The sequence below is a fragment of the Mobula hypostoma genome, chromosome 6 (genome assembly GCF_963921235.1).
Source record: "Mobula hypostoma chromosome 6, sMobHyp1.1, whole genome shotgun sequence".
Lineage (NCBI taxonomy): Eukaryota > Metazoa > Chordata > Chondrichthyes > Myliobatiformes > Myliobatidae > Mobula > Mobula hypostoma.
Window position 1 is genome coordinate 68,801,653 of NC_086102.1, and position 72,089 is coordinate 68,873,741.

General features: G+C 40.3%; 1 protein-coding gene and 1 long non-coding RNA gene across 2 annotated transcripts in view; both read right to left on the minus strand.

The window, feature by feature from the left end:
* Nucleotides 1-3,976: 3,976 nt before the first annotated feature.
* On the minus strand, nt 3,977-51,201 carry LOC134348719 (pleckstrin homology domain-containing family G member 4B-like). The gene is made up of 5 exons (XM_063052524.1): nt 51,067-51,201; nt 48,265-48,381; nt 37,637-37,735; nt 35,892-36,040; nt 3,977-4,045 (listed from the first exon to the last, which is right to left on the minus strand). Exons 1-5 carry the CDS (start codon nt 51,199-51,201, stop codon nt 4,021-4,023), a joined length of 525 nt encoding a protein of 174 aa, XP_062908594.1. The 3' UTR covers nt 3,977-4,020.
* Nucleotides 51,202-62,725: 11,524 nt separating this feature from the next.
* Nucleotides 62,726-72,089, minus strand: part of LOC134348087 (uncharacterized) — a 14,186-nt gene continuing 4,822 nt past the window's right edge. The window contains exons 2-4 of the long non-coding RNA XR_010018350.1: nt 71,328-71,573; nt 67,223-67,346; nt 62,726-62,859 (exon numbers count right to left, since the gene is read on the minus strand). This is a non-coding gene — a long non-coding RNA (uncharacterized LOC134348087). The remainder of the gene's footprint in view (nt 62,860-67,222; nt 67,347-71,327; nt 71,574-72,089) is intronic.

The window sequence follows — 72,089 nt, forward strand, 5'->3', positions numbered from 1 at the left end:
TATACTGTCGAGCTGATCGTAGTTGTGATGTTAACAACTTTCTCAGAAAACACAAGCAAACTATCTCATTACTCTCAAACTGAAGTGACAATCATGGGTATTTTCAACATCTCATTGGATTCTAAATACAGTTATTTTTGAAAGTAAAAAGTTTATTCAAATGAAATTTCAATTTTATAATTTAAACCCATATGGTGCTTTATAATACGAAGCAATTTAACAGGAATCCTTTTAAAAACTAGTAACCAACATACCTATATTAAAAAGTGCTCTCTGGAAAAACATATATCGCTATCTCAGAATGGGAAGCCCAAGTTCCAACTGTAACAATTCTTCACTTGACCATAATCAACATAGATGTGATTTTTGTTTGCTGAGAATGAACCACTTTAATGACATCTTACAGTAGTTATTGGAGCTTAACCAGAAGCAGCCCAACAGTTCAAAGGTGTGTATACATTTTCCCTTCATTGACGTTGCCTGACTTATTGAGCTCCTCCAACTTTGTGTTGCTCCCGATTTCCAGCATTTGCAGTCTCTTCTATCTCCATTAAGCTCCGAAGACTTCATGGTGGTTTGTACTATATTAAATCTGATTTTTGTTCAACTATTTTATTCTGCCAGTTTTCAAAAGCTCTGTAAAAAACTTTCCTCAAAGTCTGTCATTTTTTGCATTGCTAACATGCCAGTGTTTTTCAGTACAAAGGATCAATTTCTGGAGTAATATTCAATTCTTTTTCTTCTTAGTGCTAGGTCCCACAGGTCTTTCTTGATTTCATAAAACAACTTTTTTTATGTCGTGACTATACATACAATTTTTTCTGTTTAAAGAGAATCACGACCTTCAGACCGCCGAGACCTTCAGACATCATCGGCCTCAGAGTCTGATTTCTGAATTGTTGATACTGGTGACAATGGCTTAGTGTCAAAATCTGCAAAACAGGTTATATGGAAAATACACCAAGTTAATTGTAGAAACAATAAAGTTTTCTAAGTAGAATCAAAACTACAAAGCAATTGTGCCAATTTCATTTCGTCCGAAAACATGCCATTGAACTTCTGTGTAGGGAGTAGGTCGCCATCAGCAAGATATCTTTTATACATTTAGCCCTACTGAAATCACAGGATAGTGTTTATAGAAATGAATAAACAGTCAACGTTTTGAGCCGAAACAGTTCATCAGGATTCAATGTCAACGGTGTATTCATTTCCAGACACTGTCTGTCCCGCAGATATTTCCAGCATCTGCAGAATATCTTGTGTTACAGAATTTTATTGCATTGCTCTGTGCATTTCTCAACACACCATGTTAATTTATATTTTGACACCTCAGCCAATAAATTATTCTCCAATGAAAATGCATTAACTGCCCTATGAGCAATCATCAAATGAATTTTCAAACTGAGATCACTAAGGGCTTCATTTAGTGAAATATTATTAAAAATTTTTAAGGATGTTACAGAGGCCTTTACTTAATTGAAGCCATGGAAGAGAGATCATATAATCGCGCAGGGACATATATATCTGAGATGCGCATGGTGTGGAGAACTATATCTACTGTTTCTGTATGACTTACTATTAAAAAGACCAGATAAAGGGTGTAAACTTGTGGATAAATGTTTCATTTTCATACAAGTAGTGTTCCACTGTAAATAATTACAAGGACAATTAGGTAACCTGAAAGACTACAAGAGAATAAGATTCCTAATTGTTTATTAACATACTATGTTTTCCTTATTTCCGTTCAGTTTTCTGGAGGTTATGATAACTTTTACCAAAAAATTTACACCTAATAAGTGTACCTCTGCTGCAAGCATTGAATTCAGCTGATCTGCCAAAATACCCTATCAGGGGATCATTCAAGTACAACTCGACTACATTTATAGCAGAACCTGCTTTCAATAATGTCTACAATGGGATATACCAGCAAGAGCCAAATGGATAAAACTTAAAATTCTATCTTTACATAAAGTGCTACCAATGAAGTATGAAAATATAATACTACTATTGCTAGCGAGTCAATGCACATTGAGAAGACCAAATATATAGATTTAATTTTGTTAAATATTTCATTTCAGAGCAGAGAACAATCCTGAACTTGGGTATACAAACAGAAAGTACTGGAAATACTAAGCAGGTCAGGGAGCATGCTTCAGCTCATAACCTTCCATTAGAATTATGGAAAAATAAAGAAATCAAACATGTTTGAGAACAGAGAAGGTGGAAAGATCAAAAGGAATGGTTGTGAGAGAGTGACGACCAAGAGACACAGATGTTGATGCTGCAGGCTGAGAGAGGGCTTGTTTAGGTGCTTGGAACAGGAGCAGACAAAAGTTAATGAACTTATATAGGAAATAAAACTACAATAATGTTGGAATTGTGAGGTACAAAATATATAGTAATTGCTGGAAATTTTTAAAAATATGTAAATGCTCAGCAAGCTCCCCCACCAGCAAAAAAGCATCAGTGCCCTCCACTGAGCTCTCAAACATGCAGCAAAGCATCAATAAAAACACAGACTTGCAGTGCCCCAAAGACTACTCGTTCACCCGGTAATTTGACATATCACATGTTATCTCTCTCCCTAACAAGGAAAAGAAGGGTGCCCCATTTCACAGCAAGAGGGGAAACATAACAAACAACTCACTGATTTATGATGTTAAAAGTCATGACTGGCGGAAACAGCATTTACTGTTTCTATTTCAGATTTACAGCATTATCAGGTTTTTTTCCAATTCTGAGACAAACTGAAAAGGCTAATTATCTTAAATTGTTGGTAGTTAGTTGAGTTTAGAGGGCTTTGATATGCCTGGTCAGGATATAAGAAGCAATTCCTCAAACTTACATTGCCCATCATTTGAACAAGGCAAGAGACCAAAAAGGGAAATGATAGCTGAAATTGGGAATTTAACACTACAGGCAACTGGAAACGGAACATAAGTGATCCGTAAAGCAGCCAGCTAGTCTGTATTTAGCTTTCCAATGTAGGAGAAATCACATGTGAGGTTTGAATGCATTTCATTAAATTGGAATTAGTCAAAGTAAATCACTGCTTCACCGGAAATAGTGTTTGAATCCCTGGATGGTGGCAAGGGAAAATGTCAGAGGGAAGGTTAAATGAGAAAGGGAATGGAATAATCCTTCTAAGTATAGTGAATTCCAGTTGATTGTGACACATTGGGACCAGTACATTTTGGCCCAATTAAGTGGCTGCCCCAATTAGCCAAAGTTTCATGGAAATAATTAAAAAAGGTATCAAAAGACAAACTGAGTAACAAATTATGTATTTAAATTAAATACAAAACAAATTAGAATACTACCAGCACCACTACAGTACTATAAAACTGCGTTTTAGTTCCTAACAGTTATTGGAGGAATTCTTCTGTCGTGTTCTTTTCATTGACTGCAAAATGAACAAAATCAGCGCAGACACCAAGTGCAGATAATGAGTGGCCTTTTTACAAATTTTCCATAGGTGCTTTGTTTTTTTTCAGCGTATATGGATCTTTTTAAACAGATGGGACTATGAATTTGGCAAAACTCCATTAATTCCTATGCACTGATGAACAGATTTTTCTCATGTATGTCATTCATTGATGCATAATTATTTTTTAAATGCCAAAGTTGAAATGTTGACTAATGTAGTTTTACTACTTCTGCTAAATGGATTTCCATCCCTAGTTTTATTCTAGTAAAAATAGCAGTAATTAACAATAATACATGTATTTTGTTCTAACTTTTCTGGTTGGAACCAAACAGTTCCGTAATTGTTAGTCTATATTTTTTCATTCAGTTATGTATGTGATATTCTGCATCATTTCTGATATGAAATAAAAATTTAAAAAATGTTTATGATTTAAAAAGAAAAATAACTATTACTTTAAGGTTTTGACATGTGTTCATAGCTCCTGAACAAATTAAGTGGGTTTTAAAATAAGCAAAATGAAATGACAGGAACATTGGAAAAAAAAATTACCAGTGCGCTGTGCTTCACCAAGGGATTGAAGTTCAGGACGTCTGTTAACTTCGGGAGTACCCCAGCCAACTAAAGAAAGACAAAGAAAGTAAATAATTAAACATGGAAGTCTGGCTTAAGAGATCCTTGCAACAATGTTGATAAATTTCAACGTACCCAAGATTTTAAAAAGGGAAACATAAAACTGAGCAAAAATAATCTGAAAATTCTAACAAGCAATGCTCCAAACAAGACATGGGGTGGGGGTGAGGGGGACAGAGAGTGAAGGGCAATTAAGAAGAAAGGAGGAGGAAAGAAGGAAAGGAGGACCTTTGGGAGAGAGAAGAAAAAAACTTTTGAGTTATCTGACACAAAAGAACACTACTTTAAATTCACCTTGATATCAGGCAATTTTCAAAAAGTACTGTTGCTCTCATATTATTGATGTAGTGGAGTGACAGTTTGCCCAACTATAATATAGCTTATGTATGGAGTCATCCCATATATGTTAAATCAAAAAGTTAATTTTCTTGCAGATATACTCAATAAATCAACTAGTCAAAATAGAATCAATGATAGACCACACCAACTTGGGCATTCAACCAGTATGCAAAAGATAACAAACTGTGCAAATACAAAAAGGAAGGGAGGGAGGAAGGAGAGGGAGGGAGGAAGGAAGGGAGGAAGGGGAGCAAGGAAGGAAGGGGAGGGAGGAAGGGGAGGAAGGAAGGTAGGTAGGTATATATTGAGAACATGAAATGAAGAGACCTTGAAAGTGAGACCTTAGGTTATGGGACCATTTTAGTGAAATTGAGTTAAGTTTTCCACTTTGGTTCAAGAGCCTGATGGTTGAGGGATAATAACAATTCCTGAACATGGTGGTGTGAGCTCTTTAGGCTCTTTATCTTCCTCCTAATGGCAGAAGTGAGAAGAGAGTATGACCTGGGTGGTGAGGGTTCCAGATATTGGATGCTGCTTTCCTGCAACAAAGTCCCATGTAGATGTTTAGTTTCAATATATTATGTGCAGACGTGCAGTACTTTATTGAAAATAGTGGTAGCAATGGTATCTAGTCTCTTTAACTGCTTTAGTTAGGAAAAGACCTTGAAGTTGCAAGGTATATTTAATTAATAAAATGTTCATTTGGTGGTCCAAAACATTTTTCCAGCAGGTGTGGAGCTTTTCAGAATCTTGGGCTTCGTGATGCCTCCCTCCATGCAACTTTTATGCTCGCTTTGAGGACAGTACAATGCTTACCAGAAAAGCTACCTTCTACAGAGAGTCAATCCCTGTAAGGTGGCTGGGCCAAACAGCATCCCAGGCCAAGTAGTCAAGGAGTGTGCATACCAGATCACTGACACCTTCATGGATATCTTCAAAACTTCACTCAAACAGGCTGCCATACCCACATGCTTTAAATCAACCACCATCATCCCTGTTCCAATGAACTCTAAACCTTCAGAATTAAATGACTACCAATTGGCTGCACTGACGCCAATCATCATGAAGTCCTTTGAATGGCTGATAATAGCATACATCAAAAACAATTCCTGCCACATTGCACACTCACCAATATGCTTACCGACAGATGCCATAGCATCTGTGATGCACCCAGCTCCAACACGGCTGGTGCAGGAAATGACACTAAACAATCTTAACTCTTTATTAAGAAGCTTTCTTGTGAGCACAAAATTCTTCCACACAAAATATAATATCTCTTTATGGATGAGAAATCTGGATTCATCTGCGGGGATTCATACCCAGGACCTGGGAACCTAGAAGGCAAATTAGGAGAATGGATACTTGATAGACGGCTTAAGCTACTTATTCCATTGACATATTAGTTCAATGGCCACTTCCCATATTTTCCAGCCAGCGTCATTAACACGAATATTTTGATTAATTGACTAAAGTTCCATCTGCCCCCACTGCTGAAGCCTTGGAAAACAAAACCCTACTTAGGCAGTTCATAATATATTCTTATCATAATCACAAAGTATTATCCACCTCCAAGAAAAATAACATTTATTGACAGAAGCACAAGAGACTACAAATGGTGAAATCTGGAGCAACAAATGATCTGCAGGTTGAGAAGTATCTGTTGGGGGAAAAGATTTTTTCAGTGTTTCAAATCAACAACCTGCATTGGGGCTATGGAGAGGAAAGACAGCCAGTAAAAACACGAGAGATTGAGTTCTAAGGTAAAAGTCAGCTGGCAATGGGTGATGGGTGAAGGATGAGCTCCCAGGTGCATACCATTTTAACTCTTCCTCCAATTTTGTCCACTACATTTGGTGCTGCTGATATGTTCCCTCTACATTAGTGTGACCAACCACATGCAACTAATCTCCACAGCAGCTGAGCTCTGTCTGCAATGGCCACCCCAAGCACCCAGATGTGTGCCATTTCCTTCTCATTCCACACCTACTTGCCTTTCCCGTGCCTTCTCCACTGTTAGGGTGAGGACCAGAGGAACAACACTCATATTGCATCTGTGTAGTCTACAATCCAATGGGATGAATGTTGATTTTCCAGTTTCAAGTAAACTTCCCCTAACCCCCACTCTCTCTTTCCAATTGACCTCCAGTCCTCCCATTTTGTTCCCTTTCATACATCCTTCTTCAGCCCCCATCACTCATTTTCATCCCCCCTCCTCCACCTGATTTCATCCCACCTACTAGCCTCAGATTTTGCCTACCAAATCGCTGCTTTCCCCCCTCGTGCTCCAACTGAAGACCCCCTAATAGTTCCCATTATCTGCTTCCTTATTTATCAGATTTCAGCGCTGGTAGCCTTTATATTTCTGTTTATCACCTTGCTGATAATGAGCGGCCTTTGTACAAATTTTCCATAGGTGCTTTGTTTTTTTTCAGTGTATATGGATCTTCTTCACAGTTTAGGTCCTTTACTGTATGTCTATTTGAACAATGTTAAGATTACACGTAACAAACACCGTACACTGCCTGGATGAGAAATTGTATGTGGTGTGGTTCGGCTTTCCAAAGATCAGCCCAGGTCACTTTCCTCTAAACCGTATTCTCCCATCTTGACCAAGCTCCCTGCTGCTTCATTCCCACCGCCTTGCAGGCTCTCATCTCCTCCACTACTGCTCTCACCTCCTCCTGAACTAGACCAGCGGTCCCCAACCACCGGGCAGCAGAGCATGCGCTACCGGGCCGCGGGGAAGCGATATGATTCAGCTGCACCGTTCCTCATTCCCTGTCACGGCCACTGATCAGCCATTACGCACGCGAGGTCGTGACCCGCGCGTCATCCGTGTCAGGGTGGGAAGGAGATCAACTCCTCGAGCTTGTAAATGACGACGGGGGAAAAGTATGTTTGACATAATATCTCTGTCGGCATTTTGGATCAAAGTCAAGGCTAAATATCCTGAGATAGCTACGAAAGCACTGAAAACGTTGCTTCCATTTCCAACATTTTTCTGCGAAGCGGAGTTTTCTGCAATGAATGCAACGAAAACTAAATTGCGGAATAGACTGGACATAGGGAACCCCCTTCGAGTATCGCTGTCTCCCATCACCCCTCGATAGGACCGTGTTGTTGCAGGGAAACAAACCCAGGGCTCCCACTGATTCAGCGATATTGGTGTGTTGCAATGATTTTATATATTTATACGGGGAAAATATGTGCTGTGTGTTTAATATCCAAATGTTACTTAAAATGTTATGATGCTATTGACTTATAAGTGACCCTATAACAATTACAGCACGGAAACAGGCTATCTCGGCCCTTCTAGTCCGTGCCGAACGCTACTCTCACCTAGTCCCGCCGACCTGCACACAGCCCATAACCTTCCATTCCTTTCCTGTCCAGATACCTATCCAATTTTTCTTTAAATGATAATATCGAACCTGCCTCTACCACTTCTACTGGAAGTTCGTTCAACACTTCAAGCTCCCCTGTCCTCCCCTGATAATTGACTTATCACTGTATTCATATGAGGAAAATATGCGCTGTGTTTTTAATATTAAATTCGTTAGATAAGCCCTTTTAGAAACAAAATTGAGTGTATTACCCACTTATTGCCTATATTCCAGTAGTGATTAACACCCACCCCCACGAACAGAACCGCCAAAAAGGATTTGCTCGTGGGGGCGGGCTGGGTGGGAATCGGTGGGTCACGACACGCATGCGCACTGGTGCCCGCGCAAGGCTTCATGGCCATTGTAGTCTTTTTTTGGGTAAACAACGCATTTGACTGCTAACAACAGGAATTCTGCAGATGCTGGAAATTCAAGCAACATACATCAAAGTTGCTGGTGAACGCAACAGGCCAAGCAGCATCTATAGGAAGAGGTGCAGTCGACGTTTCAGGCCGAGACCCTTCGTCACTAGTCCTGACGAAGGGTCTCGGCCTGAAACGTCGACTGCACCTCTTCCTATAGATGCTGCTTGGCCTGCTGCGTTCACCAGCAACTTTGATGTATGGCATTTGACTGCTACTCTTGTCCGTTGGCAACCCTACCCCACCCCCACCCCACCCCCGGAGTCGGCCGGTCCACAAGAATATTGTCAATATTAAACCGGTCCGCAATGCAGAAAAGGTCGGAGACCCCTGAACTAGACGACGCCTTTCCTTCCCTCTGGTGTCCATTTGAGGAGTTGGAAAGGATCCTAGCCCAGCTCGGCCTCGTGTGACCACTCCCACCAGCCTCCTGTGACGCAGCCACGCCTCTGCCTCCTGAACAGCTTCCTCTGCCCTCCACTTCCTGCCAGTACTTACTTGGATCCCTGGTCTAGCCACCTTCGGGTCACTTGAGTCCCTATACTGTAGCACTTCTCTGGCTCTTGTTACCTTGAATTCTTCCTCCAAGGATTTGAAGGGCAGTTGCAGTTTGTTGTGGTGTCCATAGGGTGCGATGCTGCTCAGGCTCTTTGGCAGTCCCCCCATCTCCTGAGGTGGTTGCTCACCCTCCTCTCTAAGGTTTCAACTGTCGAGATTGGAACTGCATAGACGAGGAGGGGCCACAGGATTCTGGGAAGAATGCTATGCTGATACACCCAGGCTTTAAACTTCCCAGGTAGGCCAGACTTGTCCACAGATTTCAGCCAGTCATCCAACTCGGTGCAGGTTGCCTGAATGGATGTTGTGTCCCTTAAAGAGCTGTCAAAAACTTTGCCTAAGCTCTTGACTGGCTTTTCTGTGATGGTTGGGATGGCTGTGCCTGCGATACTGAACCGGAACTTGTTCTCCACCTTCCCTTTCCTCAGCACCATCGATCTTGATTTGGTGGGTTTGAAATGCATCCGGACCCACTCCACCAGCTTTTCGAGCCCTTGCAGAATCCTCCGGCAGCCAGGGACTGATTCTGTGGTGACTGTGAGGTCATCCATGAATGCCCTGATATGTGGTTGCCATTGAGCGGAATTCATTCTGGGCCCTCTGCACTCTGGTTCAGCAGACTTAGTGAGCATGTTCATGGCTAGGGAGAACAGTGTCACTGAGATAGTGCACCCTGTGATGATGCCGATCTCCACCTGGTGCCAGGTTGATGTAATCGCTCCTGAAGAGACCCTCATCCTGAAGTTGCTGTAATAATCAGCGATAAGGTCTCTGATTCTACTGGGGACGTGATATTTGGTCAGTGTGAGCTGCAACAGCTTGTGCAGAATGGAGCCATATGCATTTGCCAAGTCGAGCCACAATACTGACAGGTTGCCCTTGTTCTCTCTGGCCTCCCTGATGAGCTGTGTCACCATTCCGATATGCTCCAGACAGCCCAGCATCCCTGAAATGCCACCCTTCTGGACTGATGTATCAATATAGGTGTTCTTTGCTAGGTAGGTGCACAGCCAGTTAGAAACTGCACTGAAGAAGATCTTCGCCTCGACACACAGCAGGGAGATGATGCGAAACTGATCTATCTGGGTGGCATTTTCCTCCTTCGGGATCCACACCCCTTCAGCCACTCTCCACTGTTCTGGGATATTCCCCCTTCTCCAGAAGGTTCTCAGGATCTTCCACAGACGCAGCAGGTGTTTGGGGCAATTCTTGTACACTTTGTTCGAGATGTTGCTTGGTCCTGGAGCCAAGCTTGTCCTTGCTTTGCGGACAACCTCTCCGACTTCCTTTAGCTGCAGCTCTGACGTGTCGAACTGCACATCTGGTTCAGGTGGGTCTATTAGGATGTTGCACTCTCCCAACTCCTGCTCTCTTTCAGGATCATTATATATCTTCAGATGTTGGTCTATGTCTTCCTGCGAACAGGCCAGTTTCCCACTGCTCTTCTCCCCCAGCAACTCCTTGGTGAACTTGAAGGGGTTGGCGATAAAGGCAGCACGTTTTCGGGCCCTTTCACGACGCCGCCTCCGATGCCACTCTGCCCGGCGGAGGACCCTGATCTTCTTTCGTAGTATGCACATCAGCTGGGCCAAGCCAATGCGCTCCGCTTCTCCTGCCTCCTTGTATTGGGACTTCAGCGCTTTCATCTCCTGCCTGATGTTGTGGATCCTCAATGTTCTTTGGTTCTTCGAGTAAGATGTTTTGGAGCCTTCCTTTTCCTCTTCTCCGAACCGTTCAGCTGCGATACTGACAATAATTGTTGTCGTGGCTTGCAGCTTCCTATCAACCCCTCCCTTCACCGTTGCGTCCAGAATTTGGTTAACATCTTCACCAATCTGCTTCCACAGTGAAGTCAAGTTAGCTGCAGGCCATTTGATCCGCCTCCTGTTAGACTTCATGTTAGAGGGATTAGTTTGCAACACTTGGAGGTTCCGGGCACTATGGGGTGACTCTGGGCCTGGCCCCTCCTTCGTCTCACCAGGTTGGACATCTGCGCATTGTGCTGCTCCTGCTCCCGCCAAACACTTCATCCTCGCTTGGTGGATCTTCAAGCCACGATCGTTCTTGCAGATTTTGCCACATGCACACTGCTTCCTCATCGTCGTTTGTCACAGATACTACAAACCTTTCTTTAAAAAGTTCTTATTCAACAATTTATTAATTGTTCTTCAGGCATAAGAGTGCTGAAGACATGAAGATGGAAAACTGTGTGTGAAAAAAAGCAGGAAGAGTGATAGCTTGCCCTGGGCCCCAGCTGGGTGGATGACCACTTGCCTAGGGCAGCAGTATTTAACACAGCTACTGCAGTATTGCACCACTATTCTTGTAGGAGCACCAGATTGACAAACCAAATTACTTCTAGAGATCACCCATAAGAAATATCATAATTTTTCCAAAAATACATAAAGCTGGGGGACATATTTAACAAAGCTAGCTTTTCACATCTTCCTCTCAGAGGTAAAACATCTTCTACTTCCCAGCAAGAGGAAATTGGATACATTTCCCATTCGCCCACCTATAATAATTATTTTACTTCATGTAGAAATAGTCATCTCAAACAACAGGAAACCATGGGACGAATGATAATTCAAAGATGCTTGCAGCCCACCTGTGTTCATTTACTGTTAAATTCTGATCTGTCTAAAGTTGTAGTTAGTGCCAAAAGGCTACCTGTGCCAAATTCAGAATTCCACACAGTTCTGTCACATGGCATCAAATGCCACATTCATTTATAGAGTTGGGGAAAGCCCTGGTGATTCTTGGTATGTATCCCCAGAATCCAACTAGAAGTGGATCACATGTGAATAAATGCTCGCGGACCAAAACAAACCACTTTGCTGGCTGCTTATTTGCAGTACAATCCTAAAGCAAACCGTAAAATTAGATAGCTATTTGCAAAGATAGAACTTGACTGTTAGACTGAAGTTTCTCATTTTCACATGGCTCATTCAGTCATGAACTATAATCTCTAGTCTCTGCATGGAATGTTTTACTCAGGTTCAAAGGCTTTCACTCAGAATAGTTCTCACTGAGAAATGAAATAAAACTTGGTAATAAGAACTAATTATATGCTTTTGTTATTACTATTCTTTTGGGTATCATTTTTGGGTGCCACGGTAGCACAGTGGCTTGTGTGATGCTATTACAGCTCGGGGCATGGAAGTTTGGAGTTCAATTCTGACATCTGCAAGAAGTCTGTACATCCCCCGCTCCCCCATGGAAGGTGTGGGTTTTCTCTGGGTGCATTAGTTTACTCCCACAGTCCAAAAACATACAACAAACTTAATAGGTTATTTGATTATTGCAAATTGACCGATGATTAAGCTAATAGGGGTTGCAGGGCAGCAAAGGATCAGATGCTTATACAACATGTTGCAAAAGACTCCTCTGTATGAAATTCACCATATACAGTGGATTCTTATTAAGTGGGACACATCAGAACAAGTACTTTTAGGCTGTTTTCCCCATTCGCATAAGTTTTATGAAAATAGTTAAAAAGACAAACTACTCTTTAACTGAGTTACAAAATATACATTTATGTGAAATACAGAACAAATTAGAACACCACCAATACAACAGTACAGGTTTCCCCCGCCATCCGAAGGTAGAGCATTCTTATGAAATGGTTCGTAAGCCGGAATGTCGTAAAGCGAAGAAGCAATTACCATTTATTTATATGGGAAAATTTTGTGAGCGTTCGCAGACCCAAAAATAACCTACCAAATCATGCCAAATAACACATAAAACCCAAAATAACAGTATCATATAGCAAAAGCAGGAATGATATGATAAATACACGGTCTATATAAAGTAGAAATACTTTTCCACAATCATTGCCTGAAACGTTCTCCATAGCGAAAATCTCACGCAAGCGCTCTTTGCAGAGACATGGCCCAAGCGCCGTCAGCAAAATTACGGCGCAAGTGCTCTCCAGTAACCTTTAAGCTATGAAGCTGCCAAATCATTCCAAATAACATGTCAAAATACACAGCCTATATAAAGTAGAAATAATATATGTACAGTTTAGTATCACTTACCGGAATCGGGACAGCGCAGAACACACTGATGATGGTGTGTTAGGCTGGATCGTCGGAGTTTGGGTGGTGCAGTGGCCCCCACCTTCTGGGCAGCGACCCGATACCGATCCGCGAAGCATGCAGGGGTACAGTGGTAACCGGGAGGCACCCAGCACATCTTCAAGAAAAAAGCCGAAATAAACAAGCTAATTAATTAGGTGCCGCCTGGCATGTAATTGTCGGCCCAGATCAGAGGCGATTGCCGATTGCCTCCCGGCCACCACTGCACTCTCTGCAAATCGGTATCTGTCCGCGGCCTGGGGGTTGGGGTGGTGGGACACTGGGGTGTCATCTCATCGTCAGTCAGGGCAGGCAGGTCATCTTCTCCTATCTCTGCCTGCCACGATGTCAAAGGTTGAGGTTCATCGTCTGCTGTGGCTGATGTGGAAGGCTTGCTTGACTGCTGAGCCTCGCGCATTTTTCTATCATACAGTTCTTTGTAAGCACTCAAACCATCTTGCAAATATGCCCTAAACCTACGTACCCTTTCAAAATTAAAGTTGTACTTTATCATTACTCACTCGGTTTCAATTGTTATCCTTTCCTCTTCCAGTTGCATCAGCTCTTCATTTATCAGTTCTTGGTTATGGGATGTCAAAACCTCTTCAACATCATCTTCGTAAACTTTCACAAGCCAAACTCACGTTATCCTTACTTCGTTCACCACAATCAAAACGCTTTATTATGTCTAGTTTTACACTAAGTGTAACACCCTTACGAGCTCTTTTAGGTTTTTCCGATACCATAGAACTCATCTTGCTAATGGCTGCTCACAGGCACGTGTTTAAGCAATGCCGGCTGGAATATCATTCCAAATCTGGGGGAGAGTGGCTGCTTGGGGGCACGTGCTGATTTTTTTCGCAAACTTTTTTATCGCGCGCTGATTTTTTTCGTGCGCTGCCTTTCTTCGTAACAGTGAAAACACCTTCTGTTAGCGAAAACAGGGAACTAATGTAGGTCTTCTGTAACAGTGAGGTTTCCGAAAGTGAACGTTCGAAAAGCGGGGGACACCTGTACTGTAAAACTGTGTATTAGTTCCTAATTGTTATTAACAGAGGAATTTATCCAGGGCATCTGTACACTGCTGTGTTCTCTTCAGAGAGTAAGTGAACAAAATCAGCACAAGCACCTAGTGTAGATAATGGACTGCCTTCATTCAATGCTATCAATGACTGCAACCTCCAAATCTTCATTTCCATTCTAACGTTCAAGATGATTGTCAATACCTTTAAATTCTTTGTAGTTCCTAACTTAAAGTATCAAAATTGTTTCATTTTCACTCCCAGCCATTTCTGGCATCTCCAAGCCTGATAATTTGAAAGTGCGGTAAGCAAAACAGTTTAAAATTGTTTTACTGCTTATTTCTCACTCTATCCGTGACAAAATCACTGCTTTTTGAACATAAGCATACACAACTGATGCTACTTAAAAACTATTCACAATAAGCAGTGCAGCGTCTGACACTAGTTAGAAACTGTTCAGCAACAGTCTCCTGCCCCATTTAAGCGGCAAAGTGTCCCAAATAAACAAAGGCTATTTTCTTGGTTAGTTTCTGTTTCTTAAGAGTTGTCCCAAATAAGCAGCTACCTCAATTAACTGGAATCCAATGCAATGGTAATACTTGACCATTAGAAATAAATTTATATTCCTATTTTAAAAATTAAAAACCACATTATAGTCTAGACATTTCCTTCCTTGACTTTCCTGCATTTCTCTCTGATGCAGCATGAGATGATATTTTTCTGAAAAGTTTAACAAGTATAGGAAAACAAATATAAAGGAAAATTTTCCATTATAAAGCTCTCAATACAGAATTACTTTGGTTGAAAGCATACATGAAAATGTAATATTCCAACCATGGAATGTTCCTGAGTAACACACACAAAATGCTAGAGAACTCAGCAGGTCTTAAAGCATCTATGGAGATGTTTCGAGTTGAGACCCTTTGTCAGGACTGGAAAGAAAGGAGGAAGAGGCTAGAATAAGAAGATGGAGGGGATGGGAAGGAATACAAGCTGGCAGGTAATAAGTGAAGGTAGATGAGGGGGAAGGTAGGAGGGTGGGGGAGGGGGGATAAAGTAAGAAGCTGGAAGGTGATAGGTGGGAAAGGTAAAGGGCTGTAGAAGGAAGAATCTGAGAAGAGAGGAGAGTGGACCGTGGAGAAAGGGAAGGATAGGGTACCAGAGGGAGGAGATAGGCAGGAGATCAGAGATGGATTAAGAGGGGATAAATTACTGAAAGTAAGAGATATCCATGCTAATGCCAGGCTGGAGGCCACCCAGACGGAATACAAGGTGTCACTCCTCCAAACTGAGAGTGGCCTTATTGTTTCAGTAGAGGCAGCCGTGGACCGACACGTCAGAACAGGAATGGGAAACAGTGCTAAAATGGATTGTCATGGGAAAATTATGCCTATTTTGGATGGACCAAAGGTCTCCTGATCTACATCAGATCTCATGATATGGAGGAAGTTGCACCAGCAGCACCAAAAACAAAACGTGAACCTAACAGAATTGCAGTGTTGCCTTACCTGGAAAGATTGGTTGGGGTCCTGAAGGGTGGTGAGGGAGGAGATGAGTGGGCAGGAGTACTACCTGTGCCGCTTGCTGAGATAAGTGACAGGAGGAAGATCAATAGGGAGGGATGAATGGACAAGGGAGTCACAAAGACAGCGATCCCTGCAGAAAGCAGAGTGGAGGTTAAGATATGTTTAGTGGCGGGATCACGTGGAAGATGGCAAAAGTTGCAGGGAATGAAATGCTGGATACGGATGAATTTAAGGGCCGGGTCAGTCGGAGGCAAAGTTGATGAAATTGACGAACTCAGCATGGGTGCAGGAAGCAGCACCAATGCAGTCATTAATAGAAACACAGAACATAAAAATGTAGAAAACCTACAGCACAATACAGGCCCTTTGGTCCACGAAGCTGTACCAAACGTGTCCTTACCTTAGAACTACCTAGGCTTAACCATAGCCCTCGATTGTTTGGGCTCCATGTATCCATCCAGGAGTCTCTTAAAAGAACCTTTCGTTTCCGCCTCCACCACCGCTGCCGGCAGCCCATTCCACACACTCACCACTCTCTGCGTAAAAAACTTACCCTTCACATCTCCTCTGTACCTACTTCCAAGCACCTTAAAACTATGCCCTCTTGTGCTAGCCATTTAGGCCCTGGGGAAAAAAGCCTCTGCCTAGCCACATGATCAATGCCTCTCATTATCTTGTACTCCCCTATCAGGTCACCTCTCATCCTTCGTTGCTCCAAAGAGAAAAGGCCGAGTTCATTCAACTTATTCTCATAAAGCATGCTCCCCAATCCAGGCAACATCCTTGTAAATCTCCTCTGCACCCTTTCTATGGTTTCCTCATCCTCCCTGCAGTGAGGCGACCAGAATTGAGCACTGCACTCCAAGTGGGATCTGACTAGGGTCCTATATAGCTGCAACATTACATCTCAGCTCTTGAACTCCATCCCACGACTGATGAAGGCCAATGCACCATATGCCTACTTAACCACAGAGTCAACCTGTGTAGCAGCTTTGAGTGTCCTATGGATTCAGACCCCAAGATTCCTCTGATCCTCCATACTGCCAAGAGTCCTGCCATTTATGCTATATTCTGCCATCATATTTGACCTACGAAAATACAGGTTTCCCCCGCCAACCAAAGGTAGAGCGTTCCTATGAAATGGTTCGTAAGCCGGAATGTCGTAAAGTGAAGAAGCAATTACCATTTTTTTATATGGGGAAAATCTGTGAGCGTTCGTAGACCCAAAAATAACCTACCAAATCATGCCAAATAACACATAAAACCTAAAATAACAGTAACATTTAGTAAAAGCAGGAATGATATGATAAATACACAGCGTATATAAAGTAGAAATTTTTTTCTGCAATCATTGCACTGTCCACCGTAACGAAAATCTCACGCAAGCCCTCTCGGCAGAAACACTTTCTCCAGTAACTTTTAAGCTATGAAGCTGCCAAATCATACCAAATAACACATAAAAATACACAGCCTATATAAAGTAGAAATAATGTATGTAAAGTGTAGTATCACTTATCGAAATCGGGAAGACAATGAGCACACTGATGATGGTGTGTTAGGCTGAGTCGTCGGAGGTTGGGGTGCTGGGACACTGGGGTGTCATCTCATCATCGTCTGTTTCCATCAGGGAAAGCAGGTCATCTTCTTCTATGTCGGCCTGCCTCGATGTCGAAGGTTGAGGTTCGTCATCTGCTGTAGGCGATGTGGAAGTCTTGAAAAACGACAGTATGCTTGACTACTTCGCCTCGCGCATATCATACAGTTCTTTGTAAGCACTCAAACCAACCTGCAAATATGCCCTAAACCTATGTACCTTTCAAAAGTAAAGTTGTACTTTTCTGCAATCATTGTTGTCAATTGCAGCGAAAATCTCACGCAGTTGCTTCACGTTCAGTTCCTGGACAACTTCACTTTCAGTCCGTTCGCTACTGCATTCAGTTTCGATTCTTATCCTTTCCTCTTCCAATTGCATCAGTTCTTGGTCATGGGATGCCAAAACCTCTTCAACATCATCTTCGTCAACTTCCACAAGCCAAACTCACTTTGTCCTCACTTCGTTCACCACGATCGAAATGCTAAATTATGTCTAGTTTTACGCTAAGTGTAACAGCTTTACGAGCTCTTTTAGGCTTTTCCGATACCTCAGAACTCATCTTAGAACGGATGCTCAAAATAAATTGACATAAAGCACAGATGCTCACAGGTACGTGTTTAAGCCATGCCGGCTAGAATGCAGTTCCGGGGGAGGAGCTTGGCTGCTTGGGATGCGTGCTGCCTTTTTTCTTAACAGTGAGAACACCTTCTGTCTTCTGTCAGTGAAAACAGGTAACTAATGCAGGCCTTTCATAACAGCAAGGTGTCGTAAAGCGAACGTTCAAAAAGTGGGGAACACCTGTAAACCCCTCAAACTGATCTGGGTTGAACTCCATCTGCCACTTCTCAGCCCAGTTTTGCATCCTATCAGTGTCCCGTTGTAACCTCTGTTAGCCCTTCACACTATCCACAACACCCCCAACCTTTGTGTCATCAACAAAATTGATAACCCATCCCTCTACTTCCTCATCCAGGTCATTTATAAAAATCACAAAGATTAGGGGTCCCAGAACAGAGCCCTGAGGCACACCACTGGTCACCGACCTCCATACAGAATATGACCTGTCTACAACCGCTCTTTGCCGTCTGTGGGCAAGTCAGTTCTGGATCCACAAAACAATGTCCCCTTGGATCCCATGCCTCCTTATTTTCTCAATAAGCCTTGCATGGGATACCTTATCAAATGCCTTGTTAAAATCCATATGCACTACATCGACGGCTCTACCCTCATCAATCTGTTTAGTCACATCCTCAAAAAATACAATCAGGCTCGTAAGACACGACCTGCCTTTGACAAAGCCATGCTGGCTATTCCTAATCATATTATGCCTCTCCAAATGTTCATAATTCCTGCCTCTCAGGATCTTCTCCATCAACTTACCAACCACTGAAGTAAACTCACTGGTCTATAATTTCCTAGGCTATCCCTACTCCCTTTCTTGAATAAGGGAATAACATCCACAACCCTCCAATCCGCCGGAACCTCTCACATCCTCATTGATGATGCAAAGATCATCGCCAGAGGCTCAGCAATCTCCTCCCTCGCTTCCCACGGTAGACTGGGGTACATCCCATCTGGTCACGGTGACTTATCCAACTTGATGCTTTCCAAAAGCTCCAGCACATCCTCTTCCTTAATATCTACATACTCAAGCTTTTCAGTCCGCTGCAAGTCATCCCTACAATTGCCAAGATCCTTTTCTGTAGTGAATACTGAAGCAAAGCATTCATTAAGTACCTCTGCCATCTCCTCCAGTTCCACACACACTTTTCCACTATCACACTTGATTTGTCCTATTCTCTCATGTCTTATCTTCTTGCTCTTCACATATTTGTAGAATGCCTTGGGGTTTTCCTTAATCTTGTCCACCAAGGCCTTCTCATGGCCCCTTCTGGCTCTCCTAACTCCATTCTTAAGCTCCTTCCTGCTAGCCTTATAATCTTCTAAGATCACTATCATTACCTAGATTTTTGAAACTTTCGTAAGCTCTTCTTTTCTTCTTGACTAGATTTACAACAGCCTTTGTACGCCACAGTTTGTATACCCTACCATCCTTTCTGTCTCATTGGAACGTACCTACGCAGAACGCCCCGCAAATATCCCCTGAACATTCACCACATTTCTTCCCTTAGTTTCCCTGAGAACATCTGTTTCCAATTTATGCTACCAAGTTCCTGCCTGGTAGCCTCATATTTCCCCTTACTCCAATTAAACACTTTCCTAACTTGTCTGTTCCCATCACTCTCCAACACTCTGGTAAAGGAATAGAATTGTGATCACTATCTCCAAAATGCTCTTCCACTGAGACACCTGACATCTGACCAGTTCATTTTCCAATACCAGATCAAATACATCCTCTCCTCTTGTAGGCTTATCTACATATTGTGTCAAGAAACCTTCCTGAACACACCTAACAAACTCCACCCCATCTAAACCCCTCACTCTAGGGAGATGCCAATCAATATTTGGGAAATTAAAATCTCCCACCGCAACAACCCTGTTATTATTACTCCTTTCCAGAATCTGTCTCCCTCTCTGTTCTTCGGTGTCCCTGTTACTATTGGGTGGTCTATAAAAAACACTCAGTCGAGTTATTGACCCCTTCCTATTCCTAACTTCCACCTACAGAGACTCTGTAGACAACCCCTCCATGACTTCCTCCTTTTCTGCAGCTGTGACACTATCTCTGATCAACAGTGCCACACCCCAACCTCTTTTGCCTCCCTCCCTGTCTTTTCTGAAACAGCTAAAGCCTGGCACTTGAAGTAGCCATTCCTGCCCAGCACCATCTAAGTCTCTGTAATGGCCACAACATCACAGCTCCAAGTGCTGATGCACACTCTAAACTCATCCGCTTTATTCATAATAGTGATAGGGGATTCAATAGTTAGGGGGACAGATAAGAGGTTCTGTGGAAGAGATCGAGAATCCCGGATGGTCTGTTGCCTCCCTGGTGCCAGGGTCTGCGATATCTCAGATCAAGTTCTCAGTATTCTCAAGAGGGAGGGTGACCAGCCAGATATCATGGTCCATGTAGGGATCAATAACGTGGATAGGAAGAAGGAGGAGGTCCTGGAAAGAGAATTTAGGGAGTTACACAGGACCTCCAGGGTTGCAATCTCAGTTTTGCTACCTGTGCCACGTGCTAGTCAGGCTAGAAATAGGAAGATCATGCAGATAAATATGTGGCTAAGGAGTTGGTGCAAGAGGGAGGACTTCATGTTTCTGGACAATTGGGCCTTGTTCCAGTGAAGATGGGACCTGTTCCGACAGGACGGGTTGCACCTGAACTGGAGGGGGACGAACATCCTTGCGGGAAGGTTTGCCAGTGCTGCTCCGGGGGGGGGGGGTGGGGGTTGAAACTAGATTTGCAGGGGGAGGGGAACAAGAGTGTTAGAGCAGATAGTGAGGTGGAGGAGGATAAAGATCGAGCAAGAACTGAAAGTATAGTACATGGAGTAAAGCCAGATCTAACATATAAAGAGGCTTTGAGGAAAGAGAAACAGTATAAAAGGTGTAAAGGTAGTAAGGTAGAAGGGCTAAAGTGCATGTACTTCAATGCAAGAAGCATCAGGATACAAAGGTGATGAACTGAGAGCTTGGATACATACATGGAATTATGACGTAGTGGCTATTACAGAGACTTGGCTGGCACCAGGGCAGGAATGGATTTCAAATATTCCTGGATTTCAGTGCTTTAAAAGGGATAGAGAGGGGGGGAAAGGGGAGGAGGGTGGCATTACTGGTCAGGGATACTATTACAGCTACAGAAAAGGTGGGTAATGTAGCAGGATCCTCTTTTGAGTCAGTATGGGTAGAAGTCAGGAAGAGGAAGGGAGCAGTTACTCTACTGGGAGTATCCTATAGCAGGGGTCCCCAACCTTTTTTGCACTGCGGACCGGTTTGATATTGACAATATTCTTGCGGACCGGCCGATCGGGGGGGTGGGGGTAGGGTTGCCAACGGACAAGAGTAGCAGTCAAATACGTTGGGTTTACCCCGAGAAAGACCACAATGACCATGAAGCCTTGCGCGGGCACCAGTGTGCATGTGTGACTTGCGCATGCGTGCATGTGCTGATTATTTCTCTACAAATCGTTTTTGGCCATTCTGTTCGGGGTGGGGTGGGAGGTGTTAATGAGGACCGGAATATCGGTGACAAGTGGCTAATACACTCAATTTCATTTCTAAAAGGGTTTATCTTACGAATTTAATATTAAACATACAGTGCATATTTTCCTCGCATGAATATAGCGATAAGTCAATTATCAGGGGAGGACAGGGAAGCTTGAAGTAAGTGTTGAATGAACTTCCAGTAGAAGTGGCAGAAGCAGGTTTGATATTATCATTTAAAGTTAAATTGGATAGGTATATGGACAGAAAAGGAATGGAGGGTTATAGGCTGAGTGCAGGTCGGTGGGGCGAGGTGAGAGTAGTGTTCGGCACGACTAGAAGGACAGAGATGGCCTGTTTCCATGCTGTAATTGTTATATGGTTATATAAGTCAATAGCATCATAACATTTTAAGTAACGTTTGGATATTAAACACAAAGCGCAGATTTTCCCCGTATGAACATATAAAATCATTGCAACGCACCAATATTGCTGAATCAGTGGGAGCCCTGGGCTCAAGACGGGCCTATCGAGGGGTGATGGGAGAAAGCAATACTTGAAGGGGGTTCTTTATGTCCAGTCTATTCCACAATTTAGTATTTGTTACATTCATCACAGAGATATGTTGGAAATGGAAGCAACGTTTTCAGTGCTTACATGGCTATCTCAGGATATTGAGCCTTGACTTTGATCCAGAATGCCGGCAGAGATGTTATATCAAACATACTTTTCAGCCCGCCGTCATTTGCAAGCTTGAGGAGTTGATCTTTTTCCCGCACTGACATGGACGATGCGCGCGTAATGACCTCACATGCATTCAAGCTCAACAGTGCGCGTGACAGGGAATGAGGAAAGGTGCAGCTGACTCCTATCGCCAAATCATATCGTTTCCGCGCGGCCCGGCAGGGAATGAGGAAAGGTGCTGCCCATGACAGGGAATGAGGAAAGGTGCAGCTGACTCATAATACCAAATCATATCGTTTCCTCGCAGCCCGGTAGCACATGCTCTGTGGCCCAGTACCAGTCCATGGCCCGGTGGTTGGGGACCGCTGTTCTATAGGCCCCCTGGTAGCAGCAGATATACCGAGGAGCAGATTGGGATGCAGATTTTGGAAAGGTGCAAAAATAACAGAGTTGTTATCATGGGGGACTTTAACTTCCCTAATATTGATTGGCACCTTATTCATTCCAATGGCTTAGACGGGGCAGAGTTTGTTAAGTACGTCCAGGACGGATTCCTGTCACAGTATGTTGACAGGCCGACTAGGGGGAATGCCAAACTAGATCTAGTATTAGGTAACGAACCGGGTCAGGTCACAGATCTCTCAGTGGGTAAGCATCTGGGGGCCAGTGACCACTGCTCCCTGGCCTTTAACATTATCATGGAAAAGGGCAGAATCAGAGAGGACAGGAAAATTTTTAATTGGGAAGGGCAAATTATGAGGCTATAAGGCTAGATCTTGCAGGTGTGAATTGGTATGATGTTTTTGCAGGGAATTGTACTATGGACATGTGGTTGATGTTTAGGTTTCTCTTGCAGGATGTTAGGGATAAATTTGTCCCAGTGAGGAAGATAAAGAATGGTAGGGTGAAGGAACCATGGGTGACAAGTGAGGTGGAGAATCTAGCCAGGTGGAAGAAGGCAGCACACATGAGGTTTAGGAAGCAAGGATCAGATGGGTCTATTGAGGAATATAGGGTAGCAAGAAAGGAGCTTAAGAAGCGGCTGAGGAGAGCAAGAAGGGGGCATGAGAAGGCCTTGACAAGTAGGGTAAAAGAAAACCCCAAGGCATTCTTCAATTATGTGAACAAAAGGATGACAGGAGTGAAGATTGGATTGATTAGAAATAAAGGTGGGAAGATATGCCTGGAGGCTGTGGAAGTGAGCGAGGTCCTCAATGAATACTTCTCTTCAGTATTCACCAATGAGAGGGAACTTGATGACAGTGAGGACAAAATGAGTGAGGTTGATGTTCTGGAGCATGTTGATATTAAGGGAGAGGAGGTGTTAGAGTTGTTAAAATACATTAGGATGGATAAGTCCCCGGGGCCTGACGGAATAATCCCCAGGTTGCTCCACGAGGCGAGGGAAGAATTGCTGAGACTCTGGTTAGCATCTTTACGTCCTCATTGTCCACGGGAATGGTATCAGAGGATTGGAGGGAGGCGAATGTTGTCCCCTTGTTCAAAAAAGGTAGTAGGGATAGTCCGGGTAATTATAGACCAGTGACACTTACATCTGTGGTAGGAAAGCTGTTGGAAAAGATTCTCAGAGATCAGATCTATGGGCATTTAGAGTATCATGGTCTGATCAGGGATAGTCAGCATGGCTTTGTGAAGGGCAGATCGTGTCTAACAAGCCTGATAGAGCTCTTTGAGGAGGTGAGCAGGCAGACAGATGAGGGTAGTGCAGTGGATATGGTCTACATGGATTTTAGTAAGGCATCTGACAAGGTTCCACACACTAGGCTTATTCAGAAAGTCAGAAGGCATGGGATCCAGGGAAGTTTGGCCAGGTGGAATCAGAAATGGCATGCCTGCAGAAAGCAGAAGGTTGTCGTGGAGGGAGTACATTCGGATTGGAGGGTTGTGATGAGTGGTGTCCCACAAGGACTGGTTCTGGGACCTCTACTTTTCATGATTTTTATTAACGACCTGGATGTGGGGGTAGAAGGGTGGGTTGGCAAGTTTGCAGACAACACAAAGGTTGGTGGTGTTGTAGATAGTGTAGAGGATTGTCAAAGATTGCCGAGAGATATTGATAGGTTGCAGAAGTGGGCTGAGAAGTGGCAGATGGAGTTCAACCCAGAGAAGTGTGAGGTGGTACACTTTGGAAGGACAAACTCCAAGGCAGAGTACAAAGTAAATGGCAGGATACTTGGTAATGTGGAGGTGCAGAGGGATCTGGGGGTACATGAAAGTTGTCTCACAGGTAGATAGAGTAGTTACGAAAGCTTATGGAGTGTTACCTTTCATATGTTGAGGGACAGAGTTTAAGAGTCGCAGGGTAATGATGCAGCTCTATAAAACTCTGGTTAGGCCACACTTTTGAGTACTGTATCCAGTTCCGGTTGCCTCACTACAGGAAGGATGTGTAAGCATTGGAAAGGATACAGAGGAGATTTACCAGGATGCTGCCTGGTTTAGAGAGCATGCATTATGATCAGAGATTAAGGGAGCAAGGGCTTTACTCTCCGGAGAGAAGGAGGATGAGAGGAGACGTGATAGTGGTATACAAGATATTAAGAGGAATAGATAGTGTGGACAGCCAGCGCCTCTTCTCCAGGGCACCGCTGCTCAATACAAGAGGAGATGGCTTTAAAGTAAACGGTGGGAAGTTCAAGGGGGATATTAGAGGAAGGTTTTTTACTCAGAGAGTTGTTGGTGCATGGAATGCGCTGCCTGAGTCAGTGGTGGAGGCAGATACACTAGTGAAATTAAAGAGAATACTAGACAGGTATATGGAGTAATTTAAGGTAGGGGGTTATACGGGAGGCAGGGTTTAAGGGTCAGCACAACATTGTGGGCCAAAGGGCCTGTACTGTGCTGCACTATTCTATGTCTATCTATCTATCTGCAATACTCCTCACATTAAAATAGACACATCTCAAACCATCGGTCTGAGTGCATTCCTTCTCTATCACCTGCATATCCTCCCTTTTGCACTGTCTCCAAGCTTTCTCTATTTGTGACCCAACCTCCCTTTCCTCTGTCACTGCAGTTCGGTTCCCACCCCCAAGCAATTCTAGTTTAAACCTCTCCCCAATAGCCTTTGCAAACCCCACCAGGATGTTGGTCCCCCTCAGATTCAAGTGCAACCCATCCTTTTCGTACAGGTCACACCTGCCCCAGAAGAGCTCCCAATGATCCAGAAATCCGAATCCCTGCATCCTGCTCCAATCCCTCAGCCACGCATTTACCCTCCACCTCATTCTATTACTATACTCACTGTCACGTGGCACAGGCAGTAATCCCGAGATTACTACCTTTGAGGTCCTGCTTCTCAACTTCCTTCCTAACTCCCTGTAGTCTGTTTTCAGGACCTCCTCCCTTTTCCTACCGATGTCGTTGGTACCAATATGTCCTTCCCACTTCAAGATATCATGGACACGATCAGAATCATAATATCATGCAGAGAGAGAGTTGGGGAGTGTTACAAGTAAATACCTGGAACATAAACTGTTCCACACAACCGCTGAAAAGGCACGCCAAGCTGGGGCCCATGTGGCTACCCTCGGCTACACTTCGGTTTGGAGAAAGTGGGAAAAAGAAAAAGAAATTGGTGAGTGTGAGGACCAGTTCTGTCAGACAGAGGAGGGTGTTGGTAGAGAATCACTTATGTTTATGAAATTTCCCACTGGACTTCTTTATTAGAAGCACAAAAGTGAATGTAATACACCCAAGCCCTTGATTTTGTATTTATTAGTGACAGGAGAATCATACAACTTCTGACGCACTCTATCAGGCATGCCAAAAAATTCAGAAACCAGTTAAAAGTCATGTTCTTGACTTTGTTTAAATACTAACATCAAGTTTATTGTCTTCATCTCTGTTCAAAATGGACATCCCTCTGAGGCTGTGCCTTCTGGTCCTGGACTATTTCATTGTAGGAAACATTCTCTCCACGTCCACTCTATTCCATAAGTTTCAATGAGATTGAAACTTACTCTTCTAAACTCCAATGGGTACAGGCCCGGGCTATCATATATTCACCCTTTCATTCCCAGATCATTCTCATGAACCTCCTCTGGACCCTCTGCAATGCCAACACATCCTATTTTAGATAAGGGGTTCAAAACTGCTCACCGTATTGCAAGTTCAATTGGACCGATGCCATATAAAGTCTCAGCATGACATCCTTGTTTTTATACTCTAGTCCTCTTGAAATGAAGGCTGCATTTGCCTTTCTTACCACCAACTCAACCTGCAAGTTACCTTTAGGGAACCCTCAATAAGGTCTCTTAAGTTCCTTTGTGTTTTAGATTTCTGAATTTTCATTCCACTTAGAAAACAGACCACACACTTCCTGACACTGTATTCCATCTGCCATTTCTTTACCCAATCTGTCTACTAGGTCGTTCTGAAGCATCTCTACTTCCTCAAAACTACCTGCCCCTACACCAATCTTCGTATCGTCAGCAAACTTTGCAACAAAGCTGTCATCTGAGTCATTGGCATATAACATAAAAAGAAGCGGTCCCAACACAGACCCCTGTAGAACACCATTAGTCGTTGGCACCAAACAAAAAAGGTTCCCTTCATCCTACTCTTCGCCTCTTACCAATCAACCAATCTTCTATCCATGCTAGTATCTATCCTGTAATAACACGGGCTCTTATCTTGTTATGTAGCTTCATGTGTAGCACCTTGTCAAAGGCCTGAAAATCCAAATACACAACATCCACTGACTCTCCTTTTCCTATCCTGTTTGTTATATCTTTATGAATTCACACAGATTTGTTAGGCAAGGAAACCATGCTGATTTTGGTCTAATTTATCATGTGCTTCCAAGTATTGTGAAACCTCATCCTTAATAAAGGACTCCAACATCTTCACAATCACTGAGGTCAAGCTAAATGGCTTATCATTTCCTTTCTTCTGCCTTCCATTCTTTTTGAAGTGTGGAGAGACATTTACAATTTTCCAGTGTTCCAGAACCATTCCACAATCTATTGATTCTTGAAAGATCATTACTAATCCCTCCACAATCTCTTCAACTAACTCTTTCAGAACTGAAGGTGTAGTCCATGGTCCAGGTGACCTATCTACCTTGAGACCATTCAGCTTCCCAAGCATCTTCTCTTTAGTAATAGCACCTATACTCACTTCTGCCCCCTCATACTCTCAAATTTTTAGCATTCTATCAGTGTCTTCCACAGTGAAGACTGACACCAAGTACATATTAAGATTGTCCATCATTTCTTTGCCCCTGTTACTACCTCTCCAGTGTCATTTTCCGGTGGTCTGATATCCACTATTGCCCCTCTTTCACTCTTCATACACCAGTAAAACTTTTGGTATTTTCTTTTATATTTATATTATTGGCTAACTTAGCTTCATACTTCTTCTTTTCTCCTTACATGGCTTTTTAGTTGTCTTCTGTTGGTTTTTTTAAAACTTCTAAATTCTCTAATTTCCCACTGTTTTGCTATATTATATGCCCTCTAATAGTCCAGGAATAGAAGGAGATAGACCTAGTGCTGGCAAGTGGAATTAGTATAGACAGGCAAAAAAGTAAGCATGTATTTGGTGAGTTGAAGGACCTGTTTCTGTCCCATACAACTCTGAGATCATGATGCAGCAAAGACCAGAAAACAGCTCGGCTGTAGTAACAAAAACCAAGGCTGGAGGTCCAGCTGTACCTCCATCCAAACTGGTCCCTTGCAGTTAGTTACATTGGCTCTATGTGTTACATTTACAAAACAAAAGGCATATCAAATTAGATTACTCCCTGCTCCCAATATTTAGCAAGTGATGGAAGGTGTCACAGATAGTATATAAAGCCAAATTTACTCAACAATAACCTGCCAAGTGTGGCTTCTATCAGGGCCACACAGCTCTAGAGCTCTTCATAATCTTAGGGTTAACATGGACCAAAGAACTGAATTTTAGGAACAAGATTGATTTCCGTGATATTAAGATAACCTCTGAATAATCAGCGCATCAAGGAAAACTACCTAAATGAATTGAGGAGTTATCAAGGGGAAATGGTTGAAGTCACATCTTTAAAAGATAGATAATTAGGCCAGGATTTTGTCAGGACAGTATCCAAACTCAAACATCTCCAGCTGCTTCACCAATGACTTTTCTTTCATAAGGTCAGAAATGGAGATACTTGTTGATAATCAAACCCATTCACAACTTCTCAGTCCATACTAATCCAATGAACCAGACCACAGCCACATTCAGTAGGAATTAAGACAATGTTTGTGTATGGGCTGAAACATGGCCAGTAAGTTTCACACTACAAAAACATCAGGCTATGAAAATATCTTTCGTTAACTCAGAAGAACCAACAAGAGCTTGATTTATTGGTGCATCTGAGTGACGGTATTGCACTCCCTCGTCACTGCGACTTGCTGAAAGTTGTGGGGCTCAAACCCACAATCTTTTCGATCAGAGATAAGAATGCAATTCATTAAGCCACATTTGGTTTTCGCAGGCGAATGCAGGAGCTGTGCAGAGGTTGACGTAGTTGTTGAACTTGCTCCCCACCCATCGCCCACTACAAATATTCTGAAATCAGAGTGTGGTTCAATCTGCTGAAAGAGCAAATTAAGTTCTACAGTCAAACCAGCCACTCAATCCAAGGATTTAACATTTATTCAAGATAAAGATGTGTGTAGTTGTGAAATTGGGAGGAGTGTAAACCACTTATACTAAGGGTTAGCTGATTTAACTAACTTTTATACATATATCTTTGCTGCCTACCTTTTTGCCTGCATCTATTCTTATCTTCTTCAAATATACTTTCTGAAATAGCAAAGTAGTTAAAGACTCCACTGAACAACTGCCAGATGATAAAAGTGACGTGTTGAGCATCACACTGTACTGGGCAGGTTCAAGAGCAACATTCGAATAAAATGCAAGTAAACTATTCACAGCAGCTCAACTGTTAAGGCACAGCATAGTACTTGCTAGTCATTATGGCAGGGGGTATGGTGTAATATTTAAATAAGTTTGAATCAGCGAGAGGGCTTATTAGTTATTTAAAAAAACCTGTCACAGCTTCACCACTTGTAACAATGGCCTTATCGATGTCACTAGTTAATCAGAAGGAAAATTAGTGAGGTTAATTATCATTTTGAACATGTGAGGCATAGTGTACATAATTCAACAAACCCAACAATTCACACCAGTGACAAAGCGTGCAGCTCTCTTCCCAACTTCGTTTCCAATTGTCCCACAATACATACAGCAATAGAGATTAACAAGCAGTGCTACTAAAACGGATCAACTATTGGAGAAGCTTCCTGTTACTTTATTAAACCACATATCTGTGCTGTATTTTAATCAAAATTACATGAATCAACCCAGTTCCCACAGGCCCCTTCAGCAAGAGACTTAATGCACAGGAACCTTTATCTTCTGTTACAATCCTTGCCATTGTCCCCAGTGATACTGAAGACGAAGCTATTGCCATAGGCTCCATTCCACAGCCACCACCTCCATCCCTCACCTGCAGAAAACGGCAGTGAACCAGAGCGCTCATATGCTCAATGTCTCTCCTCCTCAATAAGCTTCCGACTACATTTCCACACCATCACTTAAACTGCAGTGTTTTATTGTATCAGTCAACTCCACCTACCTTGGGTCAACTCATTCTGAAACCCTAAGCAATGCCTGCAATTGCTAGCCTCAACCCACTCTGGGCCAGACTCCTTCAATCTGTTCTCCAAAATTTTTGAAATTACTTCACACAACCTGTGCTCCATGTACTGCAGAGAAAATTTGCAAGAATGATGCCAGAACCTGAAGACCCGCGTTAGACGGAAAGGTTGAATAGGTTTGAACTTTATTCCCTGGAGAACATGTGAATGATAGAAGTATACAAAATTATGAGGGGTAAAGATATAATACGATAATGATGCTATTAGGGATCATTTTGGAGTTATGACAATATGGATAGCAGAATTACAGATGAACTAAATTGAGAACCAGTCTTCAGGGAAGTAAAACTTGTACACAATTTAACTTCTAACTGATACTTGTGGGGCGAGTTAAACCAATCGTGTATGTGGGCATTCTGACTACATCCCATTGAAACTATATAGTGAAACACAATAAATGAATAATCCTGCTTTTAGCACATTGTTAAGGTGTATCCCTGCCACTTAATGCACAGTTCAGGACAGGTCCGTTTTGACAGTCAACCTTCTGATTAATTATATTATATTCATGGAGCCATCCTTCAACACTCTAACAAAAGGGATGTATCTTGGATCACTCCCTCCATGATTCCCTTGTCTATTCATCCCTCCCCTCTAATCTTGCTCCTGGCACTTAACCTTGCAAGCGGAAGAAGTGCTACACCTTCTCCCTTACATCCACTTGGGGCCCTAAAAAGTCCTTCCAGATGAGACAACACTTCAACCATGAGTCTATTGGGGTCATCTATTCTATCTGGTGCTCTTTGTGCGGAAGGCCTCCTCAACATCAGTGAGACCTGACATAAGTTGGGGGACTGCTTTGTCCACACCTTTGAACCTTCTGCAACAAGCAGGATTTACTGGTGGCTAAGCATTTTGATTCCAGTCTCCATTTTCATTCCAACATGTTGGTCCATGGCCTCTTCGACTGTCAATATAAGGCCACTTTTCAGGTTGAAGGAACAACACCTCATATTCCACCTGATGGCATGAATATCGATTTCAGAAATCAGAATCAGAATCAGGTTTATTATCACCAGCATGTGATGTGAAATTTGTTAACTTAGCAGCAGCAGTTCAATGCAATAGATAATCTAGCAAAAAATAATAATAATAAATAAACTAGTAAATCGATTACTGATTACGAAAAAAAATGTGCAAAACAGAAAAACTGTATATCAAAAATAAAGTGAAGTAGTGTCCAAAGATTCAATATCCATTTAGGAATCAGATGGCAGAGGGGAGGGGAAGAAGCTGTTCCTGAATCGCTGAGTGTGTGCCTTCAGGCTTCTGTACCTCCTACCTGATGGTAACAGTGAGAAAAGGGCATACCCTGGGTGCTGGAGGTCCTTAATAATGGACGCTGCTTTTCTGAGACACCGTTCCCTAGAGACATCCTGGGTACTTTGTAGGCTAGTACCCAAGATGGAGCTGACTAGATTTACAACCTTCTGCAGCTTCTTTCGGTCCTGTGCCTCACCCTCACCGGAACCTCACCCGCACCCTCCTATACCAGACAGTGATGCAGCCTGTCAGAATGCTCTCTCCACGGTACAACTGCAGAAGTTTTTGAGTGTATTTGTTGACATGCCTAATCTCTTCAAACTCCTAATAAAGTATAGCTGCTGTCTTGCCTTCTTCATAACTACATCGATATGTTGGGACCAGGTTAGATCCTCAGAGATCTTGACACCCAGGAACTTGAAGCTGCTCACTCTCTCCACTTCTGATCCCTCTATAAGGATTGGTATGTATTCCTTCATCTTACCGTTCCTGATGTCCACAATCAGCTCTTTCGTCTTACTGACGTTGAGTGCCAGGTTGCTGCTGCAGTACCACTCCATTAGCTGGCATATCTCGCTCCCATATGCCCTCTCGTCAGCACCTGAGATTCTACCAACAATGGTTGTATCATCAGCGAATTTATAGATAGTATTGAGCTATGCCTAGCCACACACTCATATGTATATAAAGAGTAGAGCAGGGGGCTAAGCACACACCCCTGAGGTGGACCAGTGTTGATCATCAGCAAGGAGGATATGTTATCACCAATCTGCACAGACTGTGGTCTTCTGGTTAGGAAGTCAAGGATCCAATTGCAGAGGGAGGTACAGAGGCTCAGGTTCTGCAACTTCTTAATCAGGATTGTGGGAATGATGGCATTAAATGCTGATGAACAGTAACCTGACATAGGTGCTAGTGTTGTCCAGGTGGTCTAAAGCTGTGTGGAGAGCCATTGAGATTGCGTCTGCCATTGACCTATTGTGGCGATAGGAAAATTGCAATGGGTCCAGGTCCTTGCTGAGGCAGGAGATCAGTCTAGTCATGACCAACCTCTCAAAGCATTTTATCACTGTCGATGTGAGTGATACTGGACGATAGTCATTAAGGCAGCCCACATTTTTCTTCGGCACTGGTATAATTGTTGCCTTTTTGAAGCAAGTGGGAAGTTCCGCCCGTAACAGTGAGAGATTGAAAATGTCCTTGAATACTCCCACTAGTTGGTTGGCTTAGGTTTTCAGAGCCTTACCAGGTACTCCATTGGGTCCTTCTGCCTTGCAAGGGTTCACTCTCTTTAAAGACAGCCTAACATCGGTCTGAGACAGAGATCACAGGCTCATCAGGTGCAGCAGGGATCTTCACAGCTGTAGTTGTGGTCTCCCTTTCAAAGCGTGCATAGAAGGCATTGAGTTCTTCTTCTTCTTTTTTGTTTAATGGCGGTTGGCAACCAGTTTTCAGTGCATTACTGCCACCTGCTAGACTTGTGGTGTTCCAACCAAATATGTCCTGCAGTTCCCCACTTTAGACAATCTAGTTCAGCCTGCAGTTCTCTATTAGCTTCACTCTGTAGTTGCAATTCCTCGTGAATGCTTAATGCGCTCATTAGATAATGCCACAAACTGCTATTCTTCCCTATTTATGTCACGTTTTTGTGTAGTTGCATTACCTCAATTACATTGATTTCATCTACATCACTTGTAAGACTAAAATCATCTTGTTAAACAATAGTAATTATTGCACATTATACTCTTAAACTTCTTTGTTTTTCCAAGTCTATCTGCTTTTTCAGGTTTTCCTTTTCTTGGATCGTAGCCTGCAGTTGTTTACTGAGACCTCGGAGTTCTTCTTCATTTGCTTCCATGTTTTCATTTTATAATCTGGATGTAAATAATTCACTTTGCAACAAATTATTTTTCCTTTTGTATCCTTGTAATAATTTCCTCCATTTTCCAATCTCTTTCCAACTCACCATTGTTCTTGTCGGGTACTTCTATTTGTTGTTGTAGTTCTGCACATTTACCCTGGGCTTCAACCATAAAATCTGAGGATTTTCCTTAAATTCTGAAACATTTCTTAAATTCCTGACCATTTGCGATAAGTATACTGCCATTAAGATTCCATCTCCCCTTCCTCTGAACTGTTGGATCCTCCATTCAGGTTTCTTTGACTTCTTCCCACCTACTTCCTTTAATACCAAGATACTTTTCTGCAGACTTGACAATAATTTTAATTTTCTCAGATCTTTTGCTTGTTTGCGCTGAACAATTAATTGCACCCACCATAACAAGCACAAACTCCTTTCTACTCATTAATAGCGTATCCTTATTTTTCATACTACAGCTCTCACAATTCACCATTTATTATCCCCTGTATTTGTTTGCTTGACAGCCTTTTCTTCATCAACTTCTTTCACTGTCTCTGCATAACTGATTCCTTGAGTTACTTTTACATATTGTATCTCAGCCGCCTTCTTGCTGTAAGTGCACCCTCAATAAGCTGCGCTGTGTTCCTCGCCACAATTGCAGCATTTCAGCCTAGCGCCCGCTTCACATTTCCCATATTCATGTATTCCAGCGCATCTTCCACATCTTTGTTTTCCTCTGCAGACCGCGGCAATGTGCCCGAATTTCTGACATTTATAACATCTTAAAGACGGTGGTATATATATTCTAACCGCATAACACGTATAACCTAAGTAAACGTTAGTCGGCAATCTCTCTTCATCAAATTTAATCATTACTGATAAACTATCACACTTTTTCCCGTTTCTTGTAACTTTTAAACGTTTGGCCTCAATAATTTTTGCTCCTTTTATGTTCTGTTTAATCTCATCCATAGTAACTTTTGTTGATATCCCTGAAATAACTCCTCTAGTCCACTTTCTATTGTTGGGTATTGAGCACTGTACTACTTTGCCGTCTATTTTACATAATCTTATCACTTTACCTTGCTGAGAACTATCCTGACAAATCACTAATAGACATCCATTTCGTAAAATCTTTGCTCCTTTAATCTCGCCTAGAATTTTGTTGAGCATCTTCGTCAAATGAATCGGGTTCCAATCACCAAATGATGCCCCGTCTTCACTTAGTTTGATAATTGCTTTAATTTCATCTTCTTTCCATTGTTTTGCTGTCCTGCTTTGATCATCCGCTGATTCCTCAGAGTTTGATATCCCGTACCTCTGCTTTCTTTCCTTCCTCCTTCCATTCCATTACTCTTTCCCGCTGACCTCCATCTCTAGTTCACTTTCACACTCGCCAAAAACTTCCTTCAACAGCTTGGCTCTTTCCTTGATGTTCTCTCTCTCCGCCATTTTCCAGTCACAACTCAACTCAACCACAGTTCACCACTCACCAACACCAGTTCCCCTCTCAGCCGCTGTCCCCAGAGAACTTGCTCACTCATTTACCTGAAGAGATTGGTACACTGGAAAATTTGGAGGAATTGTATTTAAATGATAATCTATTTTTTTAAAAAATGGTTTCAGTCAAAGCAAGCAGTTGAGAAGAAGGGTGTGAGAAATCGGGTAGAAAAAGTCTCGGGGAGGAGTTCATCTGGTAGTGAAGTATCACTGCCATTCATGCTATTAGATTTGGCTTTGTAGGAAGTAATGTCTTGCAGACCCTGCCAGAGTTGCCGTGCATCTGATGCTGCTCCAACCTCATTCGAAATTGTCTCTTCGCCTTTGAAATAGCCCTCTGCAAATCATAACTGGCTTTCTGGTACAGTCCTGGGTTGCCAGACTTAAATGTCAAAGATCTAGCCTTCAGCAGACAACCTACCTCCTGATTCATCCACAGTTTTTGGTTTGGGAATGTACAGTAAGTCTTTGTGGGCACACATTCATCCACACAGGTTTTAATCAAGTTGGTAACAACTGCAGCATACTCATCGAGGTTCGAAGATGAATCCCGGAAATCAGTCCAGTCCACCGATTCAAAGCAGTCCTGCAGGCGCTTCTCTGCTTCCCTTGTCCATACCTTCTTGGTCCTCACTACTGGTGCTGCAGTCTTCAGTCTCTGCTTACACTCAGGGAGCAGAAGTACAGCTAGGTGATCAGGTTTCGCGAAGTGAGGGTGTAGAATAGTACGGCAGACATTCTTGATGGTGTTGGAGCAATGGTCCAGTGTGTTGTTTCCTCTGGTATTGCAAGTGATCTGTTGATGGCAGTTGCTTAGTGATTTTTTCAGACTGGCCTGGTAACCTTTAACCTCTGATAATTTCCCCCCTCCTCCTCTCTTCTTCCATTGCCCACTCAGCTCCCTACTTACCTCTTGTCTTCTCTGCTCTGCCTATCACTAATAGCACCCTCCCCCATGCCCTTCCTCCTTCCCTTTCTCTCAGTCTATTCTCCTCTCCTTTCAGACTCCTCCTTCTTCAGTTCTTTACCTTTTCCACCAATCCAGCTTCTCACTTCATCACCCCTCCCTCAACCACCTATCCTATTCCCCCCACTTTCACCTATCACCTTTGAGCTCGTACTACTTTCCCCAACCTTCTTATTCTAGTTTCTTTTCACTGAAGAAAGGTCTCTGCCTGAAAACTTGACTATTCATTCTTTTATATAGATGCTGCCAGACTTGCTGCATTCCTCCAGTATTATACGTAACTCTGGATTTCTAGCATCTGTAGAATCTCATGTTTATATTTTAGATGCCTGCAGTTTCTACTCCGGGTGCTTTGGAACAGACATCAGTATTGAATATTCAAAGGGGTTCTGCTCATTGGGATGTGCTGCCATTGTAAATATATTTTGAAAATTACCCATCTATATTCAAAATATTAAAATTAAGTAGGTAAATATAACAACTGAAACTGTAGTTAATTGATTATTAAAATATAGAACACTGTCTCAGAGAGTGAGAGTTGGATTCTCTTGGACATGCCCTCATTCTCTCTCCTGAAAGTTCACCATGTGAATCAAGACTTTTATATTTCCCAGTTAGTTTCCATGTGCCTCATTTTAGTCAGTCACATCACATGCATCTCTGCTGACTTCAAGCAGTAGCATAAGTCTTTATTCCTCATTTAGTTAGGCTTAAGAAGGCCTGTATTTTTTTTCCTTCATGGTATCTGCAGAAGTAGTAACTGGACTGTGGATACCAAAATTCATGCTCTTTGCTTTGCAAGAAAAATATTTAAAGTTACCTGAACATTCCTGCTCCAGGGATATATGACTCCTCTTTTCTTAGTCTGGCAAGGATTACTCCTCCTTCAAGCTGCAACTTAACTAGGCTCCTATCTTCCAGTACATTGTTCATAAGTTGCTTATATTGCTGCAAAAGAACTCTAGCCTCCTGTAAACAAAGTTAAATTGTATGCATAGGTTACAAAATAAATCATTTGCCTAACACTCAACAATGTTAATACAATCAAATCAACAATCATTTTTGGTAAAACACATGTCTTTTGAAGAGTTAGTCGCCAATATTATTATCAGGCTTACAGTAAAAGGTTTTCAATTTTCAAAGCAGTAAAACTAATATATTATTTTGAGGAACAAGGAATCTTCATGTTTTAACTATATTGGTACAAAAGTAATAATGTATTTCGAGAGTTTGGTCCTGGGATGAAACTCTGAAATCCTCTTGGAAAAGGATTCCTATATCACTTAGTTTTTACACTAAAATATAACATACTTAAAATGTACACAGACAGTCCCACCCATTCTCCAAAAATGGTTGAAATTGAACAGCTAGTGGAAAGGTATGGGCTTTAGACCCTAGATCGGGATTCACATCAAAAGAACATAACCACTATATTGTAAGTGTGAAACAATTCTGTGGCTAAATATATATAAAAATTCAATCATTATAGTTTCTGTATTATATAATAATGTGGCAAAATATATTAATGTCATGAGAGTGTCAGGAAATGTCTGGCACCAAGAACAGAAAGTGTAACATCTTTCCCTGACGTTAACGTCGCTCTATCACCCACCACCAACATACTACGGGATACCATTGACCAGAAACACAAATGGATAAGTCATAAATACAAGAACAAGATAGAGGCAATGTATAGAGTTTCAGATTAATTTATTTATCACACGTACATCAAACATATGGTGAAATATGCTGTTTCCATTAACAGTCAACACACCTTTAAAAATGTGCTGGGGGCACATATTCCACCACCAACAACAATTAATTCTTGACATCCCAAAACTCTTCACTAGCTACATAGCACAAGTGAGGAACACAATGGAATACTATCTACTGATAGTTGTGTGCTGTTCTAACAACACTCAAGAAACCCTAGCCACCACCATAAATATCCATCCCTCTGCCACATGCATTGTTGTCCCATGCCTGGGATACACCAACAGTAACTTTCAAACTTGTGACCTCTACCACTAGAAAATACAAGCTCCTGAATGCCTGAGAATATCACCTTTTCAAGTTCCCCTCCAAGCACAAAGCATACTGACTTGAAAATGTAAGACTATTTCATGACTGTTGTTTGATCTAAGTTCTGACACTTCCTAGTGAACAGCACTGTGGGCATATATTCCTGAGAAAAACTGCAGCAGTCCAGGGAAATAGCTCATCGTCACCTTCTCAAAGCTAATGACAGTTGGACAAGAAATACTGTCTTTGTCAGTAATCTCTAGATGCCAAAAATGAATGTATAAAAACATCTAGGTTAATGGACATGAATATTTTAATGAAATAAACGATTATTTACAGTTTATTTGTTAAAGTTTATAAAATTAAAGAACTTAACTGCTGAATAGTGAAAACTACACTGACTTTATTAATATTCCATTAATATCAATATGTCATTATCCATTGGAGGTCAAACACCTATCTGCAAAACTCTGGTTACATTTCACAGGTTACTATAGGTGAAAATTATTAAAATGTTTTAGAACATAAAAATCTAACAATTACCTCAGTAGTTTCTGGCAGCTTACTTGATCTCAGGTTCACTGTGCTACTTTGGATGAGAATATGCGCATCTTTACATCCCTGCATAAGCTGTTCCAGTTTCTGTAGGGACACAAAATTAATGAAAAGAATTTAAAATATACAACCTCAGTGCATTCTAAATATCTTCCAAGTGAAATAGAGAAAATTTTTAAAAATTGTCAGTTTTATCAAGTTCAAGTTTAATTGTCATTCAACAATACGCATTGTTACGTACCCCGTAACTGGGTTGCCAAACCAGCAGAAATGGATCACTCAGTTGGAGTCTGGAGTACTAGAACTAAGAAAGTTTTATTAAAGAAACAAGCAACACAGTAATCGAAAGGATAATAAATGCAACAGTTCAGTGATGATAAACACACATGTGCACAGAATTAAGATAACAGCATCAATCAAGCTCTATCGTTGTCTAGGGGTAAATGACCAATTTCAAAATGACTCAAAGTTCAGTCCAGTTTAGTAGTTCAGTTCGCAGTAATCGTTGCCATGGCGGTGGACAACGTGGGGGAAGAGAGAGATAGAATAGGAACAACTCATCATTCAGAACGGCTTCACTCACAGACCAGCAGGATGGCTCACAGACCAGCGAGATGGCTCACAAACAGCTTTTTGGGCGGGTCCTTGGTGATGTCACCTGAGGTCACCGACTGTGACCCCTCCTCCAGATGCGGTCGATCCTCTGCAGTGAACCCGGCACCCAGGCAAGGGCGGACACACACCGGGTTCCCGCTGATCGTACCTTTCCACCCTTGTCGTTGTCTGGCACTTCTCACCCACTCGTGAGAAGCGCACCGCTTCCAGGGTCTCGTTACCTCGGGTGGCGTGTGTGTCTGTCTTAGCGAACCTGTCCCTTTTTATCCCCCTGCTGGGGTATCGCCTGTCCATCACTTCAAACAGTTCAGGGTTCAAAGGGGGGAGCCGCTCCAGACAGCTCTTCCTCCCACATCCCTTCATTACACATCTCCAGACGCTGCTCCATTGTTCCTTATCTCTCCTTCCCCTGAGGGCAGGTGGCAGACCAACTGCTGATGCCACTGATGCTAGCCCAGGCCAGCAAACATCTTAATTTTATGTGTATTCTCGTAACAGCATCTATACAGCTAAACAAAATAACATTCCTCCAAGCCCAAGATGCAAAACACAGTCACACACAGTACATATAGAAACATCACATAAAGTCACAAAATACTATTAGCACAGGTACATGAATGGCATGGCCTGAGGAATTACAGTTCATGGAATGTAGTCCTGGAGTCACATTTCTGCAAGAACAAGCATGTAGCAGTTCCTCATCCCCTGCAACCACACATAAAAGCAGCCCAGTTTGTTTTCCATGGATTGTGTTAAGATTGTATTATACACATCTAGTTCTAGATAAAGTATTACTTTTGATAAATGTAACAATATTCATTCTGCTATTAATATTAGCTTTTCAGTGTTAATGAGTGAAACAACTGTTTGTAAACTATAAAATATACTGCATTGTGTAAGCAAATTGTTTGCTCATTCATTTGAAGGAAGAGACTGATAAATAAAAAAGGAAGGTAGTTTTGGGAGGAAGGTACAGTACGTGTTTTACTTGGGTATTTGACAATGTCTCTTGGAAGACATAGTAGGGCATTTCCAGAATTATACCCATATTTGTTTTCAGCTTTTCCACAAGAAAATCACTACTGTAGAACAGTATGCACCCTAACTGTACATATACTGTCAGAAAGCATGGGATGGGAATATGATGGAAATGTGATTTGTTGCACAATAGCTCCATGTTCAGATTCTGATTTCACCAGTGCAAGATGCTGATTAAAGCTATACCTCCACCTCTTAAAGAGCTTTGCAGGGTTTAGTCAAAAGGTTGTGTGTGTGTGTGTGTGTGTGTGTGTGTATATGTATATATATACTGTGTGTGTCTGTGGTATTCAGATAGCTATTTCACCTGCATACAGGAGGGTAATGTACCCACATAATGAAGTACTGTAACGGGTGCATTAAAGAGCTGCAATTTTAATTTTGTGTCAAGCCAGCAGCACATTCTCTCCAGCATGGAATTTGTAGCTTGATAAATATCATTATTTGACAGCTAAATCAGCATAGATCTTCAGTCCAATTTCTCAGCTTCTTTTGCGGAACAAAGTACCCAACATCTGAATGTGACAGTGGAAGCTTATACTTTTGCAATGCCGGCTTAAGTAAATATGCAAAATCAGCTTTCTTTTTATTATAACCCACAAAAACTCTTAAGTCATTGAGAAACTTTTACAGTTCAGCACATTTTGGGATGCAAGGGTGGGCTTACGTGGGGAGGACTTTTATCCCTCACCAAATATCAGTCTTTTTGTGAATGAGTAATACATACTTCAAAATAGATTACTGATTCCAGATTCAAGGTTGTTTAATATCATTTCCAATACACAAGTGTAAAGAACGAAGTAATTGTTACTCCAGATCCCATACAGCATAAAAAAACAGCAAGATAAAGAACACAATAATAAAAAACATAATTCACATAAATACATGATAGCTTCTATACATAGGTTGATTTAATGCCATAAAGTGACCCTGACAGGAGAAGTATTTATGGAGGGGGTTGTGGAGGGGTTGGTTAGTGGGTGGAGATGTTGATCAGCCTTACTGCTTGGGGAAGTAATTGCTTTTGAATCTGGTGGTCCTGGTGTCTTCTCCCTGATGGGAGTGGGACAAACAGTCCACGAGTAGGGTGGGTGGGATCCTTTATGATATTACTGGCCCCTTATATATATGTCCTTGATGGGAGGTAGGCTGTTGCCAGTGATGCATTGGGCAGTTCTGACTACCCATTATAGTGCCTTCCCGTCCGCTGCAATGCAGTTTCCATATCAAACAGTGATGCAGCTTGTTAGGGTGCTCTCTACTGTGCATCTGTAGAAGAACATGAGCCCATTCAGAAAGTAAAAGCATTGGTGAGCTTCCTTTATTGTGTAGGATGTGTTCTGGGATCATGAGAGGTTGTGAGAGACATCCACTCCCAGGAGTTTGAAACTGCTCACAGTTTCCACTGCTATGCTGATGACGTAAAAGAAGGGTGTGAGTGGTGCATGTTCTCTTGAAGTTGATAACCAACTCCTGTGTCTTGTTGACATTGAGGAAAAGTGATTTGCCTGGCTTCAGGCCTCGAGCTCTTTGGCCTCCTCGTCATTATTGGTGATGAACCTCACCACTGTCGTGTCATCAGCTAACTTGATTACTTGGCTGTTTGGCCATGCAGTCATGTAACACCAATGTGTATAGCAATGGGCTCAGCATGAAGGCCGGGGTTCACTTGTGTTGAGGATGATGAAGATCTGCAATCCAATCTGGCTATACTATGATCAATTTAGTGTCATGTATGCATTGACACTCACTCTGCCCTCTCAGCGTACTTAAAGCATGTGCATATAAAGCATGTGGTACCAGTCTAACCAATATCCTGGTCAGTGCAGATCAGACTAAATATGTGGGCTTCCAACTTCAGGGAACGCTGAAAGCTTCATTCCAGTAAGGTAAATGTATAGGTTATCCTTATGCATTGTACCTATAATGCTTTTCAATTATTTTCCTAGTTTGCATTGAGTTAGAAGTTTACAATGCAAAGCTAATGAAGTTGTACAAATATTTTAATACCATTCGGGCTTATAAGATAATCACATTTTCCACCAGTAATTCCTGCTGGGGAACTGATCCTACAATATTTACATAGAAACATAGAAAACCTACAGCACAATACAGGCCCTTTGGCCCACAAAGCTGTGCCGAACATGTCCTTGCCTTAGAACTACCTAGGCTTACCCATAGCCCTCTATTTTACTAAGCTCCATGTAGCCATCCAGGGTCTTTTAAAAGACTCCATCATTTCTGCCTCCACCGCCGCTGCCGGCAGCCTATTCCACGCACTCATCACTCTCTGCGTAAAAAACTTACACCTGACAACCTCTGTATCTACTTTCCAAGCCCCTTAAAACTATGCCCTCGCGTGCCAGTCATTTCAGCCCTGGGAAAAAGCCTCTGACTATCCACATGACCAATGCTTCTCATTATCTTGTACACCTCTATCAGGTCACCTCTCATCCTCCAAGGAGAAAAGGCTGAGTTCACTCAACCTTTTCTCATAAGGCATGCTCCCCAATCCAGGCAACGTCCTTGTAAATCTCCTCTGCACCCTTTCTATGGTTTCTACGTCCTTCCTGTAGTGAGGCGACCAGAATTGAGCACAGTACTCCAGGTGCGGTCTGACCAGGGTCCTATATAGCTGCAACATTACCTCTTGGCTCCGAAACTCAATCCCACGATTGATGAAGGCCAATGCACCATATGCCTTCTTAACCACAGAGTCAACCTGTGTAGCAGCTTTGAGTGACTTATGGATTCGGACCCCAAAATCCCACTGATCGTCTACACTGCCAAGAGTCTTGCCATTAATGGTATATTCTGCCATCATATTTGACCTACCAAAATGAACCACTTCATACTTACCTGGGTTGAATTCCATCTGCCACTTCTCAGCCCAGTTTTGCATACTATCAATGACCTGTTGTAACCTCTGACAGCCCTCCACACTATCCACAACACTCCCAACCTTTGTGTCATCAGTCTCTTTGAAGTAAATATGTAAGGCATCAACAACAAATCTCAATGTTTATAGAACATAGAAATCCTACAACACAATACAGGCCTTTCGGTCCACAATGCTGCGCCAAACATGGACTTACTTTAGAAAATACTTAGGGTTATCCATAGTCCTCTATTTTTCTAAGCTCCATGTACCTATCCAAGAGTCTCTTAAAAGATCAAAAAAGGATCCTGGTAATATTTGTTATAGTTATACCTACAGTTATAGAAACTGGGAGGTTGTCAGCATTTCAAATTTGACCAGTAGGGTGTACTCTGAATCACTGACTGGAAGCCCCAATCTCACCAAACGATTGTGTGTCTGGTCTGGGACACCGTCATTATTATCTGTTTAACCTCAGTGGACTGGAACTGCTCCAAGAGTCTCAAATTATTGTTGGTAGCAAAAAAAAACTGTCCAAAGTTTACTACATTAAAATTCTTAATTTTTGTTTCAAGAATTCCTCTTAAGTATCTAACAGTTTGTTAATCTCGACATATTTAGATGTTTAGAAGCAGTATGAATTGAGACCATGCACTTTTGGCAGTGTTTTCATGATGCTCCTTCAGACAAGAACCTTGTGATGCAGTACCTTATTACAAAGAATCCTGTCACATATTTCCACAAGTTCCCACTAGGATAACTGCCACGCTAAGTAAGTGACAAGACAACAATATTTGCCACTGATCATTACACCTGCCCCAATATTCATTCTGTATTATAGAAACATAGAAAAATGTACAGCACAATACACAAACACAAGGAAATCTGCAGATGTTGAAATTTCAAGCAACACACATAAAAGTTGCTGGTGAATGCAGCAGGCCAGGCAGTATCTCTAGGAAGAGGTACAGTCAACGTGTCGGGCTGAGACCCTTCGTCAGGACTAACTGAAAGAAGAGCCAGGAAAAGATTTGAAAATGGGAGGGGGAGGGGGAGATCCGAAATAATAGGACAAGACAGGAGGGGGAGGGATGGAGCCAAGAGCTGGACAGTTGATTGGCAAAAGGGATATGAGAGGATCATGGGAAAGGAGGCCTAGGGAGAAAGAAAAGGGGGGGGGAGCCCAGAGGATGGGAAAGGGGTATAGTGAGAGGGACAGAGGGAGAAAAAGGAGAGAGAGACAAAGAATGCGTGCATAGAAATAAATAAATAACGGATGGGGTACGAGGGGGAGGTGGGGCATTAGTGGAAGTTTGAGAAGTCAATGTTCATGCCATTAGGTTGGAGGCTACCCAGACGGAATATAAGATGTTGTTCCTCCAACCTGAGTGTGGCTTCATCTTTACAGCAGAAGAGGCCGTGGATAGACATATCAGAATGGGAATGGGATGTGGAATTAAAATGTGTGGCCACTGGGAGATCCTGCTTTCTCTGGCGGACAGAGCGTAGGTGTTCAGCGAAACGATCTCCCAGTCTGTGTCGGGTCTCGCCAATATATAGAAAGCCGCATCAGGAGCACCAGACGCAGTATATCACCCCAGCTGACTCACAGTCCTTACCTGGAAGGACTGTCTGGGGCCCTGAATGGTAGTGAGGGAGGAAGTGTAAGGGCATGTGTGGCACTTGTTCCGCTTACAAGGATATCTGCCAGGAGGGAGATTGGTGGGACGAATGGACAAGGGAGTCAAGTAGGGAGTGATCCCTGCGGAAAGCAGAGAGAGGTGGGAAGGAAAAGATGTGCTTAGTGGTGGGATCCCATTGGAGGTTGCGGAAGTTAAGGAGAATTATATGTTGGACCCGGAGGCTGGTGGGGTGGTAGGTGAGGACAAGGGGAACCCTATTCCTAGTGGGGTGGCGGGAGGATGGAGTCAGAGCAGACATGCGTGAAATGGGGGAGATGCGTTTGAGAGCAGAGTTGATAGTGGAGGAAGGGAAGCCCCTTTCTTTAAGAAAGGAGGACATCTCCCTCGTCCTGGAATGAAAAGCCTCATCCTGAGAGCAGATGCGGCGCTTCTCACACAGTCTCTTGCAAAAATGCTATCCCCTTCTCGCAACTCTTCCGTCTCTGCCGCATTAGGGTTAGGGTTCCCTAGGCCTCCTGTCCCATGATCCTCTCATATCCCTTTTGCCAATCAACTCTCCAGCTCTTGGCTCCATTCCTCCCCCTCCTGTCTTCTCCCATCATTTCAGATCTCCCCCTCCCCCTTTCAAATCTCTTACTAACTCTTCTTTCAGTTAGTCCTGACGAAGGGTCTCGGCCCAAAACGTCGACTGTACCTCTTCCCAGAGATGCTGCCTGGCCTGCTGCGTTCAACAGCACAATACAGCCCCTTTGGCCCACAAAGCTGTGCCAAATACATACTTACTTTAGAAATTACCTAGGGTTACCCTTCGCCCTCTATTTTTCTAAGCTCTATGTACCTATCCAAGAGTCTCTTAAAAGATCCCAATGTATTTGCCTCAACCACCGTCACCGTCAGCACGCACTCACCACTCCCTGCGTAAAAAGCTTACCCAACATCTCCTCTGTACCTCCTTCCAAGCACCTTAAAACAGTGCCCTCTCGTGTTAGCCATTTCAACCCTGGGAAAGAAGCCTCTGACTATCCACACGATCAATGCCTCTCATCATCATCTTATAGACTTCTATCACGCCACCTCTCATTCTCCATTGCTTCAAGGAGAAAAGGCCGAGTTCACTCAATCTATTCTCAGAAGGCATGCTCCCCAATCCAGGCAACATCCTTGTAAATCTCCTCTACACCCTTGCTATAGTTTCCACATCCTTCCTGGAGTGAGGCGACCAGAACTGAGCACAGTACTCCAAGTGGGATCTGACCAGGGTCCTATACAGCTGAAACATTACCTCTCGGCTCTTGAACTCAACCCCACGGTTGATGAAGGCCAATACACCATATGTGTTATTAACCACACAGTCAACCTGCACAGCAGCTTTGAGTGACTTATGGACTCGAACCCCAAGATCCCTCTGAACCTCCACACTGCCAAGAGTCTTACCATTAACACTATACCTTGCCATCATATTCGACCTACCAAAATGAACCAGCTCACACTTATTTGGGTTGAACTCCATCTGCCACTTCTCAGCCCAGTTTTACATCCTATCGATGTCCCGCTGTAACTTCTGACAGTCATCCACACTATTCACAACACGCCCAACCTTTGTGTCATCAGCAAATTTACTAACCCATCCTTCTACTTCCTCATCCAGGTCATTTATGAAATCACTAGAATGCTAATCTGCTTGCCTTTGTAAAGATAGCTATATGAGTCTTCCCAGTACAAAAGAGAGCATAATCTTTTACCTCTTTTTACCTCTTGCTATTTAAGAGAACAACTTTTTTTTAATTAAGTGCAATCGTGAACAATAGCCAGATCAGAAATGCTGATCAAGTCAACTAGTTCCCAAAGAGAACTCTGATAGGCCAAACAGATGGTTCACTGCTGCTCAGCGACAGAACACAAAAAAAATCATATGTACAATTAAGAAACATTAAAAAATTGTAGAAAATACTGGAGTCATGATGAAGTCTGCTGGAGAGAGACATTTATACATATGCTATCCTCCATAATTCAAAGAGGTTGAAGGATAAAGTTGCAGGGTGACAAAAGGTGGTAGGAGCACTTGTAGCTAAAAACTAATCCCTACTGGGAGAAAACAGCACCTGTTCTTGAGATATCTAACTGTACCAAGCAAAACACCATGAACAGAAGTAGTTAACAGTTAAAAATATTTGATATCTGTCACTAACCTGCATTTGAATATATCAAATTAATTCCAATTTTTAAAAAACTTTTTCATAAATACTATGTAAGGAAAGGGGAAAATATCAATGTGTCCCCATTCCTGATGATGGTCTCAGTTTGAAACATTGACCCTTTACTCCTCTCCAAAGAAGCTGCCCGACCTACTGAGTTCCTCCAGCATTTTGTGTGTTACTAAAACAGTGGTATGCAAAAGTTTGGGCACCCCTGTCAAAATTTCTGTTACTGTGAATAGTTAAGTGAGTAGAAGATGAACTGATCTCCAAAAGTCATAAAGTTAAAGCTGAAACATTCTTTTCAAATTTTTCAGCAAGATTAGTGTATTATTTTGCTTTGTACAATTTTAGAGCGACAAAAAGGAAAGGAACACCATGCAAAAGTTTGGGCACCCCAAGAGATTTGAGCTCTCAGATAACTTTTACCAAGGTTTCAGACCTTAATTAGCTTGTTAGGGCTATGGTTTGTTCACAGTCATTGTTAGGAAAGACCAGGTGATGCAAATTTCAAAGCTTTATAAATATCCTGACTCCTCAAACTTTGTCCCAACAATCAGCAACCATAGGGTCCTCTAAGCAGCTGCTTAGCACTCTGAAAATTAAAATAAAAGATGCCCACAAAGTAGGAGAAGGCTATAAGAAGATAGCAAGGCGTTTTCAGGTAGCCCTTTCCTCAGTTCGTAATGTAATTAAGAAATGGCAGTTAACAGAAACGGTGGAGGTCAAGTTGAGGTCTGGAAGACCAAGAAAACTTTCCAAGAGAACTGCTAGTAGGATTGCTAGAAAGGCAAATCAAAACCCCCGTTTGACTGCAAAAGACCTTCAGGAAGAATTAGCAGACTCTGGAGTGGTGGTGCACTGTTCTACTGTGCAGTGACACCTGCACAAATATGACCTACACAGAAGAATCATCAGAAGAAAACCTTTCCTGCATCCTCACCACAAAATTCAGTGTCAGAAGCTTGCAAAGGAACATCTAAGCAAGCCTGATGCATTTTGGAAACAAGTCCTGTGGACTGATGAAGTTAAAATAGAACTTTTTGGCCGCAATGAGCAAAGGTATGTTTGGAGAAAAAAGGGTGCAGAATTTCATGAAAAGAACACCTCTCCAACTGTTAAGAATGGGGGTGGATCGATCATGTTTTGGGCTTGTGTTGCAGCCAGTGGCACAGGGAACATTTCACTGGTAGAGGGAAGAATGAATTCAGTTAAGTACCAGGAAATTCTGGAAGCAAACATCGCACCATCTGTAAAAAAGCTGAAGATGAAAAGAGGATGGCTTCTACAACAGGATAATGATCCTAAACACACCTCAAAATCCACAAGGGACTACCTCAAGAGGCGCAAGCTGAAAGTTTTGCCATGGCCCTCACAGTCCCCCGACCTGATCATCATCGAAAATCTGTGGATAGACCTCAAAAGAGCAGTGCATGAATCTCACAGAACTAGGAGCCTTTTGCAAGGAAGAATGGGCGAAAATCCCCCAAACAAGAATTGAAAGGCTCTTAGTTGGCTACCGAAAGCGATTACAAGCTGAGATACTTGCCAAAGGGGGTGTTACTAAGTACTGACCATGCAGGGTGCCCAAACTTTTGCTTTGGGCCCTTTTCCTTTTTTGTTATTTTGAAACCGTAAAAGATGGAAATAAAGTAATCTTGCTTAAAATATTAAAGAAATGTGTCATCTTTAACCTTATGTGTTTTGGAGATCAGGTCATCTTTTACTCACTTAGCTATTCACAGTAACAGAAATTTTGACCAGGGGTGCCCAAACTTCTGCATGCCACTGCATGTCCTTTGTCCAGAAAAGGTATTTCAGCATTTGCACCAATAGCATTTTTTTTTGTTAATGCACTGTTGCTGAATATGCAGGAATTGAATCCAACCCCTCAGATACTGTACAATGGCCAGTCAAACTTCTTTTATCACACTGTCTTCATAATTTGATAGGACTTATCATGCAAGGTATTTTTCTATCTTCAATTGCCTGCATTTGCAGAATCTGAGTACAGTATTGAATCTAAATTACTGAGTACAGTTTTGATTTCCACTTGTCTTACTTCATGGTGAAGCTATGTCTGCTGTCAACAATGAACAGACACCACTAATCATAAGGTGTGTCAAATGGTTCATATATTTTTTCCCTTAAGTCTTGGCTGTTTAATTACATTGTAAACTCATCTTAATTTGGTGGTTACATTCAGCATCTAATTTGCATCAAATAATATACTCAACTGGCACTCACCATACGAAAGCAAACCCAGCTACTGTGACAGTAGGGGAAAGTTCCATCAAGTTCTAGTGGCAGCTGATTGCTTTCTATGTGTTTATGTAGTGACTTCAATGAAGTCAGAGTTTCAAACTGCACAGAAAACAAGAGATTTTATTTAACAGGAATTTGTTTAAAAGCTTATTTCAGTAACATAAATAAAAGCAGTGAAACAATTCCTTTCATCTGACTGAAAGAATTGTCATAAAGATCATAGGACAATGTGATAGTTTGGAGCATAAGAATACCAACATGCTTCAAAAGTGCGATTTATGCTGAGAATTCTCATGTTGTAAGTTACTAGTCGAGTGAGGTATTGGGCTGAGGCCAGATACTTTACCCACAAGTGAGGAAAGCGTGGGAATAGATGGGTCAGTAAAAGACACAGGCAACAATAGCAACCTGCTGAAGAGTGGTTTTTCCTCAATGGTTTCAGGTGACAGGATATTGGGCAATAAATCCACAACAGTAAATAGAGATTAACCATTTTAAGGTATCTATTTATTTTGGCAAGAACATTGCTATGTAGTTATCATTACTTCTATGCATTATTTTTGATCTTTTTGTGCAAAGAAAATCATTATAAAATGATTTATAATTAGAATTTGCAGAATAATTTCAGCATCATGTGGGATATAGAGTTTAGGATATTCCAGATATGATAAACTATGCAATTAATACTGCTTTATTTAATGGAAAACTTAATGTGACCATTTTAGTGCTCTGTATATCTATAAACGGCTATGTGAGATGCTGCATGAGGACTAAACCTAAGTGGATAGGTTTCATGATGATGAGGTTGATTTAAAGAGGATATTTATACTCCTGTGTAACAAGTATTTGAAGGCTAGCTGCTGATGTGCATTTTTGTATTGAAGGTACCTGGTTTACAGGATATTCAAGATATTCATCAGTCAGGATATGAACAAATAATACAGTTAAAAAGACAGTATCAACTCATATTTGGTGGGCTTGTTGTGAAATCAGCAGCAACATTGTGCTCCCCAACAAGGTCATATAAAAACTAAGACAACATCCAGAACTGAAGGAAGCTATAGAAATAGCTATAAGCATAAAATGAAAATTAAAGAGTTAGGGGCAAGGTGAAGCTAACGTGGATCAACAATGTCAGAGGTAGCAGATCTATTTAACTAGGTTAATTTAACAAGATTAATGATTTTACATTTTTCCACAGATTATTTATACATATTATTTGTTATCTTTCCCCAAATACATATGCCTGAGTACAGGGCTACGGTAGGAAACTTTGTCACATGGTGTGAGCAGAATTATCTGCAGCTCAATGTGAAAAAGACTAAGGAGCTGGTAGTAGACTTGAGGAGAGCTAAGGTACTGGTGACCCCTGTTTCCATCCAGGGGGTCAGTGTGGACATGGTGGAGGATTACAAATACCTGGGGTTACGAATTGACAACAAACTGGACTGGTCAAAGAACACTGAGGCTGTCTACAAGAAGGGTCAGAGCCGTCTCTATATCCTGAGGAGACTGAGGTCTTTTAACATCCGCCGGACGATGCTGAGCATGTTCTACAAGTCTGTGGTGGCCAGTGCTATCATGTTTGCTGTTGTGTGCTGGGGCAGCAGGCTGAGGGTAGCAGACACCAACAGAATCAACAAACTCATTCGTAAGGCCAGTGATGTTGTGGGGATGGAACTGGACTCTCTGACGGTGGTGTCTGAAAAGAGGATGCTGTCTAAATTGCATGCCATTTTGGTCAATGTCTCCCATCCACTACATAATGTACTGGGTGGGCACAGGAGTACCTTCAGCCAGAGACTCATTCCACCGAGATGCAACACAGAGCATCATAGGAAGTCATTCTTGCCTGTGGCCATCAAACTTTACAACTCCTCCCCTGGAGGGTCAGTCACCCTGAGCCAATAGGCTGGTCCTGGCCTTACTTCATAATTTACTGGCATAATTTACATATTACTATTTAACTATTTATGGTTCTATTACTATTTATTATTTATGGTGCAACTGTAACGAAAACCAATTTCCCCCAGGATCAATAAAGTATGACTATGACTTTCATCAATTAAAACTGGAATTCAAACTACTGATGAGTTAAACAGAGGGTAATACTGTTTTATTTGAGAATCACAGAACAACAGAATATTTAGGACACAAGATGGTAATTAGCCAGTTTATAAAGGTAAATCTCATCCAAACCTCCTGCATTAGTTCTGTTGGATGGCAGGTTAGGATGCCTCAAGTATACAACAAATAATCTTTAAATATGTTGAGGGTTGTTGTCTCTATCACTCCTAAAGGCAAAGAGCTCCTGACCCCTATACAAAACAAAAATAATTTTTCCCTCTAATTCTTTGACCAGCTACTTTAAATCTATGTTGCCCTAGTTTTGGACTTCTTTATGAAGTGAAATAAGCAATCACACTTTATTCTATCTAGGCCTATAATAATTTAATAGAATTCAAATTAGTTTCCCATGTTCCAAAGGAAGCTGGGAATGTATACAGCCTTAAGAGTCACATCCCTGCGCCTATGTTCTCTAACTTAGGTAATAAAGCAAAGCATTCTGGATTACATTATTTTTTAAAATTGTTTCATTGATATGTCCTGCCATTTTTAAGGATTTGGAAAACTACTTTCCAAGAATTCTTTGTTCTCCATATCTCAATTTCATGATGCGACTGTATGGTTGGCATATCATTATGGGCCTAATTTACTTTCGATGGGGACATAAATCAAGTCTCAATAATATTTATTAATGAACATTTTTGATATTATATATACTTGCATGGAAGTTGGTTTCTCAAAGCGGAATATATGGTCTCGTTCAACCAGCAGCAAAACAATATGGACGGAGTTGGGAATTGTGTCCTGTAAAGAAATATGAAACATATTCAATGTAATGTAGCGGATGTGCATTCTACAATTTGTTTCAATAGTTTTTTTTAATATAATTTTTATTAAATTTTCAAAAAGAATACATGAAAAGATAAAATCTACCCCCCCTCCCCTTAACCCTCCCCCCCCATATATAGTCCTACCTAAAAGAAAGAAAGAAAAAAAAAGAGCCGCCTGGGTATTGGAAGGTTTCCACATGCTCCATGGGATTCAAAATAAATTTGGTATAATTATTCGTTACTTTCCCCAAGTAACCAAATTCTTTGTCGGAGCACTTAAATATGACATCCTATCTTTTGCAAATAAGGGCGCCAAATATTCAAGAATGTTACATAATTATCTCTTAAATTATAAGTAATTTTTTCAAGTGGAATAGAACTAGCCATTTCATTATTCCAACGATCCATACTTAAATACGAATCGGATTTCCAAGTAACTGCTATAGTCTTCTTAGCTACTGCCAATGCAATTTTTATAAATTCTTTCTGATATTTATTCAGTTTAAGTTTCGGTTTTATCCCTTCAATATCACCTAATAGAAATAATACAGGGTTATGTGGAAGGTGAATTCCAGTAATTTGTTCCAATAAGATTCTTAAATTTATCCAAAAGGGTTGAATTTTAAAACAAGACCAAGTAGAATGTAAAAAAGTACCAATTTCTTGATTACACCGAAAACATTTATCAGATATATTTGAATTTAATCTATTTATTTTTTGTGGTGTAATATATAATTGGTGTAAAAAATTATATTGTACTAATCTAAGTCGAACATTTATTGTATTTGTCATACTGTCCAAAGTCTTGACCAATTTATTTCATCAATATTAATATTCAGATCTGTTTCCCATTTTTGCTTTGACTTATGGGTTCCTTGTTTAATTGTCTGTTCTTGAATCAAATTATACATACAAGAAACAAATTTTTTAATTTTTCCTTTTTGAATTAAAATTTCAATTTCATTAGCTTTTGGCAAAAACATTGTTTGACCCAGCTTACCTATTAAGTAAGCCCTTAACTGAAAGTAACAAAAGAAAGTATTATTAGATATTTTATATTTATCCTTTAATTGTTCAAATGACATCAATATACCTCGCTCAAAACAATCTCCTATAAATTTAATCCCTTTTTGGTACCAATTATATAAAAGTTGATTGTCCATTGTAAAAGGAATAAGTCTGTTTTGAAACAAAGGTCTCCTTGCTAATAGAGGTTTCTGTGTTTCCTTATCAACATTTATCTTATTCCATAGATCAATCAAGTGTGTTAATATAGGAGATTCTTTCTTTTCCCGTATCCATTTAGATTCCCATTTATATATAAAATCTTCAGGTTTATTTTCTCCTATCTTGTCTAGTTCTATTTTAATCCATGCTGGTTTTTGATCATCGAAAAAAGATGCAATAAATCTAAGTTGATTTGCTTTATAGTAATTTTTAAAGTTTGGAAGTTGTAACCCTCCTAACCTAAATTTACATGTCAGTTTTTCCAATGATATTCTTGACATTTTACCTTTCCAAAGAAATTTTCTCACAGATTTATTTAACTCTTGAAAAAATTTCTGTGGCAATTGTATTGGTAATGTTTGAAACAAATACTGTAATCTCGGAAATATATTCATTTTTACAACATTGACTCTACCTACTAATGTTACTGGTAGTATCATCCATTTGTCAAGATCTTCTTGAATTTTTTTCAATAGTGGTAAATAATTAAATTTATATAAATTCTTTACATCACTATCAAGTCTTATACCTAAATACTTTATACCATTTACCGGCCATCTAAATTGGGTTACTAATCGACATTGACTATAGTCTCCTTTAGTAAGAGATAAAATTTCACTTTTGTCCCAGTTTATTTTGTAACCTGATACCTTCCCATATTCATCCAATCTAGAAGATAATTAACGTAACGAATGTTGTGGGTTTGTTAAATAGATCAAAACATCATCGGCAAAAAGATTAATTTTATATTCCTCTTGGTTAACTCTAAAACCCATAATATCTGGATCCAATCTAATTAGTTCTGCTAATGGCTCTATCGCCAATACAAATAGAGCAGGTGATAATGGACAACCTTGTCTAGTTGACCTTTTTAGCTGGAATGGTGTTGAAATTTGAGAGTTTGTCACTACTTTAGCTTTAGGGTTAGAATTTAAAGTTTTAATCCAATTTATAAAAGATGTTCCTAACCCATATTTTTCTAATACTTTAAATAAAAAATCCCATTCTAATCTATCAAATGCTTTTTCTGCATCCAAAGCTACTACTATACTCTTCTCATCCCTTTTTTGTGCCAAATGAATTATACTGAGTAGCCGAGTTACATTATCTGCCAGTTGTCTATTTTTAATAAATCCTGTTTGATCCATATGTATTAATTTTGGTAGATATTTAGATAATCTGTTCGATAAAATTTTTGCTATTATTTTATAATCCGTATTCAATAAAGAAATAGGCCTGTATGATGTTGGTTTCATAGGATCTCTGTCCTTTTTTGGCAATACTATTACAATCGCTGTTGAAAAAGATTCTGGAAGTTTATGTATTTTTTCTGCTTGACATATTAGTTCCATAAAAAGAGGAAATAATAAATCTTTAAATTTTTTATAAAATTCAGGTGGAAAACCATCTTCTCCTGGAGATTTATTACTTTGAAGTGATCCTAGAGCTTCTTCAACTTCTTTTAATGTAAAAGGCATATCTAATCCCCTCTGTTCTTCTAAATTCAATTTTGGAAGAGAAACTTGTGATAAAAACCTTTCTATCTCATTAACATTGTTTTGGGATTCTGATTGATATAATTCAGAATAAAAATTTTTAAAGGTTTCATTTATTTCAAGAGGTTTATAAGATATTTTATTTGCCCTTGTTCTAATTGCATTTATTGTTTTGGAAGCTTGTTCTGTTTTCAACTGCCAGGCAAGAATTTTATGTGCTCTCTCACCTAACTCATAATACCTTTGTTTAGATCTTATAATTGCTTTTTCCGTTCTATATGTCTGAAGCGTATTATATTGTAACTTCTTATTGTCAAGTTGTCTTCGTATTTCTTCTGACATATATCTTTGTGATTCTTTTTCTATTCTTGTAATCTCTTTTTCCAATTGATCTAGTTCTGCCATATATTCTTTCTTAATTTTAGACGTATAACTTATTATCTGTCCCCTAAGATATGCTTTCATCGCATCCCATAATATAAATTTATCCTCCACTGAATGAAAATTTGTATCCAAAAAAAATTGAATCTGCTTTTTCATAAAATCACAAAAATCTTGACGTTTTAATAATGTTGAATTAAATCTCCATCTATAAGCCACTTCTTCCTTATCAGCCATTATCATTGTCATTAATAAAGGAGAATGATCTGATAATATTCTTGCTTTATATTCCATATTTTTCACTCTGTGTTGAATATGCATTGATAATAGAAAAAAATCTATCCTTGAATAAGTTTTATGTCTATGGGAATAGAACGAATAGTCTCTTTCTTTAGGATTGATTCTTCTCCATATATCAATCAAATTTAAATCTTTCATCAATGATAAAGTTAGATTTACTACCTTCGATTTTATAACAGCCTTGGTTGATCTATCTAAGACTGGGTCTAAGCAAAAATTAAAGTCTCCTCCAATTAATATTTTTTCATGTGCATCCGCCAAATTCAAAAAAGTTTCTTGTATGAATTTTGCATCATTTTCATTTGGTGCATAAATATTCATAAAAGTCCATAGTTCGGAAAAAAGTTGACAATGTATAATCACATATCTCCTCGCAGAATCAGTTATTACATTTTGTATTCTAACTGGTAACGTTTTATTGATCAAAATTGCTACTCCCCTCGCTTTTGAATTAAATGAGGCCGCAACAACATTACCCACCCAATCTCTCTTTAGTTTCTGATGTTCTGTTTCTGTTAGGTGTGTTTCCTGTAAAAAAGCTAAATCTGTCTTCATTTTTTTAATATATGTTAAGATTCTTTTTCTTTTCACTGGTCCATTAAGCCCATCAACATTAAAACTCAAAAAATTCAATAAATTAATCATTATTCTTAACAAAGTTACTCCAATCTAAAACATTACTTATCTTCTCAACTCTCATAGTTCCTTGGGGAATCTCTTTAAACTTCACCATGATGCTATGTGTCCCCCCCCCCCCGCCAACCTTCCAGGCAAAAAGAGAAAAAAAAGATAGAAAAAAAAAAGAAAAAACAAAATACCCCCCCACTAATGTTGTGAATGAAAAGATACACAACACTACCCTCCTCCATTTTACGGGTCGCAGCAAAAGCCACGCTTGCACACATGATTAACGTAGCAATCGACCAGTGCTTCTTCCAGCTCCCCCGCAACAAGAAAAGTTATATATATATAGACAAAATTAGTATTATTATTCCCAGCTAATTTCCTCCAGTATTAACCTTTCTTACCCCCCTCATATAATTAATACTATATTTATACATTCATCCAGCTTCAAAAATCCAACAAATCCATTCTTAAGCCCAATCTTCATCTTCAATCTATCTCGCTCCCCTGAGTTTGTTCTTGTATCTGGTGAATATTCAGAGAATCTTGCACAAACTGCTCTGCTTTCTGGTAGTCATCAAAAAATCTTTTTTCTCCACCAGACAAAAAAATCTTCAAAGTTGCAGGATAACGCAGTATAAATTGATAACCATGCTCCCATAGGGTTTTTTCCACTGGATTAAACTTCTTCCTTTTCTTCAAAAGTTCGTAACTTATATCAGGGTAGAAAAAAACTCTTTTCCCTTTAATTATCAATGGCCCTTTTCTATCTTTGGCAGCTCGAACAGCTGCCTGAAGAATCCCTTCCTTGTCTTGAAATCTTAAGAATTTTATTAAAATCGATCGTGGATATTGGTCATCTTTTGGTTTTGGTCTTAAAGCTCTATGTGCCCGCTCAATTTCAATTGGTCGAACCTCCTCTCCCATTTGCAAAACCTCCGGGATCCATCTTTGAAAAAATTCTATTGGCTTTTCTCCTTCCATACCTTCTGTAAGACCAACAATTTTAATATTATTACGTCTACTGAAATTTTCCAACATGTCCACTTTCTCCAAGAGTCGGTTTCTTTCCGAGTTCCAGACAAGCAAATCATTTTCTGTTTTTTCCACTCTATCATTCATAAGCCCCATTTCTCTTTCCATCTTCTGAAGCTTCTTTTCCATTTTGTCCTGTCTTTCCATAACTTTATTATAGCACCTCTTCGTATCTCTAAGCTCCTCTCTTACTTTCCTTAATTCAGCTGTTGATTGCAATACAGCCTCTCTTATGTCTCTATCATCTCCTTTACTTCCACTCACTTCCAATTCTTCCTCCTCTTCTTCATCTGTGTTCTCTGCAGAATCCAGTTCTGACTCTGAGTCACTTTCAATTGCAGTGGGTGTCGGTTCTTGTAGTTTGCGTTGTGTCGATTTGCGCATGCGCAATTCCGTTGTCTTCTTCGGAGCAACCGTTGCCACCGCCATTGCTCCCTGTTCTACCGAAGGAGATCCAACCTGAGTCCGAGGCTCCATCGTTGCAGTAGGCCCTTTTTTCTTCCCGTCTCGCGGCTGCTTCGCAACAGCAGACTTCTTTTGTTGCGGTTTAGGAGGCATATCGCAAAGTAATCTTACAAAGTTTATAAATAGTTTTCAAAAAATATTTACCAACTTTGTTTTATTTAAACGGTACTTTACTGATTTGTTGCGGGAGAGCTGAATTTACACGTCTCAATCCCACGTCATCATGTGACGCCCCCCGTTTCAATAGTTTTTTGTAAAGGATTATATACATTTCAGCACATAAATTCAGGCTGATGCTCCTGTGGAATACAGTAAGTAGCATGGTTTTAAAGGTGTCATTAACTCAAATACAATGTTACATAGAAATCATGGTTACATTATCAGGTGAGCATAAAGTTCCCAAGAAACTATTTCAAAGAAAAGCAAGCCAGTCATTCACAGTGTTACATGTAATTATCCTTTAGTCAACCTTTCTAAAATTGTTATTTCTGGGAAAATGTTGTGCACAGATTGGCTGCCATGTGTCCTACAAAAATCAACCTCATTGGCCAAACAGTACTTTAAGGTAACCTCAAAGTGACACCAAGACGACTAAGCTGAATACAAATCCTTCTTTAAGACAATTGCTATCAAACACTTTGATTTATAAAATAAGAGTCAATGGCAGAAAAAGAATTACTTAAATAACTTTCACTTTGTTTCACTAACCCTGTGAAGCCCTTAACAACATAAACTTGTACACAAAGCCATTATAGAGCCTTTTATTATATATAAAATGAATTATATATAGTTACATATAATTATATATAGTTCAGCATTAAAACTAAGGGTGTCACCTCTGTCAAATACTGAAGGAGAAGTTCAGTGTTAATATCTTCTGGATGACATGCAATTATGTTCACTTTAAAAGAAGTCCTTGATATCATGCAATTGTCCACTATTTAGAAAATTAATTTCAAGTGTGAAGCAATAATTTTGAGAAATATAAATCTAAGCTCATAGAAAAGATTCAAAGGGAACCCAAGTACTGAGTGCAGGTGTTCACGATAACTTATACTGACATTTATAGTGAGGAGAAGTAAAATAATCTCAATTCCCAATGAAATATCTCTGCAAAAAAATGCTCCCAATATTTTCTGCCCTCTTCACACTATTGAAGAAGCAGGGAAATTTCTATCATCCCCATGAAACTTTTTTTTGATGTCAAAAAGTGTAAATGTTGAGAAGTTTCTAAAACACAGCACAGCTATGTGTTTGCCACCTAATACATTATATAAATAATCAATTTCTTGAAAGTTGACAGAATTAATATAAATATATGATATGGCCCTAACGAGAAAGTTCTCAGCAGCAGCTATGTATGGTCACTTAACATTTTATCTTACAAGTCCAGTGATTCATTGACATAGTACAAAGCATGAATGACACTTTCGAACTTCATTGCTTATGTAATTCATTAATACTTTACAAAGTGCAGTTACACCAATTTATTGTGGAGCTAAAATGCTTTTGTTGCAAAATATTGATAGCACTGCATTCTAAATAATTAGCAGACTACGCTAGTTAATTTCATATTTGAAAAGATCTATCACACTTACACACTAAAACATAAAAAAGTCTCACAAAAGAACAAGACAAAAGAAATTCAGGATTCCGTAATTTCGCTTTACTTAAAACTATTCATTCTAATCCTTCTAACAAACTGTCTGCTCCCTTCTTTTTCTTTCTTTCTTTTTAAATCTTTTTATTGAATAAGTATACAAAAGGGTAAGCCATATAGGCACTAATACACTGTTAGAATATAATAAAATGACAGGAAATATTAATACAGAAAAAAAAGTGATACAATGTAATTTAAACATAACATACTAAGGTAACATAATAGTATACTAATTTTTATATATATATATAACAGTAAAGAAAAGGAAAAAAAAACCCCAAAAAACCCACCGTGCAACTAAACTAAAAGCAAAGCAAAGCAATGGGCTAACTTGGAACCAAATAGAGTTAAAGAACTTAAAATCACATCCTCAAACCCGACCTCCATTAAAAACAGTAAAAAAAAACAAAAAGGGTATATAAATACGGAGCAAAAAAGAGAAGAAAAAAAAATTACATTAAATGAAAATATTGAGTAAAAGATCTCCAGGTCTGTTCAAATTTAAGTGAGAAATCATAAAGATTGCTTCTAATTTTCTCCAAATTCAAGCATAGTATCGTCTGAGAAAACCAAGAAAAGGTGGTTGGAGCGTTAAGCTCTTTCCAATGTTGTAAGATACATCTTTTCGCCATTAAAGTAAGAAATGCAATCATTCTACGGGCTGAAGGAGAAAGATTACTGGAGATTTTAGGTAGTCCAAAGATAGCAGTAATAGGGTGAGGAGAGATATCTATATTCAATACCTTTGAGATAATATTAAAAATGTCTCTCCAAAAAGTTTCCAGAGTAGGACAAGACCAAAACATATGAGTTAAAGAGGCTATCTGCCCTGGACATCTATCACAAAAAGGATTAATATGAGAATAAAAGCGAGCTAATTTACCTTTGGACATATGTGCTCTATGAACAACTTTAAATTGAATTAGGGAATGTTCAGCACAGATAGAGGAAGTATTGACTAATTGTAAAATCTGCCCCCAGTCATCCATGGAAATGATAGACCCCAATTCCTGTTCCCAATCTACCCTAATCTTATCAAATGGAGCTTTCCTAAGTTTCATAATAATATTATAAATCATAGCCGATGCACCTTTCTGACATGGATTAAGGTTAATACCTGTTTATCTCCAGCTTTGGACCGTTCGGCTCCTCTACGGACCTTACCCAATAAATCTGCAACTTTGATTAATTCATTCCTCTCTGATTCTGGGTCGACGGACATTTGGCGTTTTCTGCATCCTCAGGAAAAAGATTTTTCTTTTTTTTCACATGTTCACCATTCCTATTCAAGAATTGATTATTTCTTTATTGACTCTCGTCTTATTTCTTCAGTGATTAAATGTGATTATGACTCTATAACCATTTCGGATCATGCTCCACTTAAGCTTTCTATTAAAATTCTGGCCAATACACAAAATAATAGACAATGGCGTTTTAATTCGCTGTTGTTTCAGGACTCGGACTTTGTTAACTTTATGAATGAACAGATAGATCTTTTTTTTACAATCAACTTTTTCAAGCACTTATCTGTTTAAAAGGACTTAATATTACATGCTCCAATTACCTTAATGGAAAATATTCTAATATTTTTGTTGTATAATTTTGTTTTTACTGCATATCCCTATTAGAACTCATCACTATTAGAGTAACAAATAGTTACCTCCAAAACAGGCTATAATATTGAAAACACGTCAGCTTATTTCTATGAATGTATTTCATCAAAAATGTTTTCTGGAGTTTTGTGCTCATTCATAATTGTATTACTTCATTTTGTATTTTGTTTTACAAAAATTCAATGCACCCTCTGAATAAAATGTTCTTCAATATCATTTCTATACCCAGAATGTTGCAGAGACTAAAAGGTTAAGTGATAAGTACAGATTAGATTTGTGTTTCCTTGAGTATATGAAATGAAATGCTTCTACAAGGCTTGGTTTTGGAAAAGGTTCGCCTAACCTGAGATCGCAGTTCCCTCTAAGCTAGGCGAGTGTGCGGCCATGCAGTAACGGAATGTTAAAATTGCTGCATAGCTGGAATTTCCTTTTATATAGGGTAATGCTAATATAATTTTGAAATTATTCTTACTCAATGTCAGCAAGACCAAGGAGCTGATTATTTACTTCAGGAGAAAGAAACCAGAGGTCCATAAGCCAGACTTCATTGGAGGATCAAAGCGGGAGAGGGTCAGCAACTTTAAATTCCTCTGTGTTATTATTTCAGAGGAATTGTGCTGGGTCCAGCACACAAGTGCAATTACAAAGAAGCACAGCAGCACCTCTATTCTTTGGGAGTTTGCAAATATTCAGCATGACATCTAAAACTTTGACAAACTTCTACAGATGCGTAGTGGAGAGTAAATTAACTGGCTACATCACTGCTGTGTATGGAAACACCAATGACCTGAACAGAAAATTCTACAAAAATTAGTGGATATGCCCCAGTCCATCATGGGTAAAGCACTCCCCACCATCAAGCACATCTACATGAAGTGTTGTCACAGAAAAGTAACATTCATCATCACGGACCCCCACTAGCCCAGACATACTCTCATCTCACCTCTGCTATCAAGAAAGTGGTACATGAGCTTCAGGACTCCCACCACCAGGATCAGGACCAGTTATTATCCCGAAACCATCAGGCTTTTGAATGATAGAGGATCACTTCACTTGCCCTATCATTGAAATGTTCCCACAACCTATGGACTTGCACAGTTTGTTGTATTTTGCACACTGATTGAACACCCAAGTTGGTGCAGTCTTTCATTGATTCTATTATGGTCTCGTCTTGGCCCGAAACGTTGACTGCTTATTCATTTCTATGGATGCTGCCCGACCTGCTGCGTTCCTCTTGCATTTTGCACGTGTTGTTTTGGATTTCTAGCATGTGCAGACTTTCTTGTGTTTATGGTTATTATACTAATACGATTTTATTGAGAATGCTGGTAAGAAAATGAATCTCAGCCTTGTATATGGTGACATACATGTACTTTGAACTTTGAAATCTATCATGAACTACCCTGTAAATATGTGTTAATTAATATAATCCATATTTTATCTAAATAATAAGTGGACCACAAACTTTACTTTGAAACATTTTAGAGCTTCAATGTATTTATTGTTGGATTTGGAGTAGGCGAGAGGAGGGGAGCTGGAAGCCAGGAGCAGATGGGCAGTGATTTGGCCACCACTGCCAGCCCACCAACTGGAGCGTGTTGTGGTTAAGGGTCGAAACACTCTGTGAAGGTTGGGAACCACCTGATGACATTGACTTCTCGCTGAAGGGTATGGTTACCTTATAAGGTAACTGGAGAATGCACCCTAACAGGTGTATGTAACAAGCAAATATTGTCAATGTTTCAAGTTACAACACTTACAAATTGTAACAATAAACAGAAGTCAGTAGCTTATTGTTAATAAACCACTGGCCCAATGAACAGTGACACCGTCTAGTCAAAACATTTTACTTTTGCCATTGTGCCTGTCAGTTATTTTTGTCCGCCTGACATCATTTACCTGTGTTGTGAACTGTGATTTATGTTTGTTTGATGTGTATATTACAAAAACAAACATTTAAAGTGTCCAAACAACAGGAATTCTGCAGATGCTGGAAATTCAAGCAACACACATAAAAGTTGCTGGTGAACGCAGCAGGCCAGGCAGCATCTCTAGGAAGAGGTGCAGTCGACGTTTCAGGCCGAGACCCTTCGTCAGGACTAACTGAAGGAAGAGTGAGTAAGGGATTTGAAAGTTGGAGGGGGAGGGGGTGATCCAAAATGATACCACAGTTTTCTGGGTTTGTAAAAATTTCCTGCTCAGAGCAATGTTCGCGTAGCTATATACTGTATATATTTTTTAAAAAATATAGTTAATGTTGCCCTGGGACTTCAACGTTAATGAACCATGGGCACTCAGCTATTTCAATCTTTTGGCCACAGCCAGCATCAATCAAGTCCACCACAGACGATTCAAAAGAGTTGTGAAGAATTCACCCTGAATTTTGTAAACCTATATTGCAAAGGGCAAAAGCTCCTACAAGTTGTATAGATTCAAAATTTCTCCTAATTGCATATCAATACCTAAGACAAAGGTGCAAGCTTTTAATTTCCTTGTAAGGGGAATACAAATGCAAAGTACTTTCTCTTGATTCACTTGTGCCTATAAGGCAGAGCCTTTACCATTGGGTTATACAAAATATTGGTATTCTGTACATGTTTAACGTTAGATTAAAGTGGCGAAAACTGGATATTTTTAGAAAGAGCTTTGGTTAATTGCTTGACATATTTCTATTGTACAATCCGTAACCTAAAACTAATTTAAATACTACAAGAAAACCAGAACAAAGATTTAGAAACTGGGCACTTTTCAAGATTTAACAAATTGCAAATTTAAAATTCATCACCTGCAAGATATTGAAAGCTTTAAATAATGCTGACACAGGGGAGCAGCGCCGTGCATCCACTAAAATGGTCAGTCCTGCACTCTGGGTTTCTTGTCTGAAACATGAAGCAAAAATAGTAAATGATATAAGAGCTTTACCCATATTAACAGATTACTTTGTTGACAACATTAACAAACATCTATAGGGAGGGGAGGCAGATTCTAGAATGTGCAATAATAAGGTTGTTGTGATGGAAGATTTTAACATTCCTAATATTGACTGACATCTTCTTAGAGCAAGGGGTTTAGATGAGGTGGAGTTTGTTAGGTGTGTTCAGGGAAGTTCCCTGACACAATATGTAGATAAGCCAACTAGAGGAGAGGCTGTACTTGATCTGGTATTGGGAAACCAACCTGGTCAGGTATCAGATGTCTCAGTGGGAGAGCATTTTTGGAGGTAGTGATCAAAACTCTGTCTTTTTTACCAGTGAGCTGGAGAGCGATAGCAGCAGACAATTTGGTAAAACATTTAATTGGGGTAGGGGGAAATACAATGCTATTAGGCAGGAACTTGGGAACATAAATTGAAGCAGATGTTCTCAGGAAAACGAGTGGCAAATGTTCAGGGAACATTTGCATGGCATTCTGCTTAAGAATGAAACTAGGAGAGCTAGAAGGGGCCATGAGAAGCAGGATTAAGGAAAACCCCAAGGCATTCTACAAGTATGTGAAGAGCAAAAGGATGAGTGTGTGAGAATAGGGCCAATCAGGTGCGATAGTGGAAATGTGTGCATGGAGTCAGAGGAGGTAGCGGAGGTACCTAATGAATACTTTGCTCAGTATTCTCCAGGGAAAAGGACCTTGGCAATTGTGGAGATGACTTATAGTGGACTGAAACACTTGAGCATATAGACGTTAAGAAAGTGGATATGCTGGAGCTGTTAAAAAGCATTAAGTTAGATAAGTCGCTGGAACCGGATGAGATATACCCCAGTCTACTGTAGGAAACAAGGGTTGAGATTGCTGAGCCTCTGGCGATGATCTTTGCATCATCAATAGGGACGGGAGAAGTAGCAGAGGATTGGAGGGTTGAAAATGTTGTTCCTTTGTTCAAAAAAACGGAGTAGAGATAACCCAGGAAATTATAGACCAGTGAATCATACTTCAGTGGTGGGAAAGTTGTTGGAGAAAATCCTGAGAGGCAGGATTTATGAGCATTTGGAGAGACATAATCTGATTAGCGATAGTCAGCATGGCTTTGTAAGGGCAGCGCGTGCCTTACGAGCCTGATTTAATATTTGAGCATGTAACTAAACACATTGATGAAGGTAGAGTAGTGGATGTAGTGTATATAGATTTTATTAAGGCATTTGATAAGGTTCCCCATGCAAGGCCTTCTTCAAAAAGTAAGGAGGCATGGGATCCAAGGAGACCTTGTTTTGTGCATCCAGAACTGGCTTGCCCACAGAAGGCAAAGGATGGTTGTAGATGGTTCGTATTCTGCATGGAGGTCAGTGACCAGTGGTGTTCCGTAGGGATTTGTTCTGGGAACCCTCCTCTTTTCGATTTTTATAAATGACCTGGATGAAGAAGTAGAAGGGTGGGTTAGTAAGTTTGCTGATGACACAAAGGTTGGGGGTGTTGTGGATAGTCTGAAGAGTTGTCAGAGGTTACAGCGGGACATCGACAGGATGCAAAACTGGGCTGAGAAGTGACAGATGGAGTTCAACCCAGGTAAGTGTGAAGTGGTTCATTTTGGTAGGTCAAATTTGAAGATAGAATATATTATTAATGGTAAGGCTCTTGGCAGTGTGAAGGATCAGAGAGATCTTGAGGTCCATGTCCACAGGACACTCAAAGCTGCTGCGCAGATTGACAGTGTGGTTAAGAAAGCATATGGTGTGTAGGTATTCATCAACCATGGGATTGAGTTCAAGCACCATGAGGTAATGTTACAGCTATATAAAACCTTGGTCAGACCCCACTTGAAGTACCGTGTTCAGTTCTGGTCACCTCACTACAGGAAGGATGTGGATACTATAGGAAGAGTGCAGAGGATATTTACAAGGATGTTGCCTGGATTGGAGAACGTGCCTTGTGAGAATAGGTTGAGTAACCTTGGCATTTTCTCCTTAGGGCAACAGAGGACGAGAGGTGATGTGATAGAAGTGTATAAGATGATGAGAGGCACTGATCGTGTGGATAGCCAGAGGCTTTTTTCCAGGGATAAAGTGTCTAACACAAAGGGGCATAGTTTTCAATGCTTATAAGTAGGTATAGAGGGGATGTCAGGGGTAAGTTTTTCACACCGAGAGTGGTGGGTACATGTAATGCACTTCCAGCAAAGGTGGTGGAAGCGGATACAATAGGGTCTTTGAAGAGACTCTTAGGTAGGTACACGAGCTTAGAAAAATAGAGGCCTCTATGGTAGGTAATTCTAGGCAGTTTCATAGTCAGCACAACATTGTGGGCTGAAAGGCACGTAATGTGTTGTATATTTCTACGTTCTATATAATGACCTTAGGAAGTTTTTCACAATTTCACACAATCATTTTGAGAGAGGTCAAATAATGTGCACCAGTATAACATGAAATAAAAATAGATATACAACTAATTTCTCAGGGAGTCTTGAATAGAAAATCTTAATCTGTTAATTTACTTGTTTACAAAGAACAAACCTTTATTGGAGTGTAATAAACACTGCATTTTATTTGCTAAAATGTAATTTCAATAGGTCAAATCAAAGTAGAACTTTCAGGACACTGTAATATGAAAATCCCATATTTATGTCATGATTAAGTACTTAACTTTTTCTCACAGTATTTATTCATAGTTCAACTAACCCCAATAACAATAATAGCAAATGCAAATTGGTTTACTATTGTCAAATAAACGGAGGTACAGTGAAAAACCTGTTTTGTATCCCATCCATACAGATCAATTCATTATAACACTGCATTGACGTATTCTAAGGTAAAACGACAATAAAGTGCAGAATAGTGTCACAATATAGAGAAAGTTCAGTACAGGTAAACAGTCAAACCGAGGTAGATTTTAATGCCAAGAATCTATCATATTATTCTAAAGAATGGTTCAATAGTTTTATAATAGCAGGATAGGAGCTGTCTTTTAGCTTGATGAAAGACTAGGCCTTTGTACCTTTGCACTGATGGCAATGGGGTGAGTGAGGTATTTGATTATACTGGCTGCTTTACTGAGGCAGTGAGATGTGGCCAAAGAACATGGAGGGGAGTCTGATTTCTGTGATGTGCAGAGTTGTTTCTACAACTCTCTGCAGCTTCTTGCAGTCATAGGCAGAGAGGCAGCCATATCGAAGATGCTTTCTATGGTCTTTTGCTTAAGCCGATCATCCCTACCGGAGCATCGGCCGCCTGCAGCAGCTTGCCAGAGTCCTCTGTTCTGAGCCGAAAGGAGGTCAATGCAGCTTCAGCTTTCGCCACACAACTTTATACATCTTCTAGGTGAAGACTCTTCCTCTCCCAGGAATGAGGTCTTTGAAGCTTCTGTAGGAATTTCTGTAACACTGTTCTTTACATGATAGGGTTACCAGCAACATGCCTAACCCTCCTCCTTTTGCAGCCTGGCTTGGGTGGAATTGCTTTCTATGATGAATTTGCCAAAACTGATGGATATCCAAAATATCTCTGTTTGATGGAATCAAAGATCAACTATACTGTACTGTTCATATGGTTAAAATTGTGCCAATTGTAGAGACATTGATGAAATTCTCAGGTGGTTATTCATTTATATCTTTGTATCTCCACCATATTTCTGGTGTATCTACAAATGAGAGTCCTTCTCTCCAATTTTCCCCCTTTTTTCTGGGATTGTACAGTTCTATAAAACTCTAACGTGGTCTCAACATATCGATGCAGCTGCAAAGGCGGCAAGACAATAGCTATATTTCATTAGCAGGAGTTTGAGGATGTTTAGTTTGTCACCTAAAACACTTAAAAACTTCCACAGATGTACCGCGGAGAGCAATCTGACAGGCAGCATCACTGTATGGTATAGGGGGGTGCGCGCAGGGCTATTGCACAGGATGGAAAGTAGCTACAAAAAGTTGTAAAATTAGTTAGCTTCATCATGGGCACTAACCTCCATAGTATTCAAGACACCCTCAAAGAGCAATGCCTCAGAAAGGCAGCATCCATTATTAAGGAACCCCATCACCCAAGACATGCCCTGTTCTCATTGTTACTGTCGGGAAGGAGATACAGATGCCTGGAGGCACACAATTAATGAGTCAGGAACAGCTTCTTCCCCTCTGCCATCCGACTTCTAAACGGACATTGAACCCATGAGCACTACTGTTATTATTTCTGTTTTTGCACTACTATTTTTAATTTAATTATTTAAAAAAAGTGTGTGTCTGTGTGTGTGTGTGTGTACATACACACACACATAAACATTCAATTCAACTACCGCAGTGCAATACAAAGAAAACTGTTTGAATACCTGGGAAGACTATAAAAGTAGACAAGGAGACGCACAAGTTCAGGTATGTTGCAATGTGGATTCAGCCAAACGGTATTCCTCGTTGTTACTATTACCACTCCACGACCAGATCTATCTCTGGCTCCTGAAACAAAATAAAGCATTATGCGAATACTTGGAATATCTTTAAAAAATACAAAGGATCTGACAATCATCTCAATTTACTTTGTTCCAAAAAATCAATCTGTACATCTATCTTTGAAGAAAATGTATACTTCAAATAATGGTTATAAGTGACCTGGTCTGCTATTTCCGTAGATCATAACAGTTTGATCTCTTTTACACATTCTTTAACTCTAAGAAAACCTGAAGGATAAATTAAAGAACATCTAATTGCATGGGAAAGCAAGCAACATCCATGGGAAAGGAACATGAAGAATCATCATCATCATCATGATCAGGTGCCGTGCCCAGCTTGAGCTTTGACTGCCATGGCCCACACACTCCTGTTTCAGGTCAAGTGGATCAACTCATTGGCATTCATTTCCAGTCCTCTGGCTGCTGTCTCCATCATCATTGGACTTTGCCTTCCTCTTGCTTCCTTCCCTTCAATCTTTCCCATAATTACCGTGCATTCTAACTCCTCTTTCCTAATCACATGTCCAATGAAGTTACATCGCCATTTCATGATCTCATATATTATTTCCCTTTTTGTGCTTGCTCTGTTCATGACAGCCTCGTTAGATATTCGTTTCGTCCATGATATTCTTTGTATCCTCCTCAAAAACCACATCTCTGCTGCTTCAATTCGTTTCCTCATGTTACTAGGTATCGTCCAACATTCTGGGCCATATAACATAACTGGATAAACATAATATTTCAGTACTCTGAGGCGGGTTGTCATGCCTAGTTTAGTATTGGTCAATATACTTTTCATTCTCGAAAAGGTGCCTTTTGCCATCCCTATTCTTCTTTTGACGTTCATGTCGCACCTGCCATCTGATGTCACCCAGCTTCCTAAGTAGCAAAAGTTCTGTACTTGTCTTATGTCTTTCCCGTTTATTCTCAGCCTGCAGACAGGATCCTCCTTCTTTTTTGGATATCACCATACATTCCGTCTTTTTGCAATTGATAGACAGACCCATTTTTGCACTTTCTTCAACAATTATGTCAGTTAAGTTTTGTAGTTCTTCCTCTGTACTTGCAATTAACAGTGTCATCTACATACAGTATATGAAATTATTGATGTTTTCACCACCAACTTTGATTCCCAAGATGTCTCTTATTTTTTGTAATATTGTTTCACTGTACATATTAAATAAATTAGGGGAGAAAACACACCCTTGTCTAACGCCTCTCTTGATTTTCGTATACTGACTCACTTCTCCATCTATTCTTACAGCAACAGTTTGTTCCCAGTACAGATTTCTGATTAGGCAGAGGTCTTTTGAATCTAGACCTAGAGTTTTCTGTAATATTTCAAATAACTTATTGTGCTTCACTTTATCAAATACTTTTGTGTAGTTGATAAAACAAACAAATCTTTTTGCACTTGAATAACTCGTTCTGATAGTATCCTTACATCAATATTGCGTTTCTTGTACCTTTGTCTTTCACAAAACCACATTGTTCTTTACCTATTTCAGCTTGTATCTTACTTTTAGCTCTTGTCATCAAAATTCTTAGAAGTATCTTGGTGATATGACTCATTAAACTATGGTCCTATTTAATTCACATTCTATTGCTCCAGGTTTCTTAGGAAGAGTGATAAATACTGATATTTTCATCTCTTCTGGTATTATTCCAGTCTCATAAATGTCATTGATTAAATCAGTAAGTTTTTCAATTCCATAATTTTCAGAGGCGATTATTTGTTCTATTACTAATTCATCAGGACCTGCTGCCTTTCCTTTCTTCATCTTATTTATTGCATTACGAACTTCAGATTTTAAAATACTTGGACCTTTAATGTTTTCCTTAATTTCTGGATTTTTTTGCCTCAATCTCTTCAAACAATACCTGAATATACTCAGTTTATCTGTTCATAATCTCATCTTTTTCCATGATAATGATACTGTCCTTTACTTTCAAATATCCACCTGAAGAACAGAGGAGCTTTTTGCCAATGATATTCTTGATTTGTTGATGTAACCTTTTTGGATCAGTAATAGGGATTCCTTCTATTTGCTCACATTCCTGGTTTAACCATTCTTCTTTGGCTTTTTGACATAAGCTTTTAACTTTTTTTATCTAAGGACTTATATTCTATAGGATTTGCTTTCTTCTGTCTCCTTTCTTCCATTAGATTTTTGATTTCATCTGCCATCCATTTATTCTTTGTGCTTTTTTCTTTTTTAGGAATCACTGACTTTGCTGATTCTACCAAGGCATCCTTTAGAGAGTTAAATTTCATTTCTACATGATTGCTATCATCTTCAACAGATTCTATTTCTGGAGTTTGAAATCTATTCCTTACTTCAGTTGTAAATTTTTGTCTTAAGTTTTCTTCTTTAATTAATTGCAAGTAGTCAAGGGATTGTTCAGGTTTTTGCTTCTTTAGTTTTTTAAGTTTCACTTTTACATGACATAGTACTGGGTTATGGTCACTATTACAGCCTGCACCTGGATATGTTTTGCATTGAGTCACTGAGTTTCTAAATCTTTGGTTTATAGTAATAAAATCAATTTGATTTTTAATGTTATCACCTGGACTTTTCCAGGTCCACGAGCGTCTTGGATGGTTTTTAAAGTAGGTATTCATAATGACCTGATTATTCATCTTGCACCATTCTACCCATTTCTCACCTCTTTTCTTTCTTTCCCCAGTCCAAATTTTCCTGTGGTATTTCCATCAGCACCTTGTCCTACTTTAGCATTTAGATCTCCCATGACAATAACAATATCTCGAGATTTGTATCCATTCTTTGCTTGCTCAAGCTCATCATAGAATTTATCTATATTCTAATTTGTTCCATCTGTTGTTGGTGCATATACCTGTATAATTGCTAAATCAAATGGTTGTCCTCTGAATCTAACAAGGTGCACTCTTTCTGATATTGCCCAATGTCCTAAAACACTTTTTGCCATGTTTTCATCCATAAGAATATCTACTCCATTAGTATGGGATGTTCCACAATAATAAATTAGTGTTTTATTTCTATTCTGACATGTTCCAGCACCTATCCAACGAACTTCCCTAATTCCCATGATGTTAATCTTCAGTATTTCCATTTCATTTATCACATTGTCCAATCTTCCTGCTTGATATAGGGTTCTTCATTCCAATTGGCAATAATTTTCTTTTGTGTTACTTGAATTTTATGAGCAGTAACTTGATGACAGTCGGGGATCCCCTGCTGACCAGAATCAACCCTACCCAGAGAAGCATCTTCAGAATTGTCTTGAAGATCCTCTTGACGCTGTTGTTGTGTGATGCATTTTGTGAGTTTGACCATGGTTTTCTTAACAAATAGATTCTAGGAAACCTAGTATCTAGCAACGGTGGTTTGCTATTGCCTACCACTGGGCGAACTAAAGAAATCGCCATTTCAACATGAAGAATAAGGGAGCAAAAGAGAGTGTAACAAGGGCAGTAGGCAGTCAGTGCACAAGGCTACATTGCCTCTGCTTTGATAAATTTCAAAAGTTAATCTATATAACAAAGTCATAAGTGTTCCAGTGGTAAAACCCATAATAAAAATAGTTACGGTATTAATGGCAAATCAAGTTGCAACTTCACACAAAACTTAGAACAAATCAGCATTTGTCATTACAATGAAATTATCTAGAGCTTTTACCCCTCCTTGGTTCACAATCATCTAATGATGACAGGGGAAGTAGTCTTACTACTTCCCCTCTCATCTTCATACTGATTACCTTCCCTCTTCATATATGCTAACACAAAGTTTTAACTTGAAATATCAATTCAATTCATTTCCCTTTCTCCAGATGTTGCTCAACTTGCTGAGTTCATGCAGCAAATTGATTTTTTTTTGTTCTATGTCACCATAATACTTAAATGCAAAATATACCACTGTATCCAGCTGCAGCTTTGGGTAAAAGTCTGTGCAGTTAATTCTATGATTGCTGGTGCTATATGCATTGACAGATATTATTAAGTACCTACCACTCAAATATGCTACCCCAGATTTCAGAACATCAAAGTTGATTTCATGGCACAGTGTTGGCAGATAAGGTTTTAAGAGTAAGGGAGGTGAGATCGCCGGTTGTTCAACTGTCAGCAGTTCTTGCCTGTTTACAATGCACTCTGTAATTAGTGAGATTTTTGGTGGTTCATCTGTTAGGTTGAGATTTTCATCTTCTGTACTTCCTTTTACTGTATCCAATGTCTCATTTGTTACTGAACCAATTCCTAGAGAACAAAATCAATTACAGACTGGATAATTCCTACATTAAGAAATGCATCTCAATCAGAAATACATAAAATATATACATATATATTACAACGGGAATTTACTTGAAAAAGCAGAAGTGGCAGTTACATCATAAACATAACAGAATGTCACCTGATACTGTGACATTCAACGTAAGTAGAACTATGCATGTTTTTGCTCTTTGGTGTAGTACACCAATATCATAGATAACAATTCCCACATTCACAGTCCTGCATATATTTATATTGGCATATCAAAAAAAGAAACTGATTCTTTGTTTTTCTACTGTATGTACCTATTAATTGCCTAAAGTCAACAATGAACCAATTTAAAGTTGCAATCCTCCAGCTACTTAATAGTTGCTTAAAGATGTTTTTATGATGTAGAGACAGCAGAGAAACTGGAAATCTTGCCTTCCTCACTTCAACTGTAGAGAATATTGGCTGAATATAGTAAATTCTGACTATCTACTACCTATGTGGAAATCCTGATAG

Excerpts from the sequence above, each read along its gene's own strand:
- LOC134348719 (XM_063052524.1), bottom strand. The coding sequence starts at position 51,201 with ATGCACATCCGCTACATTACATTGAATATGTTTCATATTTCTTTACAG. Across the intron at positions 48,382-51,066 it reads AGAAACCAACTTCCATGCAA|TTTGAAACTCTGACTTCATT; the intron begins GTATATATAATA and ends TTTTCTGTGCAG. Across the intron at positions 37,736-48,264 it reads GCTGGGTTTGCTTTCGTATG|AAACTGGAACAGCTTATGCA; the intron begins GTGAGTGCCAGT and ends GTGTCCCTACAG.